Raw genomic sequence first — 72,089 nt, 5'->3', positions numbered from 1 at the left:
TTCCTGATATTAATGTTTTGTGTTTTCTCTTTTTATTTTTATTCAGAATTGCTAGACATATCCCAACTCATCATTTTGTTAAACTGTTTTATTGTATATCTGTTTTCAATTTCATTGATTTAAGCTGATAGCTTTATTTTCTCCTCTTTACTTACTTTGGCTTTACTTTGTTCTTTTAGTAGCTTTTGGAAGTAAAATATTAAATCATTGATTTTAAATTTTCTATATTTTCTGTATATATTTAAAGCTTTACATTTTTCTGAGCTTTGTCTTGCCTGTATCCCTCAAATTTCATGTATTTTAATTTTATTTCATTTGAAATATATGGTAATTTATTTGTGATTTATTTTTAAAAATTTGTTGATTAATTTCTAAATATTTTATTACATAACATATTTTAATTGATTTCTTAATTCTATTGTGCTTGGAGGATATTCCTTCTATACAATCATTTATTTTATTAAGACACAATTAGGTAAGAGAGTGGACAATGTTGTCCTGTGTCTTTACTGATATTTTTCTCTAGATCTAGTTGTTTTTATCAATTGCTGGGAGAGAAAAATATTAAAATTTTCTACTTTGACAATGAAATTATAAGTTTGTATTTACAGTCAATTTTTGCTTCATGTATTTTGAAATTATGTTTTACACATTCTCATTAACAATTATTATATCTTCTTGATAAATCACTAATTTTTTAATGTGTTTGATATAATGCTTTGCCTTGGGGTCTGTTATATCTGATTTTAGTACAGCAACTTCAACCTTTTATGCTTTCTGTCTATATGCATATGGTTTTCATCCATTTACTTTCTACTGTTTGTCTTTAAAGTGCTTCTCTTGTAAGCAGTATATAGTTAGGTCTTACTATTATATCCTGTCTGATAATCTCTGCCTCTTAATAGAAATGTTTAGTATATTAATATTTAGTAATAACAATGCAATTAACAGAAACAACTTTAAGTCTACCATTTTATAAGTTATTTTTGTTTATCTCCTCTCTTTTTAGCCTCTTTTATTTTTCCTATTTTCTTTTACATTATTTGAGGTTTGCTTCTGTTGTGTTTAAAATTCTGTCTTAACTACACACACACACACACACACACATACACACACGTACCTTTACAATATTGCTTTTTAGTTCTTGCTCTAGGGTATACATCTTGTCAACCTAAATAACAAACAGGGAGACTCTCTAAAAGAAAATAACATCTATTTGGGAATAAGCATTGCAATGAGAATACATGTACCATGATGAATTATGTGCATCTTCAGGGAGGTAAAGAAAAAAACATTTTTAAAAAAAAAATGAAATATATACCATTGTTTTGAATTAATTGTTCTTAGCTATGAATATCAATATAAGACGTGGTGCCAGACTGAAATTAAACAGCCTGTTGTTGGGAAGATGCCGTTGCAGAAGTATTTTTTTGTATAGGGTTGTGATGACCTTTGTGTAAGGTAATGGTTTTTGCAGATTCTTTTGTGATTGTTTGTGTTATCAGGTATTTGTGCATGAGAACTCTCCCCTCGTGGACTTCCCTGGCTCTACGTGTCCGTATTTTTAGAACTAGCAACTCCATTTTGATTATGACAGCTTTCACAACCTTAAACTTACTCATGCTAGTTTCTTCTAAGGTTCAAATCCCCTCCAATTTTTTTCTTTTTATTTAGATTTATACTCTAGAGAGATCAGAAATTTGCACTTGAGGTTTTTTTATTTGTTTGTGTCTTATACATAGCATATAGTTATTATATAAAGGATAACTAATTTATTAGAGCCTATTCACCCTGCCAGATGTGAAAACCCTAGTAATGTCATTTTATGAGTGAAAAAAAGAAACAAATGGTGAGGATTTACTACTCATAAACCTTGTATTGAAAGATTGAAAGAACTATGAATGGACTTCAAGAAGAACAATAACCCTAATAGAGGTAATGGAATGCTATAAGCAATGTTTAATGACTAAATTACTAGAGCTAATGGGGAATCTAAATTAACATATACTATATAATAATAATGATGATGATGAATATTGAACTAGAAACAAAAAGAACTTTCAATGCTTGACATGACACACATAATATGAAAGAGAAGTTGTAAACTCTTTAGAAATAATTTCAGCTGAAAGAAACAGAAAACCTACCTAATGGTGGCTGAATTTTGTAGCTGCTTAGAAAGCACACATTTAGGATTAACATGTTTGATAGTGAAAGACAGTAAGGAAGCAGTGACATCTGAAATGTATTTTGGTTTGCCAATCATATAGCTTTATTTTGATAAGAAGGAATAAGTGTATATGACTTTCAATTTTTTAAAGTAAAGTATGTGTTCTAAAAACATAAGTGTGGCCTTTAAAATAAGAGAAATAGAATGGAAAATTATATATCTCTAGGATGTAAAAATAAAATAGTAAAATTATGGTAAATTCAGTAAAAGACAAGAGAAAATGAAACAAAGGAATAGTTAAAATGAGGACACAATATAAGTTGGTTTTAACAAACCCAAATGTATCAGAAAATAAGTAAATGTCAATAGATGTTTATTAAAATACAATTAATTTCAGATCAGAAAATTAAAAATAAATATATCTAACTATATGCTGTTTACAAAGATAAAAACCTAGATTACAATTTATCAGAAGGACTGAAAGTGAAAGGATGGGGAAAAAGCTGATTATCTATATAATATCAGATAAAATATACTTTAAAAATATTATTAGGAGCAATGAGAAAACCCATGTAAAGTTAAAGTGAATGATTTCCTATGAAGATATAATATTTTTAACATGTATATTACTAAAAACATAAAAGTACATAAAGCAAAAATTGACAGATTACAATCTCTAACATTATTATGGTGATCAGCAGGATTCATCTTAACTATTCTTAACCCATTAACCATCCTTAAGTCTATAGGATTTCCTTATTCCGAGGAAACAAAAATAAATGGAGGAAGTCATTTATTTTCACAAATTGAAAATAGTCTAAAGTCAATACTACAAAAATTACAAAGGCACTAACATTGGTCTCTTAGCTAATGAGACACAATGAGAAAATTGATGGAGCTGCAGTTTCTTTTTATCTTTTCCTTTCCCGTTGTTTTCTTTCCAAAGAGTTCATTAACAAAAGGAAAAAAGAGAAAAAAAAACTAAAGTGAAAACCCAGCTGCTATGAGACAGTGGGTTTACAGCACTTCCTCACAGATTATACCCAAGAGAGAACTAAGATGAAATTGTAATATATTCTTGTTTCTAATTCACAAAGCCACACAATTTTCTTATGTCTCTGCATTATTAAAATTATCATTCCCACCTACTCTTTGAGGTGTGAGATCTCTTTTTCTGGGACAAAATTTTTTCATCAAATATTTTCTCCAATGATAAGAATTCATGTTAACTCAGGGAAATATATCTACAGTTTGAATTTCCACTAAGGTAGAAATGACTGATATGAGACCTGAAACCAGAGGTTCTGACTTTTATTATCAGTGTTACCTATGATTCCAGGGCAATACCCACAGGTGTGTCCAGAACCTCATGAGGTAGAAACGAAATGAAGTGGAAAAAATGATTTAAATCAAATGATAAAAGCACAGAAGTTATTGAAAAGAAATTCTGAAGACCCCAAAACAAATACAACCACCTTCTCAGTTTAAGCATGCTTATGATGTTCCCAGATTTAACTAGCATATTGGGGTATTATGGACTGCATGTCTATGTCTCCCCAAAAGGATTTCATAAGTTGAACTCCAACTTCCAATGAGATGGTATACGAAGGAGATACCTTTGGAAGGTAAATAGGTCATGAAGTTGTAGCCCTTACGAATGAGATTAGTACCCATAAAAGAGGCCAGAGAGCTAGTATGCACACTCACTCTTGCTCGTGCTCTCTCTTTCTCTCTCTCTCTCTCTCTTTCTGCCATGTGAAGACAAAAAGAGAAGCCAGCAGTATGCAAACCAGAGGAGGGCCTTCACCAGAACCCAACCATACTGACACTCTAACATCAGACTTCCAGTCTCCAGAACTGTGAGAAGGAAATTTCTGTTGTTTATAAGCCACTCAGTCTATGGTAAGTTTTTATTACAGCCCAAACTAATGAGGCAATGAATCTGAAGACCTACATCTGGTGTAGAGAAGGGAAATTGGGGCAATTTTACTTCTTGTATATTATGGGGATGTTCCACACTGACAGGTTTTATCATCTGTCTACTCTACCTGTGTACTTTCCCAAATTGAAATAAATAACCTTCCTTTGGGTGCAAAGGAATGTATTGGAGACTGAAGACTATGTAATCTACAATAATCAGAGTAGCTTCCATTATAATCAGCTTAACTAAGGTCACAAAACATTTATTACAGGAGAATTTTGTTTATGATTCATTCTGTTGTAACTCATGACTTAGTTGTCAAACATTGAAATAATCTAAATGTAAAACAATTTGGCTTTAAAAACCTCCTAGAAGGAAAGCAAGAAAAAAGAAACAGAGGAACTTGAGATAGACAGGAAATATGGGACTGTGGATAACAATTTCATCCATTTTCCTTAAACACTATTAAGAGTTATCAAAACAGTTTGATCAAAACAGTCTGATGTGTGTGTGTGTGTGTGTGCGTGTGTGTGTGCGTGTGTGTGTGTGTGTGTGTGTGTGTGTGTGTGTAGTTCAGGGTCTCTTCGACTGAACACTTTGCTTTCCTCTTCATAACCTAAGGGGGTTTCAATATGTAGCCTTATAGCTTATTTTGTTTTGTTTTGAAGGTTTTGTGCTTGAGATGCCTCTGGAAGTCTCAAGATTCATTTCCCCACTAAGAGAAAGGCATGATGTTGCAATTGGTCTATTATCAACGTATGCTGGAATAGAATTACTGAGTGCTGGTAGATTGACTTCCCTTGCCTCCATGAGACCAGAAAATGCTGAAGATACTCTGTTACACAGGAAAAGACTCCATGCCTTCTGCTAACCTTTTTGTTACACTACCTCTAAGAACATGAATTTTTTTCCCCATGATGGAAGGCATACCAAAGCTGTTTCATTTCGTCCCCTACCTTCCCTTTCCACCACACACACACTGGGCACAGTCTTTGTTTTTTAAATATTTTCTCACTTCCTATCAAGTGTCCACTGTTTCTCTGCCTTATACCTAGTTATCAGGAACCACTCTCTCTGGCTTTTGAGTTATCTTTTACTCTGTGTTTGGGTAAGACTTGCTATTTAGACATTGGAAGAAACAGAAGCAGAGCTTTCTTTAGATCTACAGACATTCTGAGGATGTCTTATAATTTGAGTTTGGTATGCTTGGTGTCTATGAGGATCAGGTCAGCTCATTTTAATTACATGGGGGCTTCAGTATGTAGCCTCATAGCTTATTTTGTTTTGTTTTGAAGGTTTTGAATATGGTTTCTGTACCTTGTTCCCTGTTTTCTTATAGGGAAGTAGTCATTTGGAATATTTACCTGTACTGTTACTACTTTAAATAAAATGCAGAAATGATTGTGCTATGTAACATAATTAGGATAGATTTTTATAGCTTATCCATTATTTGCGATATTTATCTTTTTTCTTTTTTTCCAGAAATTGCTAATGAACAGGTAATTGAATGATATCAAGAAGGACATATTAAATTCTTAGCTCTAATGACAAGATTGATTTAACACATAAAGACCAACAGTCTAAATTATGTAAGCAAATTCTCTCTCTAGGGAGATGATAGATTAGATAGATAGATAAATAGATAGATAGATAAACTTAGAAAGAGAGAAAGTGTGTTTGTGTTGTTTGATACAGGGATTAGAAAAAGATAATGAGTGTATGGGGATAGACAAGATTTTCTTCAATGACTTGCAGATACCACCATTACTTAATGTCTTACCACCATTACTTAATGTCTTACCCCCAACTCAATGTATACATTTCAGGTTCCTGGTTTAGCATATTCAACTAGACAACTTGACTCTAAAAACTAAGGCAGATCAAGTTCCATTAAAATAAAATATGTGGTTGACTCACAAAACAAATGTCAAATATTAACACAAGTTAATAAAATAGAAACTTCACCAAAGGCAGCATTTTCCAAACTGCATTAAAATAGTATGCAGAAAAAAACGAGGTTTCCATGGGTAAACAAAGATGAAAACACTAGTTTAAACAAAGGTGAGCTGATAGACTGATTTTAAAATTGTAGCAGTCTACATAATCTGTAACGGATTAATGTGTAATTTGGGTCAGTCGAGGCATTTTGGCGATTTACATATTCTGTGTTTCTTAAGTGTATCTTTTAATAGAATCTTATGCACGTGTGCAGCATCTTGTAGAAAGACTTTCTTGAATCATTTTTTTAACCCCTCTGTATTTTTCTCTACCTCAAAAAGTAGCAGAATTCACATGAAGGACTCTGTCATCTTTTCAAATTTCAACAAGAAAGATGATAACAATTACCAACAGACATAGTATGTCAATTAAACATAGTAAATAAGGGTAGAGAATGTTGCTAGAATTTACCCTGGAACTTGAGTGAGTTCCACCCACTCAATATTTCCTGGAGTATCTTATACGCTGTACTTCAGTACATATAGTTGAGATCTACTGCCTTACATTCAAATTTGGTAGACCTGGAGGACTGGAATTTCAGCATTAGTAATTTGAAAAGGATACTCACTAGATTCTAATACAATCCAAATTTGAGATCCACTTTTCTTGCTTACAAGATATCCAGTACCTCCTGTCTAACAAGATAACAAGCATATAATTCCTTGTTTACTTTTATCTGCAGTATGTGTTCCTACCCTTGCAAACTGGGTTTTTCTCTCCTGGATGCTTGTGTTGCTTTTACTATCCTGCATGCCACTGACAGGAATATATGTCTTGGGAACCTGTTGTGATCATTATTTTTGATGCTACGACTTCCTTAAACTTTTGACAAAGACATTAGCTCCTGGGGGGAGAAAGTCTTATTCTAACATCCAAATGAAGTTCTTACATTATCATGTTAGGACTTTCTGACCACAACAAGAAAATTTCTAGTAGCTGATAACAGGATTATATATGCCAAAGATGATCAGATTTGTATCTGAGATATAAATGAAAACTGCAAGTATTTAACAAAACAATATCAGTTGTATTCAGCTTTCAGACATTGCATTACAATACATAAATCTAATGAAATATAGCCCTCAGGTTACACAGGTATGCTACCTTCAAATATATGAATATTAACCAGCCCATGACATTCTCAGTTTCATTAACTAGCTCCAACTAGTTATTTCAGCCGCTGCATATATAGGCTGGCCTTCCTTAGAGACCAACCCACTTGGGGTAATAAATTGAAAACTAATGTCAGGAGAATTGCAGATTTGTTTCAAAGCAGAGAATTATGGTGGGGAACATCAATGCTGTTGACAAAGACGTCTCACTGGTGTTCTGCATTCTACCATCAACAATTCCCACATGGGGACAACAAAGAGAGTGGTCCCATCTGAGTCTCACATTCTCTCCTTCCTTTGTATTTGTTGCTTTGTCTTTCTCCTTTTGTTTTTTCTCCTCTATTTTATAACAAAGAGAAGTGGGACAGCCATAATACAGACAAGTGCCCTCTAAAAAACAAGCTTATGAAATTGTAAAGGTCTTTCAAGGTATTTTCTCAACTCTCTATGTTTTTTTCATTAGCACTATAGTCAGTTGTAGATTCTTTATCTTTATCTGAATTAGGTTTTTTTTTTTTTTTTTTTTCAAGAAAATGTCACCACATCCTGCTTTACTCATAAGCTCTGTCAGCTATCTACTGGAAATTACATTGCACTGTGTAAATAATTATCTTTGGAGATTTTAAAAATTAATCATGTCAAGGTAATTTTAAATCTGATAACTTAATTCAATAGCAAGGTTACCAGTGACTGCCACATTACTGAAACCATAGTCAAGTCTCAATTTTCATTGTGCTTTATTTGCAGCATTTGATACATTCCTTTTGTCTTGATATACTTTCTTTATTTGTATTTCAGGACCCTTTTCTCTCCCTGTTTTTCTCCAAATTCACTAGTTGCTACCTCTTAGTTCCCTATCCTGGTTTCTTCTCACCTTCCTGACCTTTAAAAGCTGGTGTTTCCCAGAGTTCAGACACTGGTCCTCATCTTTTTCTTTCCTTTTTAATTATTTTATTTTATTTTATTTATGTTTTTTGAGATGGAATCTCGCTCTGTCACCCAGGCTGGAGTGCAATGGCATGATCTCAGCTCACTGCAACCTCCGCCTCCCAGGTTCAAGTGATTCTCTTGCCTCAGTTTCCCAGGTGGCTGGGATTACAGGTGCCCACCATCATGCCTAACTACTTTTTTGTATTTTTAGTAGAGACAGGGTTTCTCCATCTTGGCCAGGATGGTCTCGAACTCCTGACCTCAGGTTATCTGCCTGCCTTGGCCTCCCAAAGTGCTGGGATTACAGGCGTAAGCCACCGCACCCAGCGGTCCTCATCTTTTTCTAACTGCATCTACTTTCTTGAGCAAGTTCATCTGGCCTTTTGACTAACTAATCTTTGTATGCTGATGATTTCTGTAGCATATTCCAGAACAACTTTAATAAAAGTACCATCATTGGGTAGCTTAAAATAACTATGTTCTTTCAAAGCTCTGGAAGCTAGAATTTGGAAATCTAGGTGTCGGCAGGGCCATGCTTTATCTAAAGGCTATAGGGGAAATTCTGTTTCATATCTTTCTTTAACTTCTGGTGTCCCCGGCAATTGCAGTTATTTGGCTTGTAGACACATCACTCATTCTCTACTTCCATCGTCACATGACGTTCTCCCTGTATGTCTGTGTCATCTTCCCTCCTTTGAGGACAGAAGTGGTGTAGATTAAGAGCCCGCACCACTCAAGTATGACCTCATCTTGCCTGAGCTAATTACATCTGCAATTACCTTATTTCTACATAAAGTCCTATACTGAGTTTACAATTAGGACATAAATTTTGGGGGAATGCTGTTCAACCCAGTACAATTTACAAATTATATTTCCAGCCTAATCTCTCCAGTTAATGCCAAACATGTGTATCCAAATCCTCATTTGCAGCTCCACTTGAGATTTACTGGGTATTTCAAATTTAACACATTTGAATCTGGATCTCTCTGTTCTGCCACCTGAAATTTGCTCTTCCTACAGTTTCTTCATCTCAATTCATAGCAACTCCTTCCTTCCAGTTATTCAGTCAAAAATCTGGAAAGTATTGTTTCTCCATTCTTTGTGTATCTAGAGTCTATTTTCTCCTTGCCACTTCCTCTCTTCTTGTGATTACTTCCAAACTAGATATCCTCTTTCTGCCCTGGCCCCTCTTGAGTCTATTCTCAACCATACCCAGAATGTAGAGTGATGGCATTAAAACAAAGTCAGACCGTGCTATTCTCTGTTCAGAGTGTTCCTATATCATCTCGTCTCACACTGAGTACAGCTAATGTCCCTTTATAAGATTCTATGAGAGTTGTCTTCCCTTCACTTATCTGGCTAGATCCCCTAGATATACCTGGCTCCATGCTATTCATCTTATTCATTAGGCACATTCTCACCTCAGTGCTTCTGCACTTCTTTTTCCCTCTGCTTAAATTATTTTTCATAGTTGTCCCCATGGCTCGCTCCATCACTCCCTTCAAGTCTTTATTTAAATTCTGTTTTCTCCATGAGCCCTTCTGTGAATACTATGTTTAAAATTTCACTGCCCCAAACCCTCTATTTCCCTTCCCAATGATATTTTTCTCCATAGCACATACCACTATATAACAGACTTTGTATGATCTCTTTTGCATATTGGTATCTCTTCTTCAGAGTACAAGTGTCAGGAGGACAGGAGTTTTATGTGCTTTATTCAATTCCATATCTCATGCATTTGGAAGAGCACCACATAGTAACACTAATCACTATTTGCTGAATGAAAGACTGAGCTGGGTCTGGTAGCAGGGAATAGGAAGATTTGAGGACTGTGTTTCAAAGCAACAATTCTAGCACCAGCTCTATTGCTTGTACAGCATTTGCTCTTCAGTGAGTCTCTAAATCTCACAGAAGTTCTGTTTCACAGACTATCCTCCATTATGTGAACCCAATCACGGAATCACTGAACCAGACTATAGAGCCACGCTCAGTCTCAGTGTGGCTGACTCAGAATTTTCTGTGCATGAGGAAAACTCATAAAAGACTAATGTTATACCACAAATAACCAAATCCTCTATTTGCCATGGTTGAATGGATCTCATTCCTAAACTCTATAAGTATTTTTAAAGCTTTAAACAGTGATTTTAAAGCATGGGCAGTGTCTCTTGTTACTGAATGTGTTTAAGTCTTAGGTCAACTTTTTTAATGTATAGGTATGTACAGATCTATACTGAGTTTGGACCAGAAAGAAAAAAGAAAAACACAATTGCTTTTTAGCATTTTCAGCAGGTTGAAAATCAATTGTCAGCCTGATCATCTTTATCCTGAAGAAACTGAAAATGCTACAAATCCCTCACAGAGTTTTTCAACCACTTTGCCACCAATAGGTATATAAAGATAACATTTAAAACTATTGCTTCTTTTATCTTTTTAATTGCTTCCCGTATTAGGATTTATCTTCCTGATACAGAAAAACATTTTTTCTACAGAAACTGCAATGTTTTGGAAAAAGGAAAATATTTCCAAAAGTATTATATTAACGAATGTTTATGAGTTTCAGTTCTGGCAATTCAAAAGACTCCTGAGGTACCTATTCAGAGAGCTCAATTCAACAAGACAGACATTTAGTTTTACAATAAACCAGGGTATTTCATGTAAGATGTGGATCTCTTTTTCAAATGTTAACTAATTTTCCCATTTCTGAACACTGATCACCATGAACTCATTTTATTTCTCATTCACAGAAAAATAGTTTGAATAACATACCTCTACATATCAACACTATAAGAGGATTTGAACCTCTTTCAATTTTACTTGTATTATGAAAACACAATTAATTACAGGTAAAGTGAGACCATTCCAGTGTATGAGAAAGATTAGCCATTTCCATAGGATCAAACACCCACTCAATTGATCATAGAATTTACTTTCTATCAGGACCAAAAATAGGTCCAGCTGATCAACTACAAGTAAGACTTGTGGTAAATGTGATTTTTGAAACTGCAGAAAATATTTTTTCAGGGAAAAGATTTAGCATAGCTCCATCACCATGCTATGTAAAGATAGGTTTTCTGAAAACCAAGTTTATAGATATTAATCAGAGCTAGTGAGATTTTAAGAACGTTTACTTACAATGCATAAAGTGTCTTTTGACACTGCAGAAAAGAGAGAAGAAAATTTATTTCCTGTGATCTATTATTTGTCTGTCTGTAGAATATAAGTTAGAATTCTCTATGAACTCTACTGAGACTGTACTTCTGCCTCAGCAGGTGAATCATCAAGCCATACATATTCTGATTACTCAATAAGACAGATATTTGGTTTAAAACAAATTTCATTATTTTATAAAAACAAAAAGAACTTTCCTTTATATATGCTACTTCCATTAATTGTTGTCTTCTTTATTTTCTGTGGCACTGAAGATGTGAGGCTACATGAAGGGCAATGAACCCCTGAAAGGATGGGTTTAAAAACCATTGAGACTGTCAAAGGAAGGTTTTGAGGGTCACAGAGACAGAAAAGAATGGGAACTACCAGGACATCCACCACTTTAAGCACACTTAATGATGATTTTGATATAGCTGGAGAGACAGGAGGAGGTAACTAGAAGAACTCCTGGGTTTCTGAATTATAATCTTGGATTGGTGGTGGATCTAGATGATGTATAAAAAAGAAGCCTATTTCAAAGGGGACCATATTTTGTGTATGTATGTAAGCACTTACTTGGGCATACTGAATTGAAATGAGTTTGAAAAATCAGAGCAGCTGTTGACTAGACAGTTGGCCATGTAGGTGTGTAGCTTAGAAGACATGAAACTGTGAGAAACATCACTGCCATATGTCTGATGAGCAAAGCCTCAGACTGGATGAGACAACTTGGCAATAAAGAGAACAGAGGAAAGACTGAAGAGGATCTTGAAGTGAGCTCTGAGAATTTCCAAGTTCTAAATGCCTCTAAGGGTAACATATCTTCATCTGCTTCCAGAGTAAAACACTTTCAGTTTGGCTCTGATCATATAACACCTCTGATCAAAAAATCTTTGCATATCCACAAAACAAATGCCAAAGTGTTCTGACTGGCATCCATGACATTCAATGGCCTGAACTCAGTATACCATTCTAAACTTATTTCCAAAGATTCCTTTCAATGTCTTCTTAGGTACAAAATCTTTCTCTATCTGCTCCTCTAAGATATCCTACCTCTGTGACTTTCCACATAGAATGCCTTTTGTATATAATGACCACATCCACGTGTCTCACTTTCTGTGTATGTTTAAACTTGCTTCAAGGCCCAGCTCATTTGTGCCTCCTAGTGAAGCTGACAAGATTTTTGCCTCTATTTTTCATTCTCGTGGGACTCGTTCTGCTTCTCAGCATATCATGTGTCCTCTGAATATAAACACCACGTTTTGTGACATAATGTACATAGGTAATATGTGTAACGTGCTTACCATAAAGCCTAGTATGTTGCAAATGTTCAAACATTCTCAACTGCCTTCTCTTTTGTCTATCACAGTAGCATGCATATGGTCTTGTATGCAGACATTCCTATAAGTAACTCACATTGAACACGAGCTTGAGTATGTGAGATAATGTGACGTAATATAATGTAGATTAAATGCCCATCGTCCAAATGATGCTCCTCCGGGTATACATATAAAGGCATTGACAGTTTTGTTCTATATAGTTTTGTGTAGAAGCACTTTAAAAAAATGGAATAAAGGAAAACTGACTATGAGAACTGTGTTCTTACCATTGCTCTGACCTCAGATGGTTCAGTTAATTTTCCTTAATCTCAATACTTTCATTTCTAAATGAAGAACATGATATTTTCTAATCAAGTTATTATGAATATCTAACTAGTATGAGGTTAATAAAAGGTATTTGAAAAATTTAAAGGTCTATAGGCATTTTAGATAATATTTGTTTCTTTGTTGGCCGTGATAATATGAAAGGGTGCCAATGAGAATTTTAATCTTAAAATGATGAAAAAAAAAGTTTGCATTGGGAATACATGGAATATTTTTCTAAAGAGACCCTGAAGAATGTTGTAGGATTAAGTATAGTCTATGACTAAATAAATAAAGTAGGAACATAATCTACATAGCTGTGCTAGTCCTTGAGATCTTTGTCCTTCTCTGAATTTTGGGATGTGGATATCAATGGGTTCTCCTGCCTTCAGGCTTCTGTTTGAGTTTGAATGGCAGGTCATTGGAAGACAAGAACAGAATGTGGTTTATATTTGCCTGGTCCATTTCTGCTGGGTTGAAATTTGACTGTGTTTCTCTTCTGAAGGCCATGACTCTTTCTGCGATTTTTTTCCCTATAGTATTCCCTTTGTTTCCAGTAAAGTTTAGTATTTAGTATCTAGTGTTTCTAGTAGTTTTGGATTTAATGACTATGATTAACTCACATAGTTAACCCATAAAGCAGAAGTAACAATTAAGGATGACATGTGTAATTCTATTTACATATATCACATAAATAATTATTTTAAACATGAGTTAATCTCATGCATTGTGATACTACATCTGGATCTGTTCTTAAAGCAGTCCTTAAGCTAAAATCTGAATGCAATGTAAACACATTCCACCATCCTGATATTCATATTCCTATGGCCAAAATTTTAGAGATATGATACGTATACTCATGTGTCTGAGATGCTCATCTTTATTCCAAGTATTTGACATCACGTAGGTTTATTCATGATCTTGCTGCTTTCACTGAGGCTAAGAGCCTTTCTTTCTCCCTTCCCTGATACAAGATGCCCTACTTGCTGCATTCCTATTGACACCACAGAATTTAACATGTAATTCAGAGTGGGATGTGCCTCACTGTAGGCAATGGGCATGGGCATGTTTTGAAATTAAAATATGAGATACAAATTGAATTCATCTAAATTAAATCTTATTTGAAAATGATGAAGAAAGTGTGTGATATTTAAAGTAAATATAAAATATAAATTAATTTGAATATAATTTGTTTGAGGAAGAATTACTCCCCTTTTAATATTTCTCCTATAACTTTATTTAATTTTATGCTGTATTTGCTTAAAGAAGAGAATGTTTATAATTTAGAGTGGATTTAAAATTAGGTCTCTCTTTTATTCTGTTCATATAATTTACCTATCATAGCTACGCATGTTTCTGTGCAGTTGTAGATTAGTGTGCTTTATAGAAATTTTAGACATTTAACTATATCTCAGGACTATCCTCTGGGTATTTATACATTATAAGCCACCAATGAAACTACTAAGAAAACCAAATAACCAAACAAAACTCAGACTTGCTGTTACATAAATAGTTGCACAAATTTTTGGACCTTTTATTTCAGATGTAATGCAAAAAAGACATCAGACTTTCAATTCTGCCCCAGTGTATCACAATTTCCCTATTAGGCTTCTGCATTGAAAACATCTTTATCAAATGTCTTTACATAGTCGTTAATTTTTTAAATAAAATTTATTTTCTTTTTAAATACATATTTATTTTAGAATAGTTTCAAAATAAAATAATAAAGAAATTAATTCCTCATAGTGCCACCAAGTGATAAATGATTTTCATGGTTTTTCTTTCCTCAATCATAATATTTCTATGCAATTGTTTTCATACATATTATACTATTTTATGTCAATTCATAGATATCCTGCTCAGTTAAAATTAAGTGTTCTTGGAATTAAAACAAGATTGTCAAGACACATAACTAGTCCAGTGACTTCATTTAATTGACAAAACTACTACCCAGTTGCATAAATTGCTCAATATCCTGTAGCAAACAAAGGGAGGAACCAGATCCTCCGTATTTGCCTAGAGCTGCTGCATTGCCCTACATATGCAAGAACCCAGGGTTAGAATGGGAAGATGTAACTTTTGTTAGGACTGTTTTTTTCTTAAGTAGCTTATTTGATGTATATTTTGGACAAAAAATTTACCCTACTCAAGTATACAATTCAATAAATTTTGGTCAATGTACTGAGTGGTGCACCCATCACCATAAATCACTTTTAGAATATTTTCATTACCCCAGTAAGACTCCTTCTGCCCAGGTATAAGGAATTCTCATTCCCACCTCCAGACCAGGAAACTACCAGTCTGCTTTCCATCTTTGTAAAGTTTTCGACAAGACATTTAATTTCTTGATCTTAAGCTTATTCAACACAAAAAATAAGGATAACGATATGGTCTTATGCAAAGCTAAATAAATAATGTCTGATATAATGCAAGCACAAAAAACATTTCAGAATTAGTAGTATTGGTAATCTATTCATTGGCAGCACTCACAATATAAGAAAAGGAAGTTAAAGGAAACTAAGATCTCATGCTTATTCTAGCATTTGGTTCAAGGCTAAGGTTCAAATTTAAATCAATCAATCCATTATTATACTTTACCAACTGAAGCAGAATGGATTGAGAAGTATTTTAATATTTCCCAGCTTCTTCTTCACCCCCAGTGTGTTCCAAATGCTGCTATCTTTGACACTAGGCCTCAGGAAGTGATGAATCAGTTGAATCCTCATTTTTTGGCCTGATAACACCTGTTAATGGAGCCAATTAAGGCAGAGGATGACAGAGATTTGGAGGAGATGCTGACACTTGTCCAGGAGGAACTGTGCTGAGACTGCCCAGTGAAGTCCTAAACAAACCACCAAACAGCTGTCGAAGAGTAAGGATTTTGAAGGTCTCAGCCCAAGTCAAACTTTAATAAAAGTAATGAAGTTAATGTCTTTGGATCCTGTGGTTGAAGAAATATGCCCTCTTGGATATGAAAACATTATAGAAATTCTGCTTCTCCTTGTAAAGTCCTACACTGGAGAGAAATCTACTGAAAATATCTGTGCTCTACATTCAAAGCACCTCTGCATTTAGCAGTGAATCAGGTGAGGAATAGGAGGAGTCCCTGGTGTTGATGTGCTCATTCTATGCGAGATGTAACTAATAGCATGTTAAAAATCCAGTACCACCTCACTGCTTTGGAAGAGGGGCTAGGGGCACCTTGGATTTTTTTTCTCCATTCTGATTAACTAGAGCCAACTCAAGATATGCACGTTTTTCCCACGTTTTTAACATTAATCACATAAATGATTAGTGATTAGTTCATAGATACTTAGTTCATATATTAGCTCATAGATAATTAGTTCATAGATACTTCTGGCTTATAATAATAAGCCCCAAATTAAATATCCTTAGTCCAGAGGTCCAGACAGCTAAATGTGACATGGGGAAAAAAAGGAAATAATCAAAAACGTCTAGGAATTTTTTTCCTCTGTATTTCTCTTAACATACAGAGAGTTCTGTTTAATTGGTATACTTGATTAAGTGCCCAAATGTGAAGTATCGCCAGGAATACTACCTAAAACATTCTACTTAGTAGTCCCATATAAGAAAGAAAAACTTTGAAGCAAGCAAAAGTGAAGTTTCCAAAACACTTGGCAGCATTATTGTCAATCCCTAAATTTTGTGATCCGTCTCCTGAATTTTAAATATGCTCTCTCCCTTTATTTGTTATATCTCCCTGATTTAAATATCACTGGGTTTTTAGATTTTTACCCTAAACCCTTCCTCCTGCTGCCACCACCACCACCATCATATCATCTCTGCTTATGAAAATAATATTGTTGTGTCTTCTTTTGGTTTATAATTCTAAATGTTTGTTTTCTTTGAAGATATTGGTTTCCACTCAAGATTTCAGCTTAAAAAATTTTGTATGGCAAATGCTTAATTAAAAAAAATTAGCTAACTCTGGTTATTTGTACTTAAAAAAATGTTATTTCCAAAAATTGAATGAAATGTCTTTCTTCTAGTTGTATGTGTGCTTATAAACACGGAGTTGATATATATACTTTAAATATGTGAGGAAAGAGAGATTATACTAAGAATACATAACACATACAAGTCCAGCTAGGTGGGCCTCACCAAGCAATCCCAAAGAGAATGTTCACAGTTCAATCAGGAGTCTCTTCTATAATATGAAATAAATAACTGACTTACCTACACAACTTGCTTAAATGCAAGTTACACAATCAATCATTAGCAGTACATATCAATTTCAAAGTAGTTTTTTCTAAAGATATCTCTCCACTGAACAACCACAGCAAACCAAAAATCCAAGCCAGCCTACTTTTGCCAGTTGACGAGGGTTTCCATTAGTTTGATTGGGACCCATCAGTGTATGTTTAATGGGTCATAAATATATCCCAAGGCTCAGTTCTTTGTTCTCTGTTCTCTGTTTTCAAGTAGACAACATCCATTATCTTGGTCTAGTGAACCTCTGTGTTAGCATTTTACAAAAAGATCCCCAGATTAAGTTTGTACCAAGGTCAAGTCTTGTATCTCCAACTGTCACCTACACATTTTCAGTGTCAGCAAACGTAATGTCTCTGGTATCAAACTTACCATAATTCCTTCTAAATCATCTCTATCTCCAGATAGCCAGGCTTTTATAGCACTCCCTTAGGAGTATCATAGGTCCCTTGTACTCCTTCTCAGCTCCTTCTTCTTTCTTTCCTCATCACCAAACTTTTCTCTCATTTGGTTTTCTGTAATGGCCTCTTGCAAGCTTCCTTGACTCCAGGCCATGTCTCTAGTTTCATATTGTCACCATCATTCTTTTTTTCTCTAATGTGCCATGTTTATTAGTTCAGTGCCAAAGTAAATGCAGTTTTTGCAATTACTTTTAATATTTACTTGGCTTTTCATTCATTCATTTATTCATTCATGTCATCATTTTGTTGAGCATCAATTATGTGCCAGGTTTTATGATGGGTGCTAGGTTTTTTTGAGATAATGTTCTATTTAAAGTCATCCATTTGTTATTTAAACCAAATTGTTATAGTTGACCTCCACCACGAATTTTCACTTTTCTGTTGATAATTTCCCAATCCATCTCCCTTCCATGAATATATATGCTCTAATATTGTCCCTTCTTTGGAAAGCTAGAATAAACTCCTCTACTAATCCAAATCTTTTGCTTGTATAATTTTTAAAACAATGTGCATTATATTTTTTCATTTTTCTACTCTTTCTTTACTCTGGAAAATGTTTTGTCTTTTGTCCCTTGTTTAGCCACTCAAGAATCATTTATTTTATTTCTCCAACTGCTTTCTTTATTTCTTACATCCCCTCTTGCCCTCTGAAGTTGTATTTCTGTTCATTGGTACTGGGGTACATTGCACTGCAAGGTATAATTTCTTGATGACTAAGGAATGCATATATCATGTCCTTTTCTCCTCCACAGTGTAAACATACCCAGTGCTTTACAGTATTCAATATAGAAGAAATATTTTATGCCTCTATTTTCTCATTTCTGTTTTAATTCTCTCTCTCTTGTTTTTTCATCAAAATGCCCCACCTCGATTTCCCCACCTTGGATGCTCTTACTATATTTTTAAGACTATATGACCAGAAAAATATTTTCAAATTTTACAAATTACTGATCAAAGTTGGCCCCACAGTCATTGGTTAATCATATATTTCCCCAATTCTCTCCCATTGAGATGTTCTAGTGTGTTTGTGTGTGTGTGTGTGTGTGTGTGTGTGTGTGTGTGTGTGTGTGTGTTTTAAATATAGTATTACACTGCCAATAAGTATTATCTACTTTCCCATATTATCTTAACATGGACATTTAGAGACAGCAATTAAGAGTTGGATTTGACGAATTATGTAAAGAAGTGATTGGAGGGAAAATCTAAGGGAGTGGAAATCAGCACTCTAGATTTCCATTCCTCTTCCATCCTAGTGGTCCTTCAATGGCCCCTATTGCCTTCTGAATTCAGTGATCCACTTGGCCTTCTCTTTGCCATCCCTCTTTCCTGTTTTTCCACTCTTTAGCACATTGGCTCATGCCATTTTTTTGTCTTAATTATTTTCTTTGTTTACTTCTACCTTCCCTTATCATTCAGATAGTTGGAGAAAAACAAAACTGTCATGTAAATCCACTTTGGAGACATAACAGAGAAAATAACTTGAGGAATGAGGACAAATAAGGAGAATTAAATCTGGAGAAAAGCAAAGTTAATTTTCATTTCCCTATCCTGAATCTCTGAAAGGAATCGTTTTACCAAGAGAATTGTCTTCTGATATCAGACACTTACCTCAAGCCATTCACGTCTCTACTGCAATGTTCCCTGACTGGTTGTTACTTGTCACTGAGCCAAACAAGGAGGAGGCAAAATAGTCTGGGAAACTGTGGAATAAGGCTGCCAATAGAGACTTTAAACAAAACAAGGAGAGAAATCCAAATACCTAAGCATTAAATCTAAAAAAGCACCTGTCAAGAAATGCTAGAAATGTGCCCAATTTGATCTACTGATCACTTAATATTTCTACTTATGTATTTTGCTCTTTTTTCCTTTTAGCTATATTCACATTTTATTCTAAAATGATATTTTGAATCCAAACTCTCCCACCCTCAGAAACAAAAAGATAATTGAAATAACATAATAAATGCAGCATCTTTTCCATTTCTCCATCTTAAATTTTTTTCCCTTACATTCCAGACATTACAGAACCAAATTACATTTTTGCATATTATATCAAAACAAGTGCAATCAAAATAACCATTTATTTCTCAGCATTTTCATTTCTTTTTTAATGAACTTTCCCTGAGGACATTCTTACAATTGAGTGCTTATTTATCATAAGCAACAGAAGAAATCCTGATTGTTCCAGCTGTGACAGAGAAACTTAGTTTGATAAACATATAGTATATGAAACAAATAATAATAATGATAAGCATTTTGATATCTTGGAATGTGAAGAAACAAAAAGAAATAAAAAGGCTCTGGGTTAAGATGTTTTCTTTTCCATCCTTTTTTGGAATATTTTATTTTTCTTCTGCAGAATCCAATGAAATTATTTTACCAAAATACCAAAGCTCACTATAAATTACTTAAAAAAATAAAATCTTTACTGGTAAAAATACCATGACAAGAACTCTAAAAGGCAAAGCTCTGTTGCTTGAACATTTAGAAGCAGCAGTAACACTTGTAACAGATAGACCACCTTTGTTCATATAACAATTTAATTCATAAACTGGTGGCTCACTTTTATACTGCTATTTAGTATTCATTCTTCCATTCATTCATTTATTTATTCATTCACTGCACATTTCACACTTAGGACGGGTGGGTGGCAAAGTTTTGTCATTATTTAGGTCTCTAAATATAAATTCAAAGACTTTACTCCATCTACATGACATAGTCTGAGGTTCACTAATATCAGCTGGAAACTATTTATTATATCAATTATACTAGTTTCCAAAAATGATAAGCAATAATGCAGTCAGTTAATGTGTATAATAGCTACTATACAATTTCAGTTTAGAATGAAGACAAGATAATCTTTTCCTGCTACTTTGTCTATATCCTTTTGGTGCTTTGAAATATATAACATCAAAACATACTATCCTTCTCCTTTGGTGATTTGTGTGTGTATATGTGTACGTGTATGTGTATGTGTATGTGTGTGTCATAAAATAGTCAAAATGGCATCTGAAATTCATTCATCTCTATGAAGATATATATTAGATTTTGCATTTCCTTTAATAATTTCTCTCACTTCTACTTCCCCTTCACCTTACTGAAACCTCAATTTGCTTTTTTAATAAGAATACAACAAGAGAAAAAGCTGCATAAATGCTCTCTGGATAAAGGAGAGCATAATTAACGAACTGCCTAACTTACTAAATACACAAAGTACAGACAAGCATTGGCAGTTCTGTTCTGCTTTTAAGGTAAGTAGAGAGACTGGATTGCAGTAGAGATAACAGAGGTACAATTCTTCACTCTGGAAGGATAACGTATTTTAAAACATAGTTTTACTTTGTGGGATTCGGTATAATGAAGATCTCGCTGAAAGATATAACTTACATGGGAAAAAGCATCAGATCTTCTTTAACTATTTAAAGAAATCAAGAGTCACTTAAAAATTATTTACAGGTGGATTAAAGAGCTAAATGTAAATGGCAAAATTATAATATCCTTAGAAGATGATAAAAAGACTACCTCTATGAGCACAGGGAAAGAAACGAAACAGAACAATTTTCATAGAATAACCCAAAGAGGGAACATCAAAGAAACGATTCATTTAAATAAAGAACTTTCATTTGTAAACAACCAAAACACCATAAAAAGAAAAAAAAAAAAACATAAATTTCCAATTGGGAAAAGATATTGTTAACATATAAAATTGAACATATGTAACTGTTCAAATATATTTTTAATACTCCTAGAAAATAACCTAAGAAATTGCCAACAGACTTGAACATATAATTCACATAAGAGAAAACCCAAAGGACCAATAAAAATATAAAAGCATGCTCCATCTAATTACTATATGGGAAATGCAGATTTAAATCCACCAGAATAGCTTGAAGGAGAAAGTCTGATCACATCAAGTATTGCCAAGAACTAATGGAACAACTAATGAACACCTAAGTGTTGCTCTAGATACTGTCTTGCACAGGTGCACCCAGACAAAGATGCAGGGATATTCAGAGTAACAATATTGTTGGTAATGGCAAGAGCTGGAAACAACTCATGTGCACATCAACTGTAGAATGAAACACATTTACAGTTGTCAATAAAAGTGAAGCTAAATACATGATGTTGAGCAAAGCAACGTGCTCTGGGAGGATAGATAGTGTATAATTAAAATGGTATTACATTCAAAAGGCTGCCAAATGAAACAATGTGTCATATTGGAATCTAAATAAAGATGAAAACACTAAAGAAAATGGTAGATCTTTCCACAAAATGACAACCTCCCTAGGGAAGGAGCAGGGTGTGATGAGACAAGGGCATGGAGTGGCATCTAAGTTCCCCGTAATGCTCTATTTCTTAATCTAAGTTGTGGGCACACGAGCATTTTGTTTATTATCTTAAAAATGGTACACACATATTTCATTTACTCCTTATACATTGTAATTAATGAAAGCAAAATAAAAGCCAAACCAAAAATGAGTAGAGTTATTAGATGACACAAATAGGAGTTCATTGCCTTGGAATTTCTGAACAGACATCTCAAAAACTGTCATGCAATGGTCCATAATTGCCACGTTTTATCTCAACAAGAAATGATTCGAGAGATTATCAAAAATATAACCCACAGTAGTAGCCATTATAGCTATTGTTATGCATCTGGATTCCCTAAGATCACTTTTTCCATTTTCATGAACCCTTAGTTTCACCCCAACATGTTTTGTTTCCAGTGTCCTCTTCCTGTGATGTCCTTGCAGTGATGCCTCTTGGTGTTAGAAAGCCACTCTACCCAAAGTCATGAGTAGTCCGCCTGCCCAAGGTCCTCAGCCAATCAATGACTGACTGGCGCTGGGTTATGAAAGCTCAGCTCTTCTGCTTTAAAAGCAGAGGTTTCCTATGTGATCAGGCTGTGGATGGGGTTTTACCACTGGTTGGTTCCGTCTCATTTCCTTTCCTCATTTCTCCACTCTTTAGGCTCACTTGCACACTAATCTTCGTCTCAGAATCTGCTTCTGTGGATCCCAAACTCACACACGCATAATATTGCTGACGATTCAGAATTCATTCATGTCTTCTTTTGTGTTAGAAAACCATTACTTGGTCTGTAGTTTAAGTTTGTTTTTGATTGTTTGTTTATGGTTTTCTTTTTTTGTTGTTGCGGGGTGCTTCTTAACAGGCAATAATTTCTGGGTTAAATCTAAAACAACGGCAATTTTAGGTTTCTGTTTTTTCTAAACAATAATAGTTTATATGGGCTCAATATACTTTTAGATGTAACTATTTGAAATGCTAATTCCATCATAACATTTTAAAATTTGATGTGAAGTAGAATACCCAGAGGAGAATCAGATAATATTACTAAAGATGGAATTATCTCTGTCCCTGATGTCTTCATTGCTTTGGGTACAATATGCATTTTGGCCACTCCTTCTATATTTCCTCAGCTTCTTTATTTTTGCCTTTCCTGAGGAATCATCAATCATAAGTGTATATGAAATTTAACAACTGAATAATACTTTGCCATACAAGAGGAAGCATAGATCTATGGTTTCATAACTAATCCCACTTCTGGGATAAATAATGTGGGGTTTGTGACTAGAGGCATGACTGCCATTCAGAACTTCTTACTCCATATTCCTTTTCACAGAGAGACGTGTGTGGACTTAGGGAAATTAGTGAAAATTTAAAAAATAGCCTCCTGGGTTTCAATTGACTCTGGTCCTTACCCCCTCTGAAATATTTTTTTAAATATAATAAGAATATTGTATTAGTCTGCTAGGGTTGCCATAACAAAGTACCATAAACTGAGTGGCTTAACAACAGAAATGTATTGCCTTACTAGAAATTCAAAATTAAGATATTGGCAGGGTTTGGGTTGCTTCTAAGGACTTTGAAGGAAGGATCTCTTCCAATCCTCCTTCTTTTCTTGTAGATGGCTGTCTTTTCAGTGTGTCTCTTCACATTGTCTTCCCTGCATGCTTGTCTCTGTGTCCATGCTTTCCCTTTTTATCAAGACGCCAGTCATATGGAATTAGAGCCCTCCTTCATGATCCCTTTTTAACTTAATAACATCTCTAAAGACCCTGTTGCAAATAAGGTTGCATTTCAGTAGCGATGGGTTTGAACTTTAAATCTATCTATCTATCTATCTATCTATCTATCTATCTATCTATCTATCTATTTATTTATATTTACATATATGTGTGTGTGTGTGTGTGTGTGTGTATTTTGCGGGGATACCATTCAACCAATAACAAATATTAACTATAGATACTGTAATGTTTTAAAATTAATTAAGTGTTGTGAGCTGTTTCATTTTATTGTATTTTTTTAAATCCCTCTCATAGGGCTGAAATCAGGTCCAGAGGCATACTCTAAGTCCCCTGCCCTCATACATAGTAGTGCAGGTGTAAAACCCCAACATTTTATGAGACGCTAAGATCAGAAATCTTCATTTCCACTCCAAAGCAGAATAAGGTTATATATATATTAATGAATCCAGGAATTGCTGTCTTGGGACAATTTACTCTGCCTTTGATGGAAATCTCCAAAAAAAGAAGATAGATATTTTTAATCAGAAAATATTTTATTTACAGTCATAATCAACTAATGCTTCCTTGTTTTATTCCCACTTTTAGACTTAAAAGGAGAATAGATGGAATTTCCAGCTGCATCTCAATATTACTACTGCTCTTATTCTCTAAAAGAGAATGACTAAACCTATATGAATGACTATGGAAGATGAATTGTCAACATTTTATTACAGACTTGAGGCTCATTATTTTCTATCCTTGTTTCTAGAGGAGGTAGATGAGATATTGGAAAAGAAGTTAACATAAACTCAAACTAAGCCTACTCTAATACTCACCCCTGACAAAATTATACTCAATGAATTTTGCTGTTTGTTTTTGTTTAAGACTAAGAAGTTTTAACTGTGAATACATACCCATTCTTATATGTAGATTCTGTCTTGTGAAACTTCAAAATCTCCTGTGTGTAGGATTGTGGTTCTCTTTCTGCCCTTCTTTGTTCATCTATAAATTGAGAGAGAAATATTTAGGTCGTTATTTCCCTTCCAGCTTTCAAAGCTAATGGTTCTATTCCCAGGGAAGTAGTATTTACCCATATACCTTCTGAAGTCAGGGCCAATAGATGCCCATTTTGCTACTTTAATGCCTGAAAAGAAGGAAAGAAATATCTAGGTAACACTAACAATTGCACTTCTATAACTGTGTTTCTGCTTCCTCTTTTGACTTCTGGCAAAAAGAAACCAGGAGCAACTAGCCAGGATGCAGAGGGGTTTTTTAAATCAACTGTAAGTGAATGGTCAGTTACTGGGATGGCTCATATGCAGTAATTCTAGGAGAAGAGGGGATTGACTAAATGACCTTTTAAGGATGATTCCAAGTCTATGACTCAATAATAATACTTATCAACCTGTTCTTGTCTTCAGGTACTAAAATGGGAGTGGGAAGGGCAGTCTATTATTAGCTGCAAGCTTCTGATTAATCTTTTAAGCTAAGGGAGCTTGTGTTTCAGCCAAGATGTGAAGCTGTCTCCTGACGTGAGGCCATTAACATGACAGGAATGAGACAAGGTTATCATTAAGGAGACATTAGGCCCTGATGACCATAGTGAAGTCAAGAATAGCTGGCTGGCTGGCCAGGCAAAGCTGGCTAAGAGCTAACACAAGGTCACTATAAGCAATGCCAAGCCATATGTTCAAATTGAGGATAGCTATATATCTCGTCTTTTGTCACCCTCTAGAGGATTCCAGTCAGCAAATGAATGAAAACGTATTTCCATGAGAGTGATATAAACTATGGGTTCAACATTGTATTCCAATATTACGTGGATGTATATGTGCACGCATGTCTGGTCATATGCTCGTGCATATAGGTGTACATATGTGTGTATTCTGGCCAATATCTATAAAACCAAGAGTTAATCTTTGGCTTTTAAAAATACATTAGCAACTGAAAGCATGTACCTGCTTAAAAAAATATGCCCTTTCTTAAATTATGCTTTTTCCTATATAAAGAGATTAGAACTAAAATTTTCAAATGTGTACGTGGTTTGGACATCTTAGGTTTCTATCCAAGGCTCATTCTCCATCAATCTTATAGAATAATTAATCATTTAGTGGTTAAAGAATGTGATGTCAACTAATAATTCAAAACAGAACTAAAAAGAAGCCTAGTGGATTAATTTAAAAAGATCAATGGAGCAGTTAAATGTAGTTTATTCCTCTTCTTTTGTTTTCTTTCCTTTTAGTCAAAATAGGCTGCTATAGCTATTGCTACATAAAGAGTAAGTGGCCTGGTAAAAATAATTAAGATAAATATTTTGAAATATCTTTAGTATTAACAAATTCTAAGACTTACATGTGGCTTTGGTCAACAGTCTTGGTTTCTCTACATGTAAAATAGGGATAATAATGACATTCCATCTGGTTGCCATTATAATCAAAGGCAACAACGTGGGTGAAAGTGTTTTGGAAATCTGACTAGGTTGTATATATTGCTGTTGATATTATTGCGTTTTTGTCATTGTCATTGTAACTAACATGAGAATGGGTACCATACCCGCAGTTCTAAGAACTATATCTAATAAAATGGTTGGTACATAGTAGATACATAACAAATGTTGAATTGTTTGATGAGTTAGTGTATATTGATGTAGTTATGAATTATATAAACATATATCCCTATATGTAGCATAAAACTGTCAATATAATAATTATAAATATAATACAGCTATAAATAAACATTTCACACACATATGTGACTTTCAAATATAAACCACAGGTAGTTTACACTTCTTTGCATTTATCTTACTACTATTATATTTATTTTAAACTCTAACATTCATTTGTCCATGTATTCATACATCCTACAAACAGAAAAGCAGATCTGGAAATAAGGTACCTGATTTCACATTTGTATTAGTCCGTTTTCATACTGCTGATTAAAGACATACCCGAGACTGGGTAACTTACAAAGAAAGAAAAAGAGATTCAATGGCCTCACAGTTCCACGTGGCTGGGGAGGCCTCATAATCATTGCCGAAGGCAAAAGGCACATCTTATGGCAAGCAAGAGAGAGAATGAGGACCAAGTGAAAGGAGTTTCCCCTTATAAAACCATCAGTTCTTGTGAGACTTATTTACTACCACCAGAACAGGATCGGGGAAACCGCACAATGATTCAATTATCTCCCACCAGGTCCCTCCCACAACACATGGGAATTATGGGAGCTACAATCCAAGATGAGATTTCGGTGGGGACACAGCCAAACCATATCAACACTTTACTTAATAACTTTCCCTCTATAAATACCTATTTTCTTATTTCTCACAAGAATAGTAGAAAACCCATTTCTGTTTATGATGCAGGAGTTGAGAGTACAATTTATTTGTCACAGTAGTGCCTCAATATAGGATCTCTAATCCTGAACCATTCATTTAGCCCCCTGCTTCAAAGGGTTCTCTTCCTCCAAACACATACCAACAATCCAGTTAGATTAAAAACCTATTGAACTTCCTCTCATTTTCTTTGGTCCCTGAATGAAATTTAAATCTCCTTGGTCCTTCCCTTTGTCATCTGTCCCACAGCAGCAATAACTTCTTCAGACTTATTTTAAGATTTAGATTCAGTGGGAGTAGGTAACAGAATTAGGAAAAGGTGAATGACACAGAAATAGGATAATGGGCCTATCACCTGCATGATTTGCCTTCTGTACCTTTTTACATGAACCATCTGCAAAACTGTAGAGAGCTGCTCCAGCAATTTCAAGGTCTAGATTATGTCACCCATAAGTATTTGCCCCTCTGATAGAAATATCAGTATTTCTGCAATGACTTCAACAGAAAAACAGGACAGGAATGAAAAGACAATAGACTTTAAAAACTACTTTGACATTGCAAGGTTGTTCAGTTCATAAAACAAACTTTAATGTGTAGAAGGAGTTGCATTTATCATTTTGCTCTTTTTATTTCTAATATTTACTCACTTTACTCATACTCTGTACAAATATATATTAAAATTTATAAATGTATGCACTAAAATTTATTAGTATTATGCATTAATAAATACTAAAAATCAAGATAAATTACTAGAAGTCGTATGCATTCTGATTCATGTACCCTAAAATATAAACACATACATGTATATATATAAATGTTATAGCTTGTGTGAATCAAAATGATCCAGTACTTGCTAATTTATCTTATTATTTAATATTCATTAATACATATTTTATTCCTCTAAATGCTGGGAGCTAACTGATTGTTGTATCTTCAGAGAGCACTGGAGTCAGTTCCATAACCAGAAAGCAAAGAGTGTGACATTTATTCATCGGACTCTGAAATGGATCTGTAGCATTATGGAATTAAATAAAGCCATGGTATCCAGAGGTGTAAAAAACAAAAACTGAGTGGCAGACACAGTGGCTTAGGAGAACTTAACGGTACCATCTTTTTTTATTACCTTTGCTCTGGTGTCAAGGGTAAGTTAACCTTCTTTTTAAACTCTTTACCTTCACTTCAGTGTCTTCCTCCTATCCTGGGCAGCCAGCACTCTCCTTTTGCCTATTGTCTCTTGTAAAAGGAAATTGATCTAATAAACATATTCATACTTATTTAATGTGATATTTGTTTCAGTATTATTTGCATTCTAATGAAGACAGTGGGAGAGGGCAACACTTAACACAGATAAAGAAAACATTAATAGTGGGACTGTAAGCATAGTGTAGAGAACATAGTGTAGTGTAACATTTCAGACTGGGAGGCCATGACAATACCACTCAGCTCATACAAATTCAAAAACCACTATAGTGCCTAGACATAAGACCAACCTGGAGAAAAAGGCAACGTTATCTCTAGTATTCTACTGGTGTGCATGTGGGTGTGTAGGAGATGTCATAGCAAGTAGCCTTACTAGAAAGCCCTTCTGTTTCTAGTACGCATAAGAGATGAAGTTAAATGAGCATTGCTCAGGTGTCTAGTCGGAGAAGACAGTCAGCATTCCTCATTCCTAAAACCATCATTCTGCTTTTATGCTGATAAACATAGTAACATTCAAAGAGGTTGCTGTTTGGGCAAGCTATAGTTAATTCACAAATCAGATAAAGGTCTATTCTGTGGACTAACTGCTGGGACTTATAACTTCAGTTTCATTGTTTATGTGTTTATTGTCTCAGACTCCAATTTCTGAGCTTACTCAGTAATATGGCATCACTATTTCCTTTGTTCCTAAGTACATAATTCTGATCCAGAATAAGTCTTTAAAAATAATATCTAACAGCTGAGACCTCACACTTTATAATTTAAAATTCTCAAGTAAAGCTGTAATAATGCCAGTGATGCTGATGCTGGTGATGATAATAGTGATGAAGTATAATAAGTATTTTATGTTTACTGTGAAATCAGGGAATGTGATAAGAATTTGATAGACATCACTTGTATTAATCCTCACAGCACCTCTAATACAGTGAGTGGTATGGCTACATCCAATTCATAATCTCTTCAAAAACCATAGTTATAATAATGACTTTAATATTTTTATTTATAGATGAATGCTTACAAACCATTGTCATTTTCTCGTTAGATCTTCACCACATATCTAGGTCTCTATGTAACTAGTAATATAGAGAAAGGAGAATAATTTGTTCTTGCCTCTCCTTAGCTTCAGAAACAGTGACAGTTCCTAACTCCTTTACATAAGAATAATTTGGAGCCTCCAAAGACTCTAGATAATTGTACCTATTCAGTTTCCATTTCTCCGGCAAATTCCATTGTATTGTTATCCCCACAATTGAGAAATAGCATGAGATTGGACAGAGAGCATTTGCATCAGAACACATAGAATAAGCTCATCTTCTGCATCTTATTAGTTCTGCAATTAACTCAGAGGTCATCTATAAGCTGCCTGCCCACATCTTGAAAGTATCATATACAATATGTAAAAGCATTTTCTAACTCTAAAGCTCTATAAAAAATTTGACACATCTTATAGTATATATGCTATGGATGTGGTTGATACATACTTTGGAAGGTCAATTTATAAATGTTCTGTATGCTATGAATATTTGTGTACAGCCACAATATAAATGAATAGTAAATTATGTACTAAAAATGACAGTCGCTTAGCAGTAGTGATATTGTCATGCAAGAATCCCAGATACGCATGTCCTGAGAGACAACCAACTTGTCTTTGTGTGATACCCTATCATACTACTATTGTAACATATATGAAAGCCCAGTGCTCTTTTACTTCTATGTAAAAGTAAATGATATAAGTGATCAGTATCATGTGAGGTGTGGGTGCACATGGCCACCATATTTCTACAGGTAAATTAATGTCTTGTGTTTTAAAATAGTACTGGCGCCTGCTATGAAAAGTAAGTGGATGCTCTAGCTTTGTATCTCTATCACCGTACATGTTTTCGCACTTCTTTTTACCAAGATGTTTTAATGTGTTAGTCATCAAAATGATACTTAGAGGTATTCCAATATATAAAATCATTTTACATTGGACACAATTTATGGAGAAAATGGTATTTTATTTACAGTAAAAAAAATTACATAGGCACACAGTTGTGATCTTTAAGTATAAGACATTGACAATATTTGAGGCTCAAAAGCTTAAGGAATTTAAGGAGTAAGAAAGAGAGAAGTCAGATAATGTGTGTATGTGAGTTTGGGACATGCACAGGGAGCAAACGAAGAGAGGATAGCTCCTACTTCCAAACTACTGTCCTATTGAGGTCATGTTGATGTAATATAACCTAATCTAAGAGCATATGTGTGAATGGATAGGTGAAGCATGATTAAAAGTTAAAGGACAATGGGGTTATTAGGAAAGGAAAGTGATTACATTTTGTAATATTCACTAAGCCAAAGAAAGCACATCGCTCTCCTTCTTAGGATTGGTTGATGGACTTGAAAAGAACTTGCAAAGCTGAAGGGCGGGACTCACAATGTAATTTAAAATCTTTGTGATTAACAATTTCTCTAACTTTATTGACCTTTGGAACAATAATCATGGCTTTCTCTCCAAGGTAATTTCTTTCTATTTGTCTAATACATCTCTCTCAATAGGCTAAAGGAACTGAGCACCTATTATTGAATCTTATCTATAACTGAAGAATGCAGGGATTGGAAAGATTAAAGGAAGTGGCCTCTGTTCCTAAATTCATTTTAGGAGGAGTGAAATCAGAACTAGTGTATTTCTTTACCTCACGAAGCACACTGAATAAGCAGAATAAAAAACGGAATTTAAAATTTTTTGTCATAAGGCCCAAGATCATTGCTGTATTTATTCACTTGATATGCATACACGTTTCCAAGGCTTTTACCTTTCTGCGCCTTTTCAATTGTATTGTCTCAAAACTCAAGCACTTCCATCACTCCCCTAGCTTAACCTCTGCTGAAATAATAAAGTAAACTCAGGAAACTGCCTTGGCACATGCTGTTTTATTTGGTGTTCTTGAAGGTCATGAGCATTCCGCACTCTCCTTAACCGATTAGACAGATCATATGCACAGTTAATCTCCCCTAATCCCTCCCCTTAGTTAGACCATAGGAGAAAATGCACACACAATAAAGATAATGCTTTTGTACATCTGAGGCTTCTTTCATCTGAGGATCTCAAAGTCCTTGTTACACATGTCAAAAGCTCCCTATCACTCTTTCAAAATGGGTATTACAAGATTAATTTGCAGAAGGGCAAAGGCAGGCACGGAAATGTTAAGAGACTTTCCAAAGAATGTATACTCAGGAAAGACAGAAATAGCATTCTCAAGTTTGGGGTGTCTATGCCCTGAGGGGATAGAGGACATTTCAATACATAGGAAGCTTATCTTTTACAAAATGAGGTCTCACTAAAAAGAAAATGAATTTCTTTATGTTATCATAGGTCATGGGGTTGAATAAAAGACCTCAGACTTGAGGCTTTGCTTTGCTTTTTCTCTTAGTCTCCTGGGTTTTGGCGTGAGGACAACAAGTGAGGCTGCTTCAGCTGTCTCGAAGGTATGTGTATGTGGGGAGTGACACTGAATGAGAATAGCTTTCACTTTTATTCAGAGGACTAAACAGTTGAGTGTCAGGCAGCCAAATTTCTGTTTGTTCCAGTTGTTTAATAAACTATTTTGAGTACTACTTTATTAAGCCTAATAAAAACTGGAAGCTAACATAAATAAAAGTGGCATTGACATAAAAAACAGATGATCCCATAGGACTCTTTTGAAATTATATGTTTGGAACTCAGAACTTATGTTCCCATTGAAACCATGTTTAAAAAGTTAGATTCCCAGACCATCCGTTTAAACTTATATCAGTAATGAGGTTGAATTACTATCCTATCCATTACGGATTAACATTTATAAATTATTAAGGTAATGGTTACTTTACGGAAAATAACATTTTAATATTGAACTTTTCCAAAACATTATCCTTCACTAAGGATCCACAGTCAAAGAGACTATGATGAAAACATCAGAATAAGTGATTTTATCTCCTCTTACTCCATACATACTATCTGCAGGAGAAGAACAAAGACAACCCCCAATTCTGAGCCTGTGACTGCAGCATTGATGGAGGAAGGTAGATCTCCATGCAGCACTTTCTTATATGACTCTAGTCATGTAAATGCTCACAAGGAGTATTCTCTAAGCCTGAAAAGGCCAGGGTGTGTGAGAAGTTCCCCCATGCTAGAGAGAACCTCGCCACCTAGACTCAAGACTTCACTGGGACAAGAGAGAATTAAGTGCTCACACTTTATTTCCCCATCCAACCCCTCCATTTTCATAAGCAAAGCATAGAAATGGGTTTTTAATAAATATCAGCTTCTTTCCAGCCTATGTTTCTGTACACATTGCTTCTCTAGTGTTTAGCACTCAATGTTCACCAAGGACTCCTATTTTTGCATTCTATCTGGTTAGCTTGTCTAAGTACAGCTAGAGCTGGTGCCTGTTCCTAAACTTTAGTTGGAATGTGGGTCCCCTGGTACTATGATGAGCTTCTCCAGCCCTCCTTCATATGACTGTTTTCTCCATTTCAGCTCCTATGCGTTCTCTACCAGACTGAGTTGCCTATAATAAGTACACCTTAACTAGGAACACCTTTTTGAATACTGTGCCCTTGCCCACTTAATTGCTATCCAGAACAACATCGAGTTGGGCCAATTTATTTTCTCTTTGGCATCATTACAGAGTCCAAGTCTTCTCAGATGCTAACTTGCTCCTTTTCCCTAACAGCCCATATGGATGAAAAATCCGAGCACTTCATACAATGGAAACTTACTATACCATGCACTGAGATCACCAGGCTTTGCACATTACATGTCTACGGCATTTTCTGTCTGCCAGGGACTTATAAAATATTCGGGACATTACCCTATGTTGTCTTCCAATGGTGGGATGTGTAGGGAAGCAGCTGCAGCTTTTTTTGTAAAATAGTGAAGGAAACAGACCAAAAACGACCAAAACAACAAAACAAAACATACACACACACATTATTGAACACATAAGTGTGTAATGAGGATTGTGATGAAGAAAAATCTATGAAGAAAAATTTAAGGGTATTAGGAGATTATATCACTGCAGAATTGACCCGAGGTATCTTCTGAGTTGGAGAACTAATGGAAATGAATGAGCAGATAAAGCAGGAGTGAATCTGGATGTGCTGCCATTTATATAACCCATCTCCTATTGGAAGACATGTGCGTTATTTATTGTTCCTTGCTATTATAAACAATTCTGAATTGAATAGCTTCCATATATCACTTTGCCAAAGTATGTAAAGATCTGTATAGTGAAAGTTAAGTTGTTAGGTCAAAGGGCATACATATTTTTTAAAAATTAATAGAAGGTCTTGGGGAGCTCACAATGGCCTGTGAAGAAGTTATAGAACTTCAATGTAAATATTGCTTAATTATTGACCAGTTGGGTATACTGTAACTAGATATGGATGTGAAGAGATTTTGCTTGGTTGTTTTTGTTGTTTTTTTTTTAATCCACATTTGTTTGGCTTTGAGTATTTAGCACATTTTTCATGGTAATCAGTTCAAAGTATGTTCTGTGTGCTCTGATTGTCCTCCTAATATGTGGTGAATACCTGAGACAAAAAAAATCTAAGGCCGGGCGCGGTGGCTCACACCTGTAATCCCAGCACTTTGGGAGGCCAAGATGGGTGGATCACGAGGTCAAGAGATTGAGACCACCCTGGCCAATATGGTGAAACCCCATCTCTACTAGAAATACAAAAATTAGCTGGGCGTGGTGGCACGCGCCTGTAGTCTCAGCTACTGGGAAAGCTGAGGCAGGAGAATCTCTTGAACCTAGGAGGCGGAGGTTGCGGTGAGCTGAGATGGTGCCTCTGCACTCCAGCCTGAGCAACAAAGAGAGACTCCATCTCAAAAAAATAAAAAATAAAATAATAATTTAAAAAATCGATACCACCCACTAGATTTGTAGACTTGTAAAATCAATTTAACTTGCATTAAAATTGCCCTCATCCAATCTTATATTAACTCTTCTTCCCTCCAAGAGTCATTAATTGTAGATAGTTACTAAATCTATAAGAATACTAATGACTGATTTTTACTCCATTAAAAAATAGATAATTTTTAATTGTGTAACTAATTATATGAATAACTGTTTTTTAAAAAAATCAGACAATACAGAAATAGTATAAAGAAAAAAATGCAAGAGCTAATTTACCTACCATCTTCTGTCATCACTGTTCTTTATAGAGCTGATATATGGGTTATTCAGTTTTGAATCTGAAAACGTCCCTAACATCACTCCCTCCTCCACCCCACTGAAGATTTCAACTGGTTGTGTTTTGTTAGGCAGAGCACCTCCTAAACTAGGACTGAAGATGTTGAAGGCATTTGAAAAATCAGAGCACTTGATATAATGGAGTTTATTATTTCACTTTTCTTCTTGGCAGTTTTTTAAAAAAATATTACTTTGATTGTTTTCACATTATCATAACCTAATGCAAAACATGTCACAGTCATTACCTGAGTTTCAACTATATGTACATCATCCATCAGCTCATCCATCCCGTCTAAAAGTCTTATCACCATAAATTACATTTGAAAACCTAAAGTAGACGTTATTCATCCCCATTATTATTGAACAACAGGGGACGCACATGTTTTTTAAATCAAAATACTCACTCTATATTCACTAATGCCTTCCAATATCTTATGGGATATTCAATTGGCAAATTAGTAATGAAGTTTTTCTAAAAGAAATGATGCCCTTAAAAAATAATTTCAACACAAGCCATTTTTGCAGAGGATAAGCATCTCAATAATGGTCTGATGATCCCTGCACAGCTGGGGGGCGAATCTCTGCCTTTCAGTCTATTCATTTTGACTCCTATGTGTGTTTGGAAATAAAGCATTATTATTCTACCCACTGAATTTATTAAAAATGCAGCTTTACAGATCTTTAAGTTACTTGTAAATCTTCTCCAAGGTTGTTTTCCATCTCTTCTCTTTTCAAGCTCTTTCCTTCCCTCTAGCAAGACCATGGTGCTTCTAAGACAGTAGCATCACCTCCATTGTCATTATGATTTTCATTTTCATCATCATCAATAAAAACAACACCTTATCAAATGGTTCTTCAGTATAGAACAGTGAAATAAGTGCTCTAAGGGATTTTTGATCTAGGTAGAAAGTTTAGCATATAACATGTTCACTTGAGGCTTGGAATTCTGCTAATAAATTTGGAGGAATATTTGTGTAGGACCTTCAAATATTGTCACCTCTATTAAATTTGGAAGACTTCTTCAAACCGATTTATTTCCCTACCATTCATCTTGTTTATCACACTGCTTATTATTGATGTGAACACTGAAGTATTTCAGCTGATATTGATATTTGCTTAATACATGTCCTCAAATGTTGAATATGCTTTCTGTTCAGAATTAGTATGTGTCCTGACTCCATGTGGGACATTAATGCCAATCTGATAGAATACCAAAAGGCAGTTGAGTGTTGTGCTCAATGGCAACTAGCACTGATGCCCTATTGAGATAAGCTATTTCCATAGGTTTATCATCTACCAAGTAAAACCTCTCAATCACTAAGTTAAAAAAGATTACCAGGCAAATAAACATTGTGTAAAATTTACAACATTTTAATATATAGAGATTTAAATAATATATTTATTCTGGTATTCAATGTATCTTTTGACTGGGATAAGTTTTCTTTTCCTAATTTCTCTGATTTCTTGCTATGCAATAATCCAGAACACAGGACATTTAAGTAATTTACCACACATAATCCCCAGATGAGGATTATTGATTTTGAACAAATGATTGAACACAAACTGTTTTATGAAAAATTTAAGTTAATTTTTGAAATTAATTTCATAGTTACTGGCATTTGTTTTAATTGCTCTATAGTTAAAATTAGCTAAGAAATATATATTAACTTCAGAAAGAAATAAAACAGTAAAAATAAGAAAACTGTTTTGAATAAAAAATTGCAACAAATCCCACTGCCAAGCCATTATTTCCTGAGTAATAATCCCAGAGAATTAAATATTCTCTGTTGATTTCCTAGTACGTGCAGTGGTAACAATAATCATAGTGAATCTATGTTGGTGTAACCAGACCCTGTTCTCAGAACTTCACGTGAAGGAATATGTCTCATTGTCATGGCATCATATGAGGCAGATTCAAGTATTATTCGATATAAATGAGGAATCCTACCACAGAGTTGTTAGTAATGCACTCAGGGTCACGGATGTACTAGTACTAAAATGGGTCTAAATCCAGGCTTTTATGGCCGGATGCGGTGGCTCACGCCTGTAATCCCAGCACTTTGGGAGGCCGAGGAGGGTGGATCACGAGGTCAGGAGACCAAGACCATCCTGGCTAACACGGTGAAACCCCGTCTCTACTAAATATACAAAAAATTAGCCGGCCGTAGTGGCGGGCGCCTATATTCCCAGCTACTCGGGAGGCTGAGGCAGGAGAATGTCGTGAACCCAGGGGGCGGAGCTTGCAGTGAGCCGAGATCGCGCTACTGCTCTCCAGCCCGGGCAACACAGGGAGACTCCTTCTCAAAAAAAAAAAAAAAAATCTGGGCATTTAATCACTTTACTAGCTTTTATGAATACACGAGCAATGTTAAACATCCACAGTTTTCACTCCCAGGTCCAAACTCCTGTTTTTGATTGAAGTCTATTTTAGGTAAATTACTTATTGTCACATGAAATATAACTTTTTCTAAAAATTATAATATTTAGAGCCTAATTTCATAGAATAGCTATATGTCATCTATTAAGTTTGTTTCAGAGAGTGTCCATGAATGTTATTCTTCTCAAGTTAGGCAGTCTTTCAGTCTTCACATGTATCACTTCTTGGCTGGATATGGCATTTCAACACCTTGAATCTTTCTTTTTTTTCATTTCTAATTTTTCACGATACAAGAGAGAAATCTGAAGCCAGCCTCAGCACAGAGACAGTTGACTTTTACCAAGTCCTTAAGGCAACTTTCCTATGAGGAATACAGAACCCTGTTGCAGAGACACGTTAGATTGAAACCAACTCAATCAGTGCTAATTTTGGGGGCTCGCAAAACTCATCCAATGAAATTCAGCAGACAAAGGATTTTAACTGAGTTCTCTTCATTATTCCTGGGGGCTCTGCCTTATGCCTGTAAGTGTTGTGTTTCATTATAAATGAGCCACATGAAAATTATTTTTTAAAGCATTAGGGTGTGTAGTTACATTGCTAAAAAAAAATCTTTAGGATTTTTTAAAACTGCCCTGATATTATTAAAATGAAAACTTTCAGGTGCATATAAAATTTCTATTGATTGTATATTAACACATATTCGAAAGAGCCATTACTTACCAAGTTTACACAGAAGATACTGAGCTTGGTAGGAGTTTCAGATTGAACCACAGGCAATTGTTTTGTTTGTTTGTTTGCCTGTTTTTTATCTTGTTTGTTTCCTGTAAGTAAAAAGTTGAAAGCTGATAATTTTCTATAGTTTAACCTGATAGGTTAAATGATTCTAAAGCAGCACAAATTAATTATTAGTAGAAGAACTTGAATTATATTTCCAAGTTGGCCCTATATTATTAATCGTCTCATTAAGAGAATATAGGACTGTCTTCTATTTGGAGCCATCACAGATTTTCATGTAATTGGGAATATATGGCATTTTGTTCTTTGAATATACATGTAAGATTCTATCTTCACCTTTTTGATCCCATTATTTCACTAGGGTATGTTTAGATCCTGTGACTTAATTTTACTTGGTATACATTTAAATCTTTCCATCCATAGGAGCAAGTCCTCTGTCAGTTAAATTATTAGTTCTTCTACCATATTTGTGATTACTTTTTCTGTTTCGTTTGGCTTATTCTCTTTGGGAGCACCAGTTTTCCCAAGATAACCTCCACTGGTATGCTTCATATTTGTCATCTTTCTTTTTTCTTTCACCTACCTCGCTGTTCTTCTCTTCTGTGATTAGAGTGTCCTCAAGCCTGTCTTCACATAATTTATTTGGTTTCTGCTATTTCAATTCTGATCGTGACTTCTCAATGCACCTTTTCTGTCTGCACTGTGATTATCTGCTTGGATTATGTGCTTGGATTCATCTTTCAAGTTAGCCACGCCCCTCATCATGAGCCTATTCTTTTATCATCCCATTATTCAGTACATTTTTTAAGAACAAAGCAATTGCTATCTACAAATATCTCTTCTTTTCTTGTTTTTGTTATCTGCAGTCATTTTAACTGTTTCACAGTATGATTTTTTCAAAATATTATGTCCAAAAAATTTTTTTTCTACTCTGTGTGGAGGCGGTGGAGAGTTGTAGTCTGGTTCTGGAATGCACTATGGTAAGTGGTCAAGTGTTTTGTTTTTTGTTTTCTTTGTAGAGGTGGGGGTCACCCTATATTGCTCAGGTTGTCTTGAACTCCTGGGCTCAAGTGATTCTCCCACCTCAGCCTCCCAATGTGCTGGGATTACAGGCATGAGCCACCATGCTTAGTCTCTGAGTTGCCAATTTGTAAAATATTTCAATACCTTTAAATTTCTGATTGTGGAGTCTCATCCTGGCTGAGCTATGGTTAAAATATCATCATAAAAAAGTCTCCTGTTAGTACAATCCCATGCTTTCCCACAGCTTATCTTCCACTAGGTTTCAGGTACTACTAATCAATACAGGCATGGGAAAGGTGGAGGAATCTATAGGGAAGAGGTTTTCTAAGGGGCAGACTCATGTCTCCCATTGTCTACTCATGCCGTCAGCCCTTATCACTAATTTTCATTACTAAGATTCACTTATAGAGGAATGGCCCTGTGTATGCCCTGCCATCTTCCTTTGATTTGGTCTCATCACATGACACACGCAAAGATTTAGATCTGGTGTTGGTAAACACCTGTCCCCACTCTCCACTCTTCTCTTTGGTGATTTAGGTAAGGCCTGAGAAAAGAGTGTGGAGGTTTACTCCTACTACTGCCTTCTCAAAACACCCAGGTATTTCTAACTTAAAAAAATGCCAAAGTCTATGGAGGAATTAAAGTCATTTTTTTTTCTTCTCAGAAAGGTGGAGATGGTTTAATAGCTATAACTCATCATACCAAGAAGTAGAAACTTTCTTAAATTTGGTTCATGTAACATAACAAAAAGCTGTCAACTTCTGTTAAAGGCAAACCTTTCCAGGAAAATTTTATACTCACCTGAAATTACTAACTTCATTTTCATGCTGCAGAGAGATACCAGGTTTTTAACTAGAAACCACATCTTCCAGATTACAGCATATGCTGCTGGGGCACTGGCAGGCTGGCTGGGAGGGTGACGTCTGTCACAGAAAGGAGCCCAGACTCTCACTTGGGCTGGACTCTTCTTTTCCGGTATCAACTGCTGTTCAATTGGATGCCATTTTATCCTTGTCCTTTAGAAAATGATTGTGCACTTTTCTCCTGTCTCAGAAACACCTATGAGATGATCTTGTTAATGCAATTCTCAATTTCACAATGTAATACAATATGGCTGGTGTGATGTTGTTCATGTTTTGGCTGAATATGCAACATTACCAGTTGAAAAAAATATAACTAGAAATTATTCTTCAAAAGAAGCTTTCTCAGCCTCTCTTAAAAACTGGCACAAATGCAGATCTGCCAAAATCCTGGGAGTTGGAAGGCTTGGCATTTTCTAAGCATTTGAGAAACAGAAAAACACTGAAATTGAGATGCAGTAACCACAAAAACAACAGCAGAAGGCACTAATAAGGCTAATGACTTATATTTAACTTGTTATGACTTGTGTAGCTGGATTTAATTGAACACATACTATATGCCTAGCTTCTACAGAGATAAGGATGGGATAGATTACTCAAGAATGCAGGAAATATAAATGATAATTTTTGTCTTCCAAAGCTTATGATACAGTTGGTGAAATAAAATATTTATTTGGATTAACTAGAAAATGATAAGCACTCCCTGGAAGTATGCTTTGTGCCTCAAAGCTTGGTAGACAAGCAATTCTGTTTGGAGATGATAAGCATGTTGCCAAGAAATAATTTGACTTATACAGTTAGCACTCAGCATCTCTTAAGTAAAATTGTATAATTTTTGTAAGTAATTATATATTGCCATGTTATATACTGCAAAAGATAATCAGACTATATAATATCTAAAATTATTATTATCATCATCATAGCATACTTTAAAGGAGATTATTGCATAGGTTGATTTATTCAGAAAGACATCATGAAAAAACTTGGATCTAAAGCCATGATAACCAAGTAAGATAATATCAAAGGCAAACTTATATGTTGGAACGAATGGAAGAGGAGATCAAAAGAGTAAATACAATCTCTTTCACTTACTTGCTGTTGTGTTGTTTCTGACCGACTTAGCTCTCTTCCATGACTCGGTTTCCTCATCTGTGATACAGTGACAATAATAATGCCCAAGCCTATTGTGTGAGACTTTCATGGGCATGTTCATGAAAATGCTTAGAAGTCACAAAAACAATTGGGAAACATTTCTTTAATCCATGTCATCAATCTGCAAGGCAAGTGTGTGTGGGAGAGGGGTGTGTTTGTGTCTGTACACACAGGCACCAAGGAGAGAATATACAACCGTAATAATGTATCAACAAGAACAGAGTCACCATTTTGGATTCAGTAGCATGAGTATTTCTCAAGAAAGACTTCTGATCTCTGGAACAAATGAGCAGACATGGGGACATTATGCAGAGAAGGGTCTGGTGGAGGAAAAGGGGATGGACTTTGAAGGTACAGATAAAATTGATCTCTGTGGTCCCTTTCTGTCTTATTTTGATATTCCTTTTTTTTTTCTCCTCATAATAAATTCCCTCACAATGACCTGGCCCCTCTTGAGCCTTGTCACTTCCCATGACCATATTCTGCTCCCTGGAGAGTATCATGTTGGTCTTCTGTCTTGCAGAGAGCTGTTAAGATGCTGCATTTCTTCTCCCGTGTTTCATGTGCTGGTAGCTTTCCTTAAGCTTGAAGAGTAAACTTTCCTTCATGGCACCACAGTTCAGGCACAGAGGTCAGCTAGGGTGTTGGCTATAAAGGGGTAGGGATGGTAGTGAGATTTGGAGAGACAGTGGGCATGTCTATGCCTTCCCAGTGTTTCTGACACCCATCTAGGCCTGTTTTGCTTTTTCTAAACTGCAGCCATCCTTTCTTTCAAGGAGATAGAGAGCCCTACAGAGAGAAATAAGAGGGAGGAGAACATTCAGGTTCTGTTGGCATAAAAAACCATAAACACCAATCTCTGCTGCCCCTGCAGGCCCTGAAGGCTCATGGAGCAAGGTGGCAGAAGAATTTTCTCAAACGTTTCCTTGCTCTTGTTTTCCTCTATGCCTATGGCTCTCAATTTATCTTCTCATTCCTTCCTGTCAAAAACTATTGTTTTTATTTCTTCACTGCATTGTCCTCTCTTTGTCCTAGGCTTTCAGTCTTGAATCTATGTAATTTTTTTTAATAGCTTGAGCTAATTGGGTTTTCCAGTATGTCTGGTACTTTGGTCTTTCTTTGGTATGCCTTTTCCTAGAATATTGAACAAGAGAGCCAGCATATGAAGTTATTTTAACCTGACTTGTATTCTGCAATGTAAAATTGTGCCATAATTGAAGTGGAATTACATATGGTGAGATTCAGTGGTAATGGTCAGATCATGTTAGTCTCCTGTGAGTGAGGGCTTCTCTAGGACTTGGGATGTAGAGAGCCTCTTTTCCTCTAAGACCAGATTAAAGATCCAATGCTAGGGGTGGAAACTGGGGGCTGGCAAATACCAGGAACAGAGGCAGGAGGCTGGCATAGAGTTTTTCCAGATTATCCTTTCCTTTTCTCTGGATATCCTTAGGGCTCTTTTCTCATTCACTTAGCTCTCTGTTTTTATGGCAGTATTCATGAATTGCTGTATTCCTCTGTCTCCACCCCACCCTCAACCCAGATGGCACCCTTTTTGAAGACAAGATATTTGACACTGAGATTTGTTACCCTCAGTGCACTTGGCACATAGTCTATCACACAACGGTTGAAACATTCTTTAAATGAATGAGTGAGTTACAGCAATTCTACTGCAAAGTTAGGCATAAATGCAAGATGAAGGGACATAGCTCAAGCATCAGGGTCATATGTATTGCCTCATCTCCTGGAATACTTTATTCTCTATTACTTATAACACAGAATCAGCAGTTTATTTCAGTTTAAGAAACACTTATCATGACAAGTACTCCAGTAGGTTACAAAGAAACAAAAGAAAACAAAATATGTTGCTTTTCCAGAAGGCAGTTATACTGTACATGGTACTACAAAAAAGGAATTGCACAAAATGATAGAATATAACGCATGAAATAAGAGAAACTTATGAAGTGTCTTGAGTAACACAGAAGATGTGTGGTCTATCTCTGGAGACTGGTCAGAGAAGAGGGACTCCCAGAATCAAATTTTTAAGAATGAACATGAATTTTCCAAGTCTAAGAATGAAAAAAGAAATGTGTTATATGTTAACCAATAGGAACTGTGTGTGTGCCTGTATATGAGTGTGTGTATGTCCATGTACAAATGTGTGTGCATGACTATATTTGAGTGAGATGTGTGTATGTGTGTTCATGCAAGTGCATAGCTGTTTGTGAATGTATGTGCATCTGTGAGTGTACATGTTAGTATATGAATGTGTGTAAAAGTACATGTGTATAACATGCATGTTCATGTATGACATTGTGGGGAAAGTATTTGTAGTGGTAGAGTGGTGATTGTACTAGTTGGTAGATAGCCTGCAGGGTTGGAAAGTTTCTCAGCCATAGCTCTCACTTGTAGAAGTGGTCTGAAGAGGCCGTCACCTAAGAGGTTAGATTAAACTAAGAGTTGATATTAAACTAAGAGGTGAGATTAAACTGGAAGTCAGGAAGCACGGATGTTAGCTCTAAATCTCCTGCATAACCTTGGTGACCTTGGAAAAGACTCCCTGGGCCTTGTATTCCAATATGCTTGATAAAGGTATATGGTTAAATAATGGCAAGCTGATGGCTGAAGTTCTTTTGTAATGTAATTTCTGTGATTTTCCCAAAATCAAAACTCTCTAAGATGCTGTTCTCCTCCTGACATAGATACTGCCTGTGACCTTTAATTTTATGTGACAACTTGACTGGCCTAAGGGATACCTAGGTAGCTAATAAAATATTATTTCTGGATATGTCTGTGAGGAGGTTTCCAGAAGAAATTAGCATTTGAATTAAGTAGGCTGAGATCTTTCTCTTAAGAATGTGGGGGCCAGGCGTCGTGTCTCACTCCTGTAATCCCAGCAATTTGGGAGACTGAGGCAGACAGATCAATGAGCTAAGGAGATTGACACCATCCTGACTAACAGAGTGAAACCCCGTCTCTACTAAAAATACAAAAAATTAGCCAGGTGTGATCGTGGGCGCCTGTAGTCCCAGCTACTTGGGAGGCTGGGGCAGGAGAATCGCTTGAACCCAGGATCAAGTGGTGCGAGCCAAGATCGCACCACTGCACTCCAGCCTGGGTGACAGAGCAAGACTCCATCAAAAAAAAAAAAAAAAGAATGTGGATGGGCATCACCCAATTCATCAGGACCTAAACAGAACAAAAAGGCACAGGAAAGGTGACTTTGTTCCCTTTTCTTGAGCTAGGACATCCATCTTTACCTTCCCTCACACATCAGCACTCATGGACCAGGGGCCTATGAACTGGAACAGAACTTACATTATTGGCTTCCCTTGTTCTCAGGCCTTCCAACTTAGGCTGAATTACACTACCAGATTTTCTGGGTCTCCAGCTTGCAGACAAGAGATCATAGAAATTCTCAGCCCCTATAATCATGAAGGCCAATTTCTATTGTGTGTGCATTGGCCGGTGGGGGTGGGGTGTCCTATTGGTTCTGTCTCTTGGGAGAATTCTGACTAATGCACTGGCTATTTCACAAAAATTTTATAGAAAGAACAATAATTGTTATTTTAAAATTCAGGCTAGAATAGCAAGAACAAAAGATAAACAGTTTTTGAAAAAAACTGTAGCCATTACCACATTCTCCAAGTGGGTGTAGTATTTATCTTTGGGAAAAGATAGTGCTTTTTTTTTCTGAAAAAGAAATACTTTACTGGGGCTGGGTCTTCATAATACGACTGATAATAGTTAAAGAAATATTATGCTTAGTATGTGCTGGGTAGAGATCCAGGTGCTTTCCATGGCCAACTTGTGTGGCAACATTATAAGTATAATGAATGTAATCTTCATGGTGACAGAGAAGCTAAGTCACATTCTAGTAAATATGACAGCCAGGATTTAAACCTGGGTAGCAACTCTGTAGTGACTCTGCTCCTAACCATTTGGCTATTCTGTGCTGTGCTAGGAGCATGAGATAGTGAACGATAAAGGTCAAGGGTTGTCTTCTTTGTGTAATTCTTTGATGCTTTCCGATTTGGGAATTTTCCCAATGGATTTTAAAGCATATAGCAAAGAGATGCTGAGAAAGGTGTTGAACAACTTGATGGTAGGTGGATTTTGAGGATAACCCAGCTTTCAAGAGTGCTCAGACATCCAGGAGTCACCAGGAGTAGTGTTTCAGAGGGCGACATACAGGGGAAGTTCAGCTGTGCCTGGGTTCTTGGGATATCCAGGAAATGAAACCCACTGCCTGTATACATATAAAATAATATCTTAGATTATGCCTCTTCAATATTAATGAAAAAGAAGGCCTCAGATACTTGAAATCTGAGGACTCAAATATTACATTGAACTTTATTTACTGTATATAAAAATAACATCCCAGGTCTTTCAAAAGAGCAAGAATAGTGCTCCTTGTTAACCAGAAACCTGATCTGAAACACAGCCTCTACTTGGCTCTGAACCTGGTGAGTATAACTCTTCTTACCTACAAACTTTAGCTTGTCCTGGCCATGCTTGTTTGTCTGGCTAAATGCATATGCCATCTGTCTTAGACCTGGTGACTTTCCTTTATTAAAATGATCTGTCTATAACTGTCCTTTCTACTACCTTGTAATGCATTTGAGGAAAGAGCTGTCTGGGCCACCTTTACAGCTCTAGCATTCATATTGTGACTGGCACCTGACAGTAAATATCAATGCAATGTTAATCATCACGAACTGCAGGGAAATTACATTTATGTTTGCAAATACCCCTGAGGGGTAATTCTACAAAGGTGACACAAAGTGAAAATAATTATCTAAGAATCAGAGTAATTTGCATGCTTTCTGGCTGGTAATCTAAGTATACCAAATCTACTGTAATCTTGATGTCTTCCAAGGGAATAAGACATGGAATTATACAATTTTGGAGCTCAATGGGTCCTTACAGTTAATTTGATCTTTTACTTGACAGGTGATGAAACTGATCTGGAGCACTTAAGTGAGATGTCTGTTAACTTTGGCATGACAGAGTCAGATTCTGAATCCAAATCATCTATGTCCTAGCCAATGCCTGACTCACAAGTTCACACAGAAAGATAATTGTGCCTCTTTCACCCTTCATCCTCAATTATAGCATTGTGGATTACTACAAAAAACACAGTTCCACCTCCGTGACTCCCATTTTTCTTCCATCATGTTGCAATGCTCCTCTTCCCTACTTCACAATCAAAAATTCAGGCCACTGCTGAGACTATCCTGTGTTAGAAATAGGCAGTGGCTGTGCATTTAAACAAAGGTCTTTCCAGAATTCTCATTTGGTTCCTGGTTGCTTGGCAAGGCCATCTCTCTTTCTCTTAGTCAGTATCACTCAGCCCATTGACTGGTGTAGGCTCTCATAAACTTCCACTGAGCACCTACCATCATCAAAACAAGGCTGAATTTTTGGGCAATGCTTTAAATGTTCCGAACCTCAATATCCTCATCAATAAAGTAACAGTAATACTTTCCTTACTTTTTTCACAGGTTATGTTCTGGTGACAGTCACAGGACATAAATGACATACTTGGATTTGAAAATTAAAAGGAAAAAGTCCATGTTGTTTTCAATGCTCTTCTTGTTTATACAGTATCTTCTCTGAAATTTAGGTTTCTGAAGTCCAGACTAATACTGAAGTTCCCTTTGGGGTTGATATAGAGACCAACACCCACCTCTATGTGCCTCAGTGAAGACCTAAGTGGCTGGACCAGGCCACTGGGTTAATATTAGGTTGGTGCAAATGTAACTGTGGTTTTTGCAATTACTTTTAATGGCAAAAACCGCCATTACATTTGCACCAACCTGATACTACCCAGAACTAGAGACCTCTTGGCCAAGGTGCAGCCCACACTCCATAGTCCAAGCTGTCATGATAAATCCCACATGGAGATAACAAAGGTAGTTTGACTAGAAAAGCATCTATAATTCCCTATCATTGCTGGAGAAATCTTGAAGAGAAAAATGAAAGAATAAAATAAACCAAAAATGGATTTTTATGAAAACAGAATTGATTAAGTATTCTTCCAAGAGGCTGGATTGTACTTTTTCTTCTTCATAGTAAAATTGTTATATTTCATGTGGATAAGGGAAGAAAATAATTAACTCAAAAATAACTAGGATTTGGAGCATTCTGGAAGCCAGATCCTCAGAAAAATGCTTGAGGGATTGCAGGCATTTAATTTGGAAAACAGAAGTCTTGAGGGACCATGGATATCATCTTCAAATAATTTAAGGGATTTAAAAATGAAAAAAAAAATGTCAATGTTGTTCTAGAATCCAGGACACAGGACTGGTGCAGATACTCGTTTGAGCAGTCTCTCTTGCCTGGCTCCGCTGGCCCAAAGACACAGAACAGGATGTCACCAAAGATGTGCAGAGTCAGCAAAGTAAATGTTACAGAAAGACTGAGATTTGTTTCAATAGACAGGAGAACAAAGGCTTTAGAGGCAAGCAAACCTGAGTTTGAATATCTTTCTCTCACTTAATAGCTGTGTGCCCTTGAGAACATTACTCTAGCACTTTTCAGTTCTCACTCTCAAAATGGGGATAATACTCATTATTCCAGATTGCGAAGATTAAACACAATGATATATATATAAGCTCTTTGCTAAGTTTGACACAAATAGGTACCTATGAAAGGGTAACTGTTATGTTCATCATCTTTCAAGTCATTCAGTGCAAATACAATTGTGTCCTTTGTACTAATGAGAAAACTGGTCTTGGAGCCTGAGTAAATTTTCTATGGTCACACAGGTAGTAAATGATGGGATGGGAACACACATTTTCACCTGTCTGGTGATGGAATCCTGCCCTCTCCAGGATCCCAAGCTGCATCTCGGCTAAGGAAATACTTTCATTAACAAATAAGTCAAAACATTGTGTCTTACTCTCTTGGCCAGACAGGACACACATGTCCTTGTCTCTCTACCCAGAATGATGGAAAGGACACCTCCAGGATGGCTTTTTCAGGACTTCTGGAAGATTGCATCATCAAGTAAGTCCTAGACAGTTCTATATTCAATTAAGTGGATGCATTTTTATTTCATCTAAGGAACCACCCCTTTATAGAAGACTCACACATGATGTATCTGACCTGAAATCATTACCATAAGCTCGTGACTCAGTGTTAACTCTCATTGTGGAGCCACAAACCAGGATTTGATGATTACACCTTTTTCTTTTTTACTAAATTCAATGCGGGGATATTTAAAAGCCTTGCTTCAAAGGGCATCTGAAAAATCTTTAGCTACCCAGTTCAGGACCATCAATCTACCTGCTCCCTCCCTAGTCCCCCGAAAAAACACAGTCTGTCCTCCCCAGCAGCTGTTTGTCAGCATGCAAATATTCCTAAAAGGGGAAACCAGAAATCCCTTGCCCTGAGTGGTATCATAGGTCTCCCCTCCACGCAAGATCTGTGAAGCTGTACCAGGAGAGGAGGGGCCTTTTAAGTAGGGACAAGAATAAAACAAAATAATTTATAAATGAAATATTTTAATTGCAATTTTATTTGCAAATTTCCAAATTGTTCCAATTGCTTTTCAAGCCATTCACTTCTTTTGACTCCCCAAAGCTCTGTCTTTTTTTGTCTTTTCCCTCTCCAGTCTCCCTTCTGCCCCTCTTTCTGTCTCTCTCAGCCTGAAAATTCTGGTTAGCCGTGGTTTAGGGTACACGTTGTGGTTTATCACTGATAACCACACTCCCTGTTCTGAGATGCTGGAACACTTCCTTAAAGCACAGAGTGCATGGACTAACAATTATATTTCAAGCTGCATTTAATGTTGAAATATGAGACAACAAATTGATCTTAGATTTCTTCAGTCAAGCATGACCTCACCTCTGACTCTGGCAAAAGCTGCTGCGGTGCCGGAGCAGTAGTTGTGCAGTTGCAAAATGAATAACAGGAAGAAAACAAAGCCTCATCCTTTTTAAACCAAACAAAAGAGAAAGACTACCAACATTTTTTTCTACATTAGCAATACCTGCTTCTGAAAAAGCAGATTGGAAAACAGTGACTAAAACATTCCTTCAACCTTCCGTGTAAACCATCCAGTCTGGTGTATGCTTTCTCTTAGAAAAGATGCATATTCATAGACTTTTGCTTCATAGCCTGACTTTTCATTAAAGAATAGAGAAGGTTATATATTCAAATATCTGCCACAAAAATATCTAGGAAGATGCTTATTCACTGTCTAAAAATTATCTGCATGTGGCTATTTATTCATTCAATCTCTCAATAATAATAGCTCTTGAACAAAGGAGGAAAAAGTACCTCGCTCGGAGAAGATCAAACAGTCCACAATATTTTATTAATTCTCAGATGGTTTCTTTGTGGTAAGTGAGTAGTATTATTGCTTCATTTGAGACAGGGAGAAATAAAATCCAAAGATAACCTGACATGTACTGGAGATAGGTAGTTTGTCATTGCTTATATCAAGGACTAAATGCAATGGTAACAAAAGAAGAGTGTATTAAAAAGAAAGAAAGGAGCAGGGGAAGAAAAGAAAAATAATAACAAGAAAAAGAAAGAAAAAAGATATCAAAATTGGCATTTTCTCCCAAGCTATCAATAAATTTGTAACATAATTTAAAACATATGAAAATGAGAATAAATGACAAAGTGGCAACAGAATAACATGCTGTAGTTTTATTTCAAGTACTTTTGTTGTAAACAAACATGACTCTGTTTGCAAAGTTTCAATTGTGAGATGTTTTCTGAGCACCGAAATACTCACTAAAATCCAGAATTTGAAAAGAAAGTGCCTACCTTTATGTTTTCATTTTTAATATTGAAGTAAGAAATTAAATTATGCACTGGACTAAAGATAAACCTTTGTCTCTTCCCAAACGCCAAATTTTATGACCCAATTGTATTCCTGGTCAGAAAAAAGCAGAATTAGACCATTTCCAAAAGTTCAAGAATGTCTGTGAATATCTCAGCCTTTGCAGGATAGGCAGTTCCCAAAACTGCCTGCCATTCCAGGATTAGCTGCTGTGTGGCGTTAGTCCCCTTCAAATGAACAGGCTCTCTCTTCCTCCAGCTCCTGCTCCTGTGCCTTGTTGCTTGAAAATGGTTCTCTCTGCTGTCACTGTAACAAACAGTTCTAATTGCTGGGTTGCCTGTTATGGTGGAAATTGCAGTGGTCCGTAGTTGAAGGCTTTCACTCTGGTTTGGTAATCACAGAGAGAGGCAAACTGCTCCTTTCCTAAAGGGATAAAGAAGATAATCTTGAAAAATATAGTAATAAATAATAAATCATTTTAAGAGAAGCAGAAAACCAACACACTTGCTGAATGGTTATAGTCTAATCTAATTGTAATGCATTTTTCCTCTTGAAGAGATGAAAGTTCACGGATATATTTTCTTGTATTCTTGGTGGTGGTGATGGTGGTGGTAGTGTTTGTTTTTGTCTGTGAAGTAATACATGGTAGGCAATGATTTGGAATTGTAAACTTTCCAATTTATTTTCATGGCAATCTGTGAGATGTGTCCCTGGAGGAAGGCAAACAATTGCAGTTTTAGAGCTGAATTGGCCTCTCTGTCTCCTTTCTTACATTAGAAAGCATGCAATCTCATTTTGAGTAGGATTACAAAATTTCCAAATTCTAATAAAGTGCAAGAGTAATATGTGATGGTCTGAGATGGTTGATGTGTTATTGAAGAAACACTCTATGGTGGGCGAGGTAAAAATGAGAGCAGTTATTGTCAGATTTTACCACCATGACAGAATTCAGGTTACAAAAGGCAATTCCTAATTTGGGAATTTAATCAGATAGCAAGCACCAAGGACAGCAGCTGCTGTTACATTAGGTTGGGTAAAATTATAAGGCCTATCAATTCTCATGCTTCGGGGCATAAGCTGATCACCAGCTGAGGTCAGGAGAAAATTTCCCCAATGACAGGCTTGCATAGTTATACCCAATATAAGAGATTCAACACCTACCCCTAAAATATCTGATGTGATTCGTTACCAAATAAATACAAACATACAACATGTACTTATACTATTACCAAAGCAGCCACACACAAGGGACTAGACAGACATAAAGGTGAGTATTGGTCTGAATGCCCAAGTCTTAAATGAGACCATAATCACCCAAGGAAAACCTACCTTCACATGGTCAGCTTTGCCTACAGAGTCCCTTTAATTCTTTGTCAAATTTGTGGGCGAATATTTTTCAAATGTCCACTCAATTCAGATATTTGCATTTGCTTATATGAACAAAGTCTTCCAAAATGAGTGGTGCTAGAAGGGGGTGGTATTAGCTTTCTTTGCTGCATGAAAAATTACTACAAACTTAGCAGCCTAAAATAACCAGATTTCTTATTTCACAGTTTGTGTGGGTCAGAAGTCTTAGTCTGGGTTAGCTGGATCTTCTCCTGGGGTTTCACCAAATGATAATAAAGGTGTCAGCTAGGGCTGTGAATTTCATCGGAGGCTCTAGGGTCTCTTCCCAACTCACTGGTTGTTGGCAGAATTCATTTCCTTGCAGTTGTATGACTGAGGTCCCCGTTTCTTTGTTAGCTATCAAATAGCCAGGGACTGCTCTCAGCTGCTAGAGTTCATCCACAGTTCCTTGTCACATGAACCCCATAGGCATCTCACAACATGGATGCTTGCTTTCTTTCAGCCCAATAGGACTGTGTCTCATTGACTTCTCCCTGTGAAACAGGCCAATACAGTCTCCTATAACATAATCTAATCAAGGGAACAGGGATCTCATCATATTCACATGTCCTTCCTATACTCAAGAAGAAGGAATTCTACAAGGTGTGCACATAAAGGAGCAGGAATTTGGGAATCATTTGAGAATTCTACCTAAAACAGGGCTCTAGTGAAAATAGGAAAGATCAAGATTAATAATTCAGGGCTATTTTATTTCACTAATTCTATAGGATTTTAAAAAACTATTTGATGGCCAGGCGTGGTAGCTCATGCCTGTAATCCCAGCACTTTGGGAGGCTGAGGTGGGCGGATCACGAGGTCAGGAGTTTGAGACAAGCCTGACCAATGTGGAGACACCGTGTCTCCACTAAAAATACAAAAATTAGCTGGGCGTGGTTGTGCATGCCTGTAGTCCCAGCTACTCGGGAGGCTGAGGCAGGAGAATCTCTGGAACCCAGGAGGTGGAGGTTGCAGTGAGCCGAGATTGCGCCACTACACTCCAGCCTGGTGACAGAGCGAGACGCCGTCTCAAGATAAAACAAAGCAAAACAATTTGATGAGACTAGTCATTAATCTATTGTGTTTTATCAATTAGCAATCGTCCACTACAGAAGGACAGATCACTGGTGAATTTGTGATTATAATCATATAAATATAACTTTAGAATATAAATTAGAGGTATTTAGTTCAATTATTTTATATGGCACATAAATAAATTGACACTCAACAAAATTAGTGAGTCTAACTCACTGGGCTTTGCCATTTAAAGTCAGAATAAAAATCTAGTTCTCCCTACTCCAAAACAAAACACATCTTTGCATTTAACTCACCATCAGGCCCTTCGTCGACTTTTGGGTATTTGCTTTCACTCTGCAGATTTCCAAGTATCTCCAGGTATTTGTGCATTTTCAGCCAAGGTAATTGTTTCTGTTGAATGGTAATAAACTCACTCACACTGAGCTGCCAGTGACTGATTACATTTTAAGGACGATTTCCTAACCTTATAATGGTATTATTACTTTCACAGAAGTAAATACACTAAACTAAAAGGGAAGTGATACCGTTAATGTAGACTTCCTTGTTAGAGCAGAAGGAGAAAGGTGGGCTTGTGTGTGTTTGTGTGTAATGACTTGTCCTTTGGTCCTCATGTTTGTAACAGCAGAGCAGACGATAGTTTGGGGTCAGTTATCAAGTAACAGTATGACAAAAAAGGAAATGTCAAAAACTTTTTCTTGCTCATTTAATCAGGTAGTAGGGGTTCCCACTTTTTTAACTTCTTATGTAGTCAACTCTTCTATCAACTAACTTATTGGTTAATGGGTAACTACTAATTTGGCGAGGAGGTTTTCATACAGTTCTATTGCTATGAACAACAGGGCAGGCAGAGATGCTCAAAGCAGGAAGTGCTCTGGTGAGTTAGAGAATCTTGGAATCACAAATAAAATGCTAAAATGTATCCTAGTTTTAGTAGAGATAATAGAATCCAGGACAGTTCTGACAGTTTTGGCATCAAGACAACATTTTGCACAATGCTCTGTCTTTGGGTGCCTCTCATGAATGAGATTTTTGATGAAACAAACATGTGCCAGTGATTGAGTGTGGAAGCAGGCAATATTAGATGCTATCTTTGTGAAAAACAACAACTGAAGAGGGTTTTTTTCCAGAACTATGTTTATTAAACAGGTAGATGTTGGGTGGTTGTATCTGTTATTTCATCTATGACCACAACTCAAATTTTAATCATTGTAGATTAATTTGGTGAGAAGGAGAAGAAACACTGTACCCCAAAATCTTTATTAAGAAAGATACTTTTGGCCAGGCATGGTGGCTCACGCTTGTAATCCCAGCACCTTGGGAGGCCAGGGAGGGCGGATCACCTGAGGTCGGGAGTTCGAGACCAGCCTGGCCAACATGGTGAAACCCTGAATCTACCAAAAATACAAAAATTAGCTGGGCGTGGTGGCGGTTGCCTGTAATCCCAGCTACTCAGGAAGCTGATGCAGGAGAATCACTTGAACCTGGGAGGTGGAGGTTGCAGTGAGCCAAGATTGCGCCACTGCACTCCAGCCTGGACCACAAGAATGTAACTTCGTCTCAAATAAATAAATAAATAAATAAATAAAAGAAAACTTTTCTGGCTTGCATAGTACTATTATAATATCTATGAGTTTCATCAAGTTATTATTTTTAAAATATTTTTTCTCTGCCTAAAATGTGTTACAGCCTTAGATAAGAGTTTGTCAGACTTTGTTGTGTTCAGCATGAATTTGTCATCTTCCTCTTGGATGGGGAAAGGCTGTCACCTTCATTTGAACTATGAGAAAATATTCTCATACTTCATAAGAATTTCAATATTTTAAGCAAAATGTTATTTTCACCTGAGCATGAATCATCTTCTCATCCAGTATTCACTGTCCTATACTTGCAAGCAACCGTGTTTATATCACTGATGCATCCTATTATGAAAAAATATTTCTTCAGAAATACCATGATCTTAGTCTCGCTGTCTGGCTAGCCAAGTCTCATCTGATCTTTCAACATGGAGCCCAAGTTACTCCTTCTAAATAAAGATTTTTCTGACTATCAAGTCTACAGTGTCTTCCACTTTCTCAGGGCCTATTTCTGGGGATATTTATTTTAACACATAACTGTGTTTTATCTCTATTTCCTTTATGCAAGTCTTATTTCCGAATAGTTTGCCAAAATCATTGAAAATAGGAACTTTTCCTCACAAGTTTTCAGTACCTCCTACGATGCCCAGCATAGTGCTGAAGAGAATAAAGCTTTGCCGAACTGGGAAATAAAATTAAAATAGCAACCAGTTATATTAAACAGCCATTGACCTTTTCATAGTCGGGATAGTAATTTTTGTTGTCATTGGGTTTTTGGTTGGTTTTGTTTGTTTTCTGTTATTGCTATTAGGTTTGTTAACTTGTTTGTTTTTGTTGTTGTTTTGCTTGACATACTTGCCTGGATTTGCTTAACACTGACGACGTGAACTAAACATGATAATAGTTAATTAATTGCCATACTATTCTTGACAGAGCTGATCATACAATGTTTAAAACAAAACTAAACTAAACTAAAAATATGAGGAGATCTAGGCACAGTGTTTGTCTACCAATTAAACTTAGCTCTAAAATCAAATTCATGACTCTTTTCTAATATTTAATAACTCAAGGTTTGCATATTCACTCTGAAGAGAAAGCAACATGTGGTCAAAATAATCCTATTTTAAAATGAATGAAGGAATTCACCATATAAAAGTGAATTTGTCAATTCTCTCTGAAGTGAATAACTATCTCCTAATATTTTGTTATACAGAAATTTTACATGCCAGGTTAATTAAGGAAAGACACACCTGTAAAAAGCTGCCGACTAGATGTGGTTTTTATTTCACTGCCTTCCAGCATGCCACTAACCAATAGCTTGGCCAGATCTTCAGTCACATATACCTTAAGTTTTAATGGTTACCATGGTAATGAAAAAAGGCATTACAAAATGCACAAGCTGTTAACATGTTGCAGAAGCCAAAAGAAAGAGCTAAGAATAAACTTCTGCAAATTCCTGATCACACCACATTTGAGAAAAAATGCTGTTAAACCAACGTCATGTCCCAGTCAAATAGCTCATTAATCTGCAGCTGAAGCTGCATACACCTCCCTCTAAGCGCTCCCTCAGCTGAGGCTGGGCCCTCTCCCTATGAGAACATACGTGAGTGTGTCAGAATGAGCAGGGGTATGTGTGTGGAGAGGGTGGGGACAGAGAGACAGAAAAAAAGAATAAACAGGCTGAAAATTGAGTCTCAGCTCCTTCATCAACAAGAAAGAAAACCTTCATGTTTTCTAACAGGGATGACAGACAAGAGAATTTAAGTGAATCTAATTTAGATAAATCTAAATTTTAGTGGGTGAGTAAATCATTATAACCATAGACAGATAAGATGAGTGTTTCATTTGCTTTGAATTTTGCCTCTAGAACCTTGATATTCGGGCTGCAAAAAAAACAAAAATATATATATATGCACCCATCTAATCCCCTGCTGGGAAGAAAGCATTGCTTGCTGAGCAAGAAACTGTCTCTCCTCAGAAGTGGGGGCTGCCTGCTTAGTAACATAGCTTCTAGAGTAAAGAAATAAAGAAAGGAGAGTCCTTGGTTTGGTAATATGATACCACCCAGGAAAACAAAGGGTAAGGTACCAACATTTACACTGAAAGGGGCATTGGTTCTAGAATAAACAGACAACAGCACAAAAGGTAGAACTCTTTATTTATCGATTTACAGGCAGAGACCCATGCAGACAGACAGTTGGGGAGTTAATAAGACAGATGAAGCACCAGACACGATACAAAAATGCCAAGTCCCGTTCATATTGTTTAAATGTGTATTTGTTCCAGTTTGTACGCTCCTATAAGGGAGGTCACTCAAGGTGGGAGGAACACTGCCACCCTGGATTAAACTCTAGAATATTGTGATACCTGCGGAGGGGTCCCTTCATGTTTTCCATTTCCCTTGAGGCAGATCTCTCCTTTTCATCTGTGGCCCTGCTCAGACTCTGGAGTGTCTCTTTTTGGTGGTGTTTGCTACCCAGCTCCATTCTCAGCTGTCGGCAAATCTAGTCCCTGCTTCCATCCCATTCTCCCTGTGGGCAATTCTCCCACACGAAGATCCACATCCTTCCCCCTTGCCTTCCAATCCCCAGGACACGCTTGGCAATGTCCTTGGCTTTGTGTTTGCTTACATCCTATTTTCCCCCTTACCATCACTTTTGGAAAGCTTTAAAGACCCAGATAAATCCATCATTTTACTATCAGGCCTTCCTCAGCAACCCTGACATTTCACGTGTTTCAGACTACTTTGTAGCTCCTAAGCAAGGTCAGTATCCTAGAACATCTTCTTTCTTCTCCTTCTTGTTTTAAATTTTGCTTCCCCAGTTAGATTTTAGAGCCATTTATGACTGCTGTTTCATCCTGATTTTTTCTTTTTTGCAATGTTCACTATATCTAAAATACCATAGTGCTCCTACTAAGTACCCAATAAATGCTCAATGAATTAACTTATATTTTAATCATCAAATGCCATATTCCCCAGCATCACACATCTCTTGAAATTGTATCTTAATACCTATTGTAAATTCAAAGACTCAAGTTATAGAGATATAGTAAATCAAGATAAAATTCAAACCATGATACGATTATATAATTTTTGCCAACAATTTAGAGAACTGTAGAGCTGCAAGGAATGTGGACTACTCTAAACTACTCTAAACCCACACATCTTTAAAAGACAAATGAAAGGTCCTCATGAGCAGTATGGTTCCCTAACATCACATGTTATTTGAGCTAGTAGGAGAAGAAAAAGAGGCTACTTTGATCTTCCTCATGAATCCTTTCCTGATGCCCTACTGCTTGTCACCATGGCAGATCCTTACCTACATTTGTTGCCCTATGCAGGAATTTGAAATGATATTCAATATATTTGATACAGTGTATTTATTCCCAAATATAGATGTTTTCTGCCTGTTTTAAACTCTTCTGGTTAGGAAGCAAAGAATATTTTTGCCTGAAACCTCTCTCTGGTAGATGATGTAGCCAAAGTCAGCTCACAGCTCACTCTCATATGATACCTGTTTATTCATTAATCAAAATGTATTTGAAACTAGACATTGTGTTAAGTACATGGAATACAAAGTAAAGATATACCCTATCTCTGCCCTCAAGAAACTTTGTGGTCCAGTATGGGATAGGACCAAAGTGAAAGGAGAATCAGGTACTCAGACTTCTGCCAACAACATGGGATGATCATCTGAGCAGAAGAGATGTCTCCTCAGCCAAACACTACATACTGGAAGGAGAGGGACATGCAGAGCCTGGAGGCAAAGCATTCCTCAGAGTGAACACAGCAGGTGCAAAGGGTCAGAGGCAAAAAATAAACAAATAAACAAACAAACAAACCATCTTGAGGATTTGGAACTAAATTTTGTTTAGTTTATGTGCTGCACTGAGAGAAGGTGATGTAGAAAGGCAGAAAATAGACCTTGGGAAGCTTTGTGGCCAATATTACAGCATTTCAACCTTAAAATTCTTCAGTGTAAATAACTTGCAAAAGTATGTGTATAACAGCTTTATTCAGAAGTGCCAAAACTTGGAGGCAACCAAGGTGTCCTTCAGTTATTAAGGACATAACTGTGGTGCATCCTGACAATGGAATATTACTCAGCACTAAAAAGAAATGAGCTATTGCCATGAAAAGACATGGAGGAAATTCAAACGCTTATGACTATATGAAAGATTCCAATCTTAAAAAGCTACATATTCTATGATTCCAACTATATGACATTCTGGAAGAGGCAAAACTATGGAGAATGTACAAATATCAGTGGTTGCCAGGGTTTAGGGGAAAGGGAGAGGTAAATAGGCAGAAGATTGTTAGGCCAATGAAATATTCTGTATGCTACTATAAGGGAGGATACATGTCATTATACATTGGTTCAAACCCATAGAATGTAAAACACCAAGAGTGAAACTTATTGTAAATTGTGAACTTTAGATGATAATGATGTGTCAATGTAAGCTCATAAATGGTAACAAATGTACCCCTCTGGTGGTAAATGTTCATAACAGGGGAGGCTATGCATGTGCACAAACAAGGAGTATTTGGGAAATCTTTGCACTGTTTTCTCAATTTTACTGTCAACCTAAAGCTACTCTGAAAAATCTTTCAGTGTCCAAACAGGGCAATGACATAATTAGATTCAATATTCAGAAGGTCTGTTTTGATGACAATGCCAAAGATTGGCATTGGCTCAACAGAAGAGAAGAAGAAGAGTTTGGAATCTGCTGCAATAATCCAAATGAGATATGAACTTCTGAAGGAATGGGAACAGAGAAAAAGGGTTAAAAAAGCAAATATTTATCAAAATATAAATTTTATCCAACAGAAGATTCTGAGGGAGAGGTTCAAGTGACACCCAAGTTTCTAGCTGGTGTTACAGGGAATGGTTGTACCATTCTCTGGGAGATAAATGCAGGAGGAGAAGTGGGTTTGAGAATGGTTGTCATTAGTTCATGCTTGGACTTGTGCAGTTTGATGTGACCATGAGAGACCTCCAAGAAGAGGTTGGAAACCAGAATCCAGAGTGCAGGAAAAAAGGAAAGGACTGGAGAGATGGACATCTGTGTCTTTAAATATAGATGATCATACAGTGAATCACCATGACACTGGCTGTTTCCCTAAAACTAATCAGAAGCAAATGTTTGGAGAAAGCAGGGTTTGTTTCATGTGGTCACAACTTACAGCTATGTGCTTCTGCCTGACCATAGCCTCTTTAATTACCTTATCTCCAATCAACTTACCATCTCCATACATCTTTTTCTGAACTAATGTTATTAGAAAATTTTTACGTAACTCAGCTCCATATCAACCTCTCCAATGGGACTCTGGAAGGTTAAAAAGTCTTCCAGAAAAGAGAATAAATCTCAAATGCTATAATATCATGAAAAACAGTTTTTTTCAGGCTAGTGTAGTCAATAATAGCTGCTATTTACAGGAGGTCCAGGATGGAAATTTAACAGGGATATGCCCATCACAATCATACCACAAAGGCAGATCTCAACCCATTGATGCATATGAGGCATAACCTCTATAGCATTCACTAAATACTAGACACTGTTCTGACACTTATAGGTAGTCATTTAACCCTCACAATAACCCTAAAGTACTATACTTTTCCAATTTACTGGTGGTGAGTATACCTAGTCACAAAAAGGTTGAATGACTTGTGCAAAGTTTGCAATTTTGGAGTTGGGACTCATTCTAAGTACATCTAACTCAAGATACTGTCTTCTAATTGTTTCTGGAATGAATGGATTGATTAATAAACAAACATTTATTAAAGTTAGTAATATATAGCAAAGGCAAGATAGAGAAGCTGACACAATGCTTTGTGAGTTTCAGATTATTTAATATTACTTTTAATTCATGAATTTATGAGACATTTTGGCAAAAACGGGGGGTCAAGAGAGGAAATTTGATACATACAATATTCAAATGACTTGTAAATATAATATGACAAATAGCCTAGGGAGTAAAGATTAAGCAGGACATCATTCTATTGTTAATTCTAGAGGACCACACGGAAAAGGAAGAAGAAAGTTGCAGACTCACATTCCCTGAATTTAAAAGTTACTGCAAAGCTACAACAATCAAAATACTGTGATTCTGGCGTAAGGACAGACATATAAACCAGTGGAATAGGAGAAATAATTGAGCTTTGAGTCCTTTTTTTTACCAAGTATTAGTGGTGCAACCCAGAAAAAATATTTAGGTGTCAGGAAGCCTTGATTTCTTCCTCTGTTAAATGGGAACAATATTATCTTATACACATTAAAGGGGGAAGATTACATGAGATGGTTAGTCTAAAAACCCTAGCTCATAGTTTAGGAAATAGTAATACCCTATAACTACCTGCTGTGTTCGCCCATTTGTGTTGCTATAAAGAAATGCCTGAGACTGGGTAATTTATAAAGTAAACAGGTTTATTTGGCTTGTGGTTCTGCAGGCTTTACACAAAACATAGGGCCAGCATCTGTTTCTGGTGAGGGCTTCAGGAAGCTTACAGCAAATGGGTTTGCCCTAGAGATCTCATGTGTTAGTATTGACTTGTCTCGACCCCAATTAGCTGTGGAATGTGATCAGGTCACAAGCCAAAAAGATAAGGCCAGTATCTAGGTTGGCAACTTGGTCTGATTCTTCTGTCCTCTAAGAGGGAATACCTGGGATGGTCTTACAGTCCACCAGTGGCCAGACCCACATGACAGCTCTTATGTTCACCCTTCAATTTTCAAGGAGAATGTTTCCAGTTAAAAACCCAAACCACCCTGCTCCATTTCCTCAGGCGGAGTCAGTGAGCACTCTCAAGCTGCTTTCAGCCTCCCAAATAAGTGAAATGTTTGACACGAAAGCATATGTTTTTTGGCAACTTTGTTTAATCCACATTTTAAAGGGAAAATTGAAACCACAAGGTGCGAAAAAGATTAGTGGAACGTTTCAGTATCTGGTGGAAAGCAGGCCATGTTCCCTCCTCCTTCTGTTCTTTTTCCTCTTCCTTCATGTGCGGATATTTGCTTTATAAAAGCTGCCATAAAAATGAATCTTTTAATTAAGAATCTGAGCCACCTAACTGCAGAACAGAGAAAAATATCAAATGGCACAGGATGCAGGAGCCATCTGTAAGACAGAGATGGCACATGTCTGTTCTTAAGAAGGGTCATCACTCTCTGAAGTCATGTGTGGGTCACAGTATCAAAAGCTTTGGATTAGAAAAATAAGATTTCTAAAGAAGTCAGATTTCTCACTACGAGAAAAAGAAGTGACTCCCCCAGGAAGAAAGTCACCATGCAAAAATTTGCTAATTATTTTAGAGAATGCAGAGTCTTACAGGCAATTGCTTTTAGAAATCACTTTTCCAGAAGTGCTGATGAGACAAGTTTTAAAGACATACAAATCTGGACTCAAATATGTCTGAAAAACCCACAGAGTCATTCCTGATGTGAGACAGGTTTGAAAGGGCTTAGGAGTCCCAGGTGGTTGGGATGTAGATGGGAGGTAAAAGGGAAAGTCATCCAGTTTCTCACCCTCCCCAGGTGCATTGGTACTACCTTTACTGTGACCCCCACACACTTAGCAATGACCTTGCCAGACAGGAGGGTAGAAAATGATGCTGGAGATTCATAGCTGATTTTCCCAGTTAGTTACTGAATTGAGACCCTGAAACCTAGAATGAATCTCCAATCCATACAGCTAAAACCTTGGTTTCTCAAAATACCATATTAAGTATACACTGAATCATGAAACTTAATACGTTTGATTTTTTTTTTTTTTTACAATTGTGCAGTAATTTAGGAAGCAATATAAAGATTTTGGAGACAACATGAGAACATGGCTCTGGAGCCAGATTATTTTCTATTCAGATCTAAGATCCACCCCTGTTTACTATGTAACCTTAGACAAGTTATTAAACCTTTGTTTCTACATTTTCTAAATGGGCATAATAATAAATTTTTCTACATACTGATATTTTGAAGATTAAAATAATTGTTACAAGTACAGCAGTCAGAATATGCATAGCACAAATTAAAAGCATGAAATTCTTAGCTAATCTATTATAATTTATAGGTTTCAAACTGCTTTTTGAAATTTTATTTTTATTGTGCTAAAATATACATAAAATTTATCATTTTATCCATTTTAAAGTGTATAATTCAGTAGCATTAAATACATTTGCAATGTTGTACAACCATCACCACTATCCATTACTGGAAATTCTTCATCCCAAACAGAAACCCTGTAGCTGTTAAACAATAACTCCTCTTTTCTTTGTCCTGCTAACAGCTGGTAAACTTTATGCTACCTTTTGGCTCTATGGCCTATTAGGTACCTCTTATAAGTAAAATCACACAACATGTTTCCTTGTGTGTCCTGCTTACTTCCATTAGCATAATGTTTTCAAGATTCACACATGTCATAGCATGCATCAGGATCTTGTTCTTCACATGAATGAATAGTTCATTATTATTAAGGAAGTTTTGTTTGTCTATTCATGCATTCATAGACACTTAGATATTTCTAGCTTTTGGCCTTTGTGAAAAATACTTCTATAAACACGGGTATACCAATATGAATGTGAGTCCTTATTTCAAATTTTTTGGGTAGATACCTAGAAGTGGAATTGCTGGCTCATATGGGAATTTCATATTTAACTTTTGGAGGAGCCACCAAACTGTTTGGAACAGTAACCACACCATTTTACATTCTCACCAATAGTGCACAAGGGTTCCAATTTTTCCACATTCTTGCTAATACCTGTTAATTTTTTAATTAATAAACATCCTAATAACTAAAGAGGTTGAGCATTTTCCCAGATGCTTCCTGGCATTTGTGTATCTTCTTTGGAGGAATGTCTATCCAAACCTTTGCTCATTTTTGAATTGGGTTGTTTGTTATTCTGTTGTTGAGTTGTAGTAGTTCTTCATATATTCTGATATTAATCCCTTATCAATACATTACTTGTAAATATTTTCTCCAATTCTATGGATGTCTTTTTAGTCTTTTGCTAGTGTCTTTTGATCCACAGATTTTTAAAATTTTGTCGAAGTTTAATTTATCTATTTTTTTTGTTGTTGCCTATACTTTTGGTGCCCTATCCAAGGAATCATCACCAAATCCAATATCATGAAATGTTTCCCCCATGTTTTCTTCTAATAGTTTTGTAGCTTTATGCCTTTCATTTAGGTCTTTGATTCATTTTGAGTTAATTTTTCTATATGGTGTTAGGCAGGGGTACAATTTTGTGCTTTTGCTAATAGATATCCCGTTTTCCCGCACCATTTGTTGAAAAGATTGCCCTTTTCTCACTTAATGGTCTTGGTATGCTTATACAAAAACAATCAGCCATATATTAAATAGCTTTCTTATTGGCTTTCAATTCTATTCTATTTGACTCTATGTTGGTCGTTATGCAAGTATCTGACTGTTTTGATTACTGTAGCTTCAGATTACCTTTTAAATTCAGGGAATGTGAGTTTACAACTTTGTTCTTCTTTTTTAAAGATTATTTTGACTATTCGAGGTCCCTTGGGATTCCACACAAATTTTAGGGTTTGTTTTTCTATACAAAAAAAAATGCCATTGGGATTTTGATAAGGATTTTATGAAATCTGTAGATCACTTTGGGTAGTAAGCTTATCCTAACAACATTAAATCTTCCAATCCATGAAAACATGATTTTCTATTCACTTATGTCTTTAAGAAAGATATTAATCTTTCAGCAATGTTTTTTGGTTTTCGGTGTACAAGATACTTCATCTCTGGTTAAATATATTCCTAAGTACTGTAATTTATTTATTTTATGCTATTGTAAATTGAAAGGTTGCTTAATGACTTATTTCAATTGATCTTGGCAACAATAATTCGGTGAATTGGAAGAAAAGTCATTTTATCCTCATGATAATTTAGGTAAGCAAATACAAGTAAAATCTGAGGGTTAATGCTTAAGACTGTGATTCTAATTTTAGACAGTAGGCCTAAGACCACTGTGTCCTTGGCTAGGCGTGTAACATTCTGCTAGATCTAAAACCGTCATGAAATGGGAAGAGGGATTCCTTTCCCACTGGCCTCACAGAACTGATATTCAGGTCAGATTGGAAGGTCCTTTTGTGAGCTCCGTGGAAAGCCTTGAGCCTGCTACCTACATAGACTCATTCTTCCTGGCACATTTTTTGTTTTGTTTTTATTCACACAGTAGTCTCTGTTGATGCTGAGTGAATATTAGGATGAGAGCAAGGGCATAAGCATTTGACCCTGTAAAACCCTGTCTGAGAAGCAGTTGTATCTTGGTCAAGGAAACTGAATTTGTCATTATTGACAATAACAATGTCTCAAAGATGAAAATCAATGTGGGAAGAAAAATGGATTCATTAATTTAGTTAATATTAAAAGTTTATTTGAATCATTACTTAGTTGATGAGTTACCTATACAAAGTTTGGAGCTTAACAGTATATTAAAACAATAGCAACAAACCTAACTTATCTGCAAATGAATTAATTTCATCATTTTTAGAAGTAGACAAACTGACTCTAGAAGGTGGTTTTTGTGCCTACTTTTTCTTAGCAATATAGTGATGACATTTTTTAAATTGTTGATTTTTTTATGTTGGTGAATAAATAGAAAATCTAAGATCAAATTATCCTTAGTTTTATAAATAATTGACTATCTAATCATGTTTTTTATAAAATCTATTCTTATAAGGAAATTGTTAACTATTAAAATATTTTTTATTTGATTTTTAAAATAACTTATTTCAACATATGTGAAATGATTGATGCTTTAATACTGTATTAGTTTCCTGATAATGTTGTAACAATTATCACAAATGTGGTGGCTTAAATACAACATAATTTTTTTATTTTATAATTTAGGAGGGTAAAAAGTCTGAAATGGGTCTGACTGGTCTGAAACCAAAATAGGTAGGCAGTACTGTGTACCATTCTGGAGACTCTGAAAATAATATGTTTCTTTATTCTTTTAGCTTTTAGAGACTGTCTGCATTCCTTGCCTTGTGGCCTTCGTCCTTCATCTTCAAACCCAGAAACAGCAGGTCAGGTTCTTCTTAAGCCGCTGTTTCTCTGGTCCTCTCTTTTCTCCCTTCCTCTTCCATATATAAAGACGCTTGGGATTATTACCCTGGGCTCATTCTTGTAATCTACAATAATTTCAACATCTCGAGGTCAGCTGATTAACAACCTCAATATCATATGAAAAATTAATTCCCTTTGTCATGTAACCCAATGTAATTTCAGTTTCCAGAAGACAGGACATGGACACCTTTGGGGACCATTTTCTGCCTACTACAAACATTACATGTACATAAAAATATATTTCCATATTAGAGCCAAAGGAATGTCACTCAAATTCTTCTATTTATTATGGAAAGAAAGCTGAGAGAACAAAAATGATTTGCCCAACCCTGTTCAACTAAGTATTTCCTACTCCCACTAAATTTTCTCCCTAGGAACTACCAACCAGGCAGGTCACCTCTCATTTTCCAGCCTCATCAACAACAGCAGAATCTCATTTTTAATATGTCAAGATCCAACAGCAATTACGTATTTTTGATTTCTATCATTTGCTCACACATAGATGTTATATTCTGTAATTCCTGATATTTCCACTAATAAGTAATTTGTTAAATGTTGAGGGAAAAAAACAGAAAGCAAGAAAAATTCTGGAGTATTCTTTGTTATTTTCTTTCTTTTCTTTACTCTCTCCTTTTTTTTTTTTTTTTTTTTTTTGAGACAGGGCCTAACTCTCATCACCCAGGCTGCAGTGTTAGCCTCCTGAGTAGCTGGGACTACAGGCACTTGCCACCATACCTGGCTAATGTTTTGTATATCTTTTAGTAGAGATGGAGTTTTGCCATGTGGCCCAGGCTGGTCTCAAACTCCTAGACTCAAGCGATCTGCTCTCCTTGGCCTCCCAACGTGTTGAGATTATAGGTATAAGCCATTGTGCCTGGCACATTCTGGAGTATCCTTCAAGTAATGATCCTAAGATACATGATTGACAGGTGTTGTCTATCAATCAAGTCTCAGAAGAAATACATAACTTCCTACAAATTTGGACATCTGAGTCCCATTGGTTTTTCACCTAAGCAGCTTTCCCTTGGAAAGTAAACATGTCACAATAAAATGGGGATCTCCAGTTGTATCTGTTTTTTTTTCTACAGTATATAATGAGAAGAAAGTATGAACAAAAAAGGTTGTGCAAAGCATCTTAAGCTTGCCAAATAACAGTAAAGGGGAAATATTCTTTCCTTTTCTTCAGAAGTTTGCTATCTTTTGACTCCAATATTCATAAAGAAGCATCTTGACTCTGACAAGTGACAGTAATTACGAAATATACAAATTACATGCAGAAATAGATACTTCGTTATAACTCACTTTCTTCACATTGCAGATATTCTGAAGTACTCCAAATATATTGAATGAAAGTTCAAGAATACAAAAATTAATGACATTTCCACTATTTTCTTATCAATCTATATACAACTCAAGGGCTATAAATGTGTTCATTATATAGATGCATTATTTTAGAATACAAAGAAGTCACTTGTGGCACTCCAGTATTTAGGGCAATCCAGAAAATATGACTCCCTTTGAACCTTAAGGACTTTGAGTAATATTAATTTCCTTTATCAGAGCTGTAAAATAAGCAAGGATGCAAAAGCCATGGTTGATGCTAACATAGTGGTCAACCGATACGATATATCTTGAAGGGATTTGAGGTGAGTCAATACAACTTGATTATGAAAATGACAAAATATTAAAGTTGGAAAGGAATTTACAATTTATCAAATGTAGTTCTTATATTTTATAATTGAGGAAATTGAAGTCTTCCAAATTTAAGTGACTTACATAATATTTTGCCAATAATCACCTGATATTTTATCTAGGGTACCCCAAAGTAAATAGACAACGGGAAGTATAATCAAAAAGTCCATTACCAGATGAACAATTCCCATAGTCTCCTTTGTTTCAAGATTTCCAAAATCACAAGCCCTACTCTTGGTCAATCTGCTTCTGTAGGCTAGCCTCATAAGTGCTTCCCTTTCTTTTTCTTTCTTTTTTTTTTTTTTTTTTTTTTGCCAGGAAATAAGCTGTGTTCTCCAAAAACCAGAAAGCCCTTTACCTTTGTAAAACTGCTTAATTCTGGGGGCCCTGAAAATAATTTCTCAGCCTAATTGATAGTTCTCCCTGTGACCTAGCCTTAGTGGCTTTTTAATTTATGCCTAAGCTATGTAGCTCACAGCTTTAAAAATCTAGGGATACCTATGAATAAAACCTGGCCCATAATTTCACTGAGTCTTGCAGTATACTATGATCAGTTTATTCGACCTACCATATAAAAATCTACTTAGTTATACACGAGTACATTTTACCAATTATTGATTTATGAGTGCTGAAGGTATGCTTCTGTCGCCATTTATGCACTAGAGTTTTATCATCTCCAAGGGAGTGACAATCTACTCTAGTGACACAGTCTCTACTATTTAAAATTTCACACCTTTCATCTGATTACCCCATTAACCATTATGTTTTCCAGGCTGTAGAGATTTTAAAGTAATTAAATGTCTCCCAACAGTCTTAGGCTTTTGGCCATGGACTTTCACTCTCTTTTATGGTGGCGAACTCTGTGAGAAGCAGCTGTGACGGCTCAGAACTGAAGTGAGAGCAGAAGACAACCACCAAACTAATACAACCCTGCCAGGAAGGAGGTCGCTTTCAAAATCAGAGGAGCTGTTCAAACCTTTTGCTCCACGCATCCTCCACTGACCTAAAATTTTTCATGTAATTAATCTCTCTTTTCCTTTTGTGATACATTCTCCATCTAGGAAAGTTCACGAATTTCCATGGTTTCAACTTTCATTGAGAAGTTAATGACTCTTACACATCTATACAAATCCTACAGAGGCCCCAAACTCATAGAGTTAAAAGCCATACTCTATCTTCCCTTCTACTCCCACCCCTTTGGCCTCGCCAGTTACCAAGTCTCAAAAACCAAAGGATTATGTCTCTGAAATTTCTCTCAGTCAAGCACAAATCTCTCTTCTTTCTCTGTTTTGTATTTGATGCTTTAATCTGGACCCTGTTCAACCTGTGGTAATGAAGAAACATTGATCTGGAGCCAAATGGTCTGATACTGCTTGGTAGATTCACTTAAATCCCTGGGCTCCCAGTTTCCTTGTGTATGAAAAGGAGAAAACAAGAGGATTTACTTTATAAAATTATTTTAAGAATTAAATGTATTAACACATTTAATAGGTTTTGAATGTTCTGTGGCACATATTAAGCCCTCAAAAAATCATCTGTTAAGGTCAATATCTGAGATACTTCCTAGACTGCAGTTCATCCTGTGGAACCAATTAACTCTTCTCACCAGAGCAAGAGTGGTATTTCTAAAACAAAGATGTAATCAAACTCCCTCCCCCACAGCCACTCTGCTGTGCACTACGCAACTATGGTGGATCTTCTAAATGTTTTCTCCAAGGCTTTTCACATTCTGATTTTGACACTGCATCCACCATTCCTGGAACATGCCCTGCTCTTCCACCCACTCAGCATTTAGCTCATGCTAGAGTTTACATTTGAATTGTTCACACAACTCCTTCTTTGACGCTGAAGAAGGGGAAGAAATGCCTCTTTTCTGAAGCATAACCTGACCTTCTTCTCAGTTACAATTACTTTTTCTAGTATTTAAAAATCCATGGCACTTTTAGCATACATTCTTGAAGCATGTACTCTGGTAGGAATTGCACTCCGGTTATTTGTGTACATTCCTGCTTCCATTCTTTATCTTGACTTCCAGGATCAGAATGTAATTCTATGCATATAGGACCACTCATTCTCAATGCCTAGCAAAGGATATTATATTTTCTGTTAATGAAATTGTATATATATTATTTAGTCTGCCTCTCTCATTTGCTATGAAACTAACTGGGAAAGATATCACAATACATTTCTTAGAACTTCCTGAGCAGTGGCTGGGCAATTAGTCAAAATAATAGAACTATTCCTGAGTGTATAGGAATAGAGTGCTAAATGGTTAAGAGGGGTGGCAGGAAGGGGCAATAATACTACCGGAGAATATATTGACTGTTTTGAACTTTTACTTAATTTCCACCTTCGATTTTAATTATAAAACAAGATAGCTTGCTAAATTTATAAAGCACTTTTGGGTCTGAAGATAAGCTTGCAAGGCAGACACAGCATATACCATTCTCAGCAGGTTGAGAAAATAAATTTTCAAGAGGTCAAGTATCTTGTGTAAACCGACCAAGCTAGAAATTGACAGTGATTAGAATGGAATCAGGTTCTTGCTTGATGATCAAAGTGCCAGACTGGTTGGTTTTTCCTGGGCCCAATTGTATACAGAAAAAGGAAATAGAAACTCAACATAAGGGCTGTTCCTCCTTTACTTACTTTGTAAGTTGATTTTCATGGTCACATGATGAAAACACTGAGGTCCCCTTGAGCTGGGACTTTACAATCAACCTCAAATAATACAATTCAGAAAAAAATATTCAGTATAGAGTTTATTTGAGCCCAAAGCTTGAGGATTGTCATCCAGGAGCATAAATTCAAATTCCCCTGAATATACACTTGGATTAGCAGTAGTTACATGTGGATTTTTAAAGAAAGAAGAAGAGGTAGTTTCTAAGTTAATTACCAATAATTTACATCAAAATAACAGAAGTTATTGATTGTCTATACACTTTTCTTCGTATCACAAAATCCAGGAACATGAAGATATGGGCAAGGGAGCTAGTCAGAAACAAATTGTTTTTAAACAGTTGCCCCAGGCATGGGTGCACGGGTTGGGAAGAGGTGAAGTCCCATACTCCCGTCTCTCTGGACATTATACAGTTTGCAAACCTCACATAGCTCAAACTGCTCTGAGCTACTTTTTTTCTCAAAACCATTAATATATAAAAAGTTTTTTAAAAACTATCAGCAAACCTGTATTTGTTATATTATTGTGAATACATTGATAGCTTACAGGAAATATATGAGATTTTTTCTCTAACAAATTATACTTACCCTGCAAAATCTAGCTTTACTTCTATGTCAGCTATAGTTCTGTGAATCATTGTAATAAATTATCAAAACTAAGGTGGTAGTGGGAATGGCAAAATTTGTAGCCAGTTGGTCAAAAGCTGGGTAGTCTGGGACCCCTGGAAGTGGTGATTAGCTTCTGAAGTAAGGGTAAACTTAGTGACAACTGTACTTTCACTTATGAAGTCTGTGCTAACTCCGATGGTTAGTGTCAGACTTGCACTGGAGTATGTCAGTGGGAGTGATAAATGATTAACCATGAAAAAATCAGATTTTCTTCTTCTTTTTTTTTGAGAAGGAGTCTCACCCCGTCGCCCAGGCTGGAGTGCAATGGCGCAATCTCGGCTCACTGCAACTTCCACCTCCCAGGTTCAAGCGATTCTCCTGCCTCAGCCTCCAGAGTAGCTGGGATTACAGGCATGTGCTACCATGCCCAGCTAATTTTTTCTTTTTTTTTGTATCTTTAGTAGAGACGGGGTTTCACCATGTTGGCCAGGCTGGTCTTGAACTCCTGACCTCATGATCTGCCCTCCTCGGCCTCCCAAAGTGCTGAGATTATAGGTGTGAGCTACCTTACCTGGCCAAAATCAGATTTTTTTTAACAGATGAAGTAACTGAGGACAAGAGAGTTTAGGTAATTTGTCCAAAACCATATAGCAAATATGAATGGGTCAAAAATTAATGTTCTGCTTTAATTCCATTGTTTATCACTACATTATGATCTCAATCAGTAATATGTGATAGCGTACAGACTTTAAGGGCAGGGATACACAATCTTTCCCTTTACTTACATCTACCACAGTGACCAGTATATGTTTGGACAAATAGAGTAGATAATCAATAAAAACATTGACTGAGTTCCTGAACTGCTTAGTTAAGTGCTTTTGCATAGAGAATCCTTGCCATGACAGTTATTGCATTTAGGTTGAGAGAACACATGTAACTTAGAGAGAGACAAGGGGAAATGGGTGTAAGTCATTAGTAAATGTGGGAGCAGTCAATTTCCAATTTGTAGCTAAAATTGATTTTCTGATGAGCTGAAAGACTTTTAAAAGTACTTTGTGAGGTTATCTTCTTATACGACTAATCTTGTTTATATATTCATAAATATTGAGACTACATTTGCATTATTTTCTGAGAACGGTGTGCAGGATCAAGAATATGGTGCTGTCTACTTGGGAAAACCAAAAAAACACTCACTCAACCCCTGAGCATGTATGTCTCCATCTGAGCAGTGCATTGTAGGATTCATTCTCATCAGTGAGAGGACACTGAAATGAGATCACCTACCAATTCTCCAAAGAGAATTGAATCAATTATTCAGGTAGAATTGACATTGGTCCCAGTAGCCACTTGGATTTGATTAGAACAGATCAGGCAGAAGGGAGAGGGGTCTTCATCTTATAAACAGAAACTGTGTCCTTGAGATGTCTGATCCTCTACTGAATCTATTCCTATGACGAACTGATAAGAATGTCATTTGAATTCACACAACCATTTTGCCCTTGGAGATCGAAAGAGTACCCCTGAGAAATGAGCTTCCAAAGAAACTGTCTCAAGTAATTTCTTCTTTTTTTCTGTAGACTTCCTTAGATGCATATTTTCCTCCATTATTCTCAAATTTGTACAGACCAGCAGTATAGTAATATACAGGCTGAACAATAGAACAATTTCTTTACTTCAATCATGTGTTTTCCCTTTCATGGTCTAGTTGCCAAAGACCCATGATCTGTAATTCTTGCATTTCTTTTTAATTGCATGAGCCAAAATCTATCATTTTTGAATATTTTTAAGACAGGGAATCTGAAAGGTTTATTCTGATCATTAATCAGCCCCCACCAATTAAACTTAATTATACCCTATAATCATTACTGTAATTATTGATTGATTAATCTTTCAACTATTAATTAAAAGTCTTAATTAAACTTTCTCTGCTTTTATTTAAGCTAAAATGTAATTATTATGCAATTTCCCTGGTATATGCAATATGTCCTTCTAGACTTATGGTATAGTCATAGTCCATTAGTTATTTATTGCTTCTAGCAGAATCTGAAAATGAGTGGAAGATTCTCCTCTATACTCACTTCCAACACATACGTGCATGTGGATGGACACAAACAGACTCACCAGTAAAATGTTGAGAAGAATAAGCAATGGAGAGTAAGTAAATATAATAAGAATACTAGGATCATAGATGGAGGTAGACTTTTTCCACAAATCTAATAGCCTGGAATCAGGACACAGACAGGACAAAGGAAAAATAAATTTACAAGATATTCATAGTTTTCTGGCCTGATTTTGTGGATCATGACAATAATTCCATGCTTTGGAAGGCCAAAGTGGAAGAATAGCTTGAGCCCAGAAGTTTGAAACCAGCCTGGGCAACACAGGTATAACGTGTCTCTACAAAAAATAATTAGTCAGGCAAGGTGGTGCATGCCTGTACTCCCTGCTACTCAGGAAGCTGAGGCCTGAGGATCACTTGAGCCCAGGAGTTGGAGGTTGCAATGAGTTATGATCACACCACTGCACTCCACCATAGGCAACAAAGTGATACTCCATCTCAAAAAAAATATTTTATATATATATTTGTAGTTTTCCACACACTATGCAGCCTTCCAGCCTTACCCATGTGTGTGTCTGCAGAAGAGAGGCAGGATTTAGCTTTATGAAACTGCCAATGTGGGCTAGTTTTGCTGGTTTTGCAGA

At 36.1% G+C, this 72,089-nt stretch overlaps 1 long non-coding RNA gene across 1 annotated transcript; it reads right to left on the bottom strand.

The window, feature by feature from the left end:
- Window positions 1–22,527: 22,527 nt before the first annotated feature.
- On the bottom strand, window positions 22,528–24,840 carry LOC107985132 (uncharacterized). The gene is made up of 3 exons (XR_001753537.1): window positions 24,737–24,840; window positions 24,553–24,640; window positions 22,528–22,803 (listed from the first exon to the last, which is right to left on the bottom strand). It is a non-coding gene; the product is annotated as an uncharacterized LOC107985132 (long non-coding RNA).
- Window positions 24,841–72,089: the final 47,249 nt, after the last annotated feature.

This window comes from Homo sapiens, chromosome 18 (genome assembly GCF_000001405.40).
Source record: "Homo sapiens chromosome 18, GRCh38.p14 Primary Assembly".
NCBI lineage: Eukaryota > Metazoa > Chordata > Mammalia > Primates > Hominidae > Homo > Homo sapiens.
The sequence above is the reverse complement of the archived record's forward strand: the minus strand, read 5'-3'. Positions and strand labels throughout refer to the sequence as shown.